This window comes from Lethenteron reissneri, chromosome 71 (assembly GCF_015708825.2).
Source record: "Lethenteron reissneri isolate LAM-NWPU_2019-01 chromosome 71, ASM1570882v1, whole genome shotgun sequence".
Classification (NCBI taxonomy): Eukaryota; Metazoa; Chordata; class Hyperoartia; order Petromyzontiformes; family Petromyzontidae; genus Lethenteron; species Lethenteron reissneri.
The window spans coordinates 712688-784776 of NC_083849.1; the positions used below are offsets into that span (position 1 = coordinate 712688).

At 52.3% G+C, this 72089-nt stretch overlaps 4 protein-coding genes across 4 annotated transcripts in view; 2 read left to right on the forward strand and 2 right to left on the reverse strand.

Annotated features, from left to right (window-relative positions):
• The first annotated feature begins 7227 nt into the window (after nucleotides 1-7227).
• LOC133361216 (tubulin beta-4B chain-like) lies at nucleotides 7228-21915 on the forward strand. Its single transcript, XM_061580099.1, has 6 exons — nucleotides 7228-7424; nucleotides 13904-14012; nucleotides 16719-16829; nucleotides 17519-17763; nucleotides 18714-19316; nucleotides 20048-21915. The coding sequence occupies exons 1-6, from the start codon at nucleotides 7368-7370 to the stop codon at nucleotides 20258-20260; spliced, it is 1338 nt and encodes a 445-aa protein (XP_061436083.1). The 5' UTR covers nucleotides 7228-7367; the 3' UTR covers nucleotides 20261-21915.
• A 608-nt stretch (nucleotides 21916-22523) lies between these two features.
• DCPS (decapping enzyme, scavenger) lies at nucleotides 22524-29333 on the reverse strand. Its single transcript, XM_061580100.1, has 6 exons — nucleotides 29136-29333; nucleotides 27164-27377; nucleotides 26095-26240; nucleotides 24965-25078; nucleotides 23672-23782; nucleotides 22524-23325 (listed from the first exon to the last, which is right to left on the reverse strand). Exons 1-6 carry the CDS (start codon nucleotides 29331-29333, stop codon nucleotides 23053-23055), a joined length of 1056 nt encoding a protein of 351 aa, XP_061436084.1. The 3' UTR covers nucleotides 22524-23052.
• A 2637-nt stretch (nucleotides 29334-31970) lies between these two features.
• On the reverse strand, nucleotides 31971-50302 carry NPDC1 (neural proliferation, differentiation and control 1). Its single transcript, XM_061580054.1, has 9 exons — nucleotides 49483-50302; nucleotides 42835-42957; nucleotides 41823-42311; nucleotides 41229-41765; nucleotides 39509-39575; nucleotides 38467-38557; nucleotides 37714-37793; nucleotides 36003-36096; nucleotides 31971-35149 (listed from the first exon to the last, which is right to left on the reverse strand). Exons 1-9 carry the CDS (start codon nucleotides 49562-49564, stop codon nucleotides 35072-35074), a joined length of 1641 nt encoding a protein of 546 aa, XP_061436038.1. The 5' UTR covers nucleotides 49565-50302; the 3' UTR covers nucleotides 31971-35071.
• Nucleotides 50303-71978: 21676 nt separating this feature from the next.
• LOC133361172 (PE-PGRS family protein PE_PGRS3-like) overlaps nucleotides 71979-72089 on the forward strand; it is a 4730-nt gene continuing 4619 nt past the window's right edge. The window contains exon 1 of the mRNA XM_061580055.1: nucleotides 71979-72089. This exon is cut by the window's right edge and continues 21 nt beyond it. Within this exon, the coding sequence (XP_061436039.1) occupies nucleotides 71979-72089 (111 nt within the window).

The window sequence follows — 72089 nt, forward strand, 5'->3', positions numbered from 1 at the left end:
GAATTTTTTAATTTGTTTTATTTTACTTTTATTAATTTAAATTTTTAACCTACGTGACTTTACCGAAAAAACCCAAGAGTATGAATCCTTGCAGTCACGAAAGCTTCAAATCTAGAATTAGTCAACATCTCCTAGCCACCGTGATGATGATGATGAGAGAAACACGCAAATTCCAAATATACAGCAGCAGGGATCGTCAGGATTGGGATCGAACCCACGTCCTCCTGCATACGAGGCGAGGTAGTCAACATCTCACAGCCACCGTGATGATGATGAGAGAGAGAGACGCAGACTCCAAATACACAGCAGCAGCAGGCGTCGTCAGGGTCGGGACTTGATACACCAGGCGAGGTCGTTAACATCCCCTAGCCAACGTGATGCTTGTGTACCACGCGTGTCACACAAGCGTGTCACACGCGTGGTCCGCTCATGGATATTTTAAAGCTCATATTTAATTCACGGAAAGCCCATGGTGACGCATTCATAAGGACGCTTTCATATTTCACGTTTTAAATATGCATCGCCTCTCCCCCCTCCCCCCCTCTCTCCCCCCACTCCCCCCCACTCTCCCCCCTCCCTCTCTCCCCCTCCCTCTCCCCCCCCTCTCTCCCCCCACTCCCCTCCCCTCTCTCCCCCCACTCTCCCCCTCTCTCCCCCCCCCTCTCTCCCCCCTCTCTCCCCCCCCCTCTCTCCCCCCTACTCTCCCCCCCACTCTCCCCCCCACTCTCCCCCCACTCTCCCCCTCCCTCTCTCCCCCCTCCCTCTCTCCCACAGGCTCCTTCTTCTTGCAGCACAATCAAACGCGGTGACGTCATCACTTCTAAGAATTCTGATTTCGAACAAAATATCTTCCCAGAGAACGCGAAAAAGAGAGAGTCAAATAACACTGGTCAACAACAAAACAACATTTATTGCCTGGACTTTTGCAGCTGTTTTAGACTCATTTCAGGGTGCTGATTCCAAATCTGATCTCAGATTTGCTCTATCACATCTCATTTTTATGCTATCGGCATACCCCATTTTCATTGATTTTACCCGAAATTAACTCTGTCACTTATGATTGCAAGTTGTTGCGAGTCAGTGACTGCTTTAGTGTTAAAATAAGGTGCTGTATTTTTAGGATAGTGTTTATAATATAATTTAATGTAGATATCCACATTTATTTAATATTTTTCTTCTGCAGTTTTTATTGAAAATGCAATATCTCAAAAACCTGATGTGATAGACAAAAACTGATGCCAGATTTGGAATCAGCACCCCAAAATTACATTAACACCGTTGGAATACCTTATGCCAGAAAAAGTGTGTTGACCAGTGTAATACGGGTTAAAGTATTGACACTGCAACGCTGGCACGCCTCGCTCGTTCACTCACTCACTCACCCGTACCCCACCCTTTCCCACTGGCGAACCGAACCGTGCCAGGGCTGGCCCCCTGGCACGACACATCATACACGGGTGGTGGTTGCTTTGCTTTTTTCCCACTGCGGCCGTTTGCCGAACCGAGCTGGAACTCGTTCATCCGGCGCCGCCCACTCGCGTCTCCGCTTGTCCACCGCGCGTGGTGACGTCGGCACGGCACGGCTCGGCTTGCGCAGTGGAAAAACAACAACAACCCGAGCCATCGCGGGGCCGGATCATCTCGTGCACGGCTCTGAGTCTCAAGACACGTTCAGGAGGGTGCTGCCACTGCCGCGGCCATGAAACGTTGGGAAACCGGAGCATCCCAGATAACCCCAGAGACCCCCCAGAGAAACCCCAGAGACCCCCCCGTATCACTGTACGCCTACAACACCTGGCAAGCCTACCCCACCCCACCCCTACCCCCGCCCGGTGCTGATCGCCCTTCCAGGACTCGGGCCAAGCTCAAGAGCTGCTGACCGCGGGAGGGGCGAGAGGCGGGGGAGGGTTTGCGGCGTGGTGCATTCTGGGTGACGGGGTGCATTGTGGGTGATTTTGTTCGTTTGTAATAAATGTGAAATGTGTTTTATCCTAAAAACAACCGCACCGTACTGTACGTGTGTTCAATGTGACGTTACATCGTGGGCATCTCGTGAGGAGAGTGGATCCCCCGTCGTGCTAATGTGGAATTTCCAGCAGTGGCTCAGGACCGCCGACAATGGACGCCTCTGGTCAAACACAACGGGGCCCACGGAAGTGGACATCACAGAGTTACCTCTGAGATCGCGTCACTGAGCGTGAGTCGATGGGTCTCTGTGCGTGAGTTGATGGGTCTCTGTGCGTGAGTCGATGGGTCTCTGTGTGGTGAGTCGATGGGTCTCTGTGTGAGTCGATGGGTCTGTGTGTGTGAGTCGATGGGTCTCTGTGTGGTGAGTTGATAGGTCTCTGTGTGAGTCGATGGGTCTGTGTGTGTGAGTCGATGGGTCTGTGTGTGTGAGTCGATGGGTCTCTGTGTGTGAGTCGATGGGTCTCTGTGCGTGAGTCGATGGGTCTCTGTGTGGTGAGTCGATGGGTCTCTGTGTGGTGAGTCGATGGGTCTCTGTGTGAGTCGATGGGTCTCTGTGTGTGAGTCGATGGGTCTCTGTGTGGTGAGTCGATGGGTCTCTGTGTGGTGAGGCGATGGGTCTCTGTGTGAGTCGATGGGTCTCTGTGTGAGTCTATGGGTCTCTGTGTGTGAGTCGATGGGTCTCTGTGTGTGAGTCGATGGGTCTCTGTGCGTGAGTTGATGGGTCTCTGTGTGTGAGTCGATGGGTCTCTGTGTGAGTCGATGGGTCTCTGTGTGAGTCGATGGGTCTCTGTGTGAGTCTATGGGTCTCTGTGTGTGAGTCGATGGGTCTCTGTGTGAGTCGATGGGTCTCTGTGTGAGTCGATGGGTCTCTGTGTGAGTCGATGGGTCTCTGTGTGAGTCGATGGGTCTCTGTGTGAGTCGATGGGTCTCTGTGTGAGTCGATGGGTCTCTGTGTGAGTCTATGGGTCTCTGTGTGTGAGTCGATGGGTCTCTGTGTGAGTCGATGGGTCTCTGTGTGAGTCTATGGGTCTCTGTGTGTGAGTCGATGGGTCTCTGTGTGAGTCGATGGGTCTCTGTGTGTGAGTCGATGGGTCTCTGTGTGTGAGTCGATGGGTCTCTGTGTGAGTCGATGGGTCTCTGTGTGTGAGTCGATGGGTCTCTGTGCGTGAGTCTATGAGTCAGTCGTCAACTGGCTGCACCTTGCTGTGTGCACGTGGTCCCGTGCACGTCTGTGGCACAGACTGTGCATTGTGCATTGCAACTGTGCATCGCAGTCGTCCATTCCAATCGTGCATTGCAACTGTGCATTGCAACTGTGCATTGCAATCGTGCATTGCAACTGTGCATTGCAACTGTGCATTGCAACTGTGCATTGCAATCGTCCATTGCAACTGTGCATTGCAACTGTGCATTGCAGCTGTGCATTGAAATCGTGCATTGCAATCGTGCATTGCAACTGTGCATTGAAATCGTCCATTGCAACTGTGCATTGCAACTGTGCATTGCAATCGTGCATTGCAACTGTGCATTGCAGCTGTGCATTGAAATCGTGCATTGCAGCTGTGCATCGCGACTGTGCATTGCAACTGTGCATTGCAGCTGTGCATTGAAATCGTGCATTGAAATCGTGCATTGCAACTGTGCATTGCAACTGTGCATTGAAATCGTGCATTGCAATCGTGCATTGCAATCGTGCATCGCAAACGTGCATTTCAACTGTGCATTGAAATCGTGCATTGCAACTGTGCATTGCAACTGTGCATTGAAATCGTGCATTGCAATCGTGCATTGCAATCGTGCATCGCAAACGTGCATTTCAACTGTGCATTGAAATCGTGCATTGCAACTGTGCATTGCAACTGTGCATTGAAATCGTGCATTGCAGCTGTGCATTGCAACTGTGCATTGAAATCGTGCATTGCAACTGTGCATTGCAGCTGTGCATTGAAATCGTGCATTGCAACTGTATTCGAGGCCGTGCCACGTGCTCGCCGGTGACGCGTCCTGCGCGTCACGCGATGGAGGCCGCGGCTGCGCGTGACCACGTGGTGGTGGGCGGGGCTCTTGTCGAGTCCCCTGGGGCAACGTCACTGCTGACAGCTGCTGCTGCAGCTGCGGCCGTCACAACACACGGACACAAAGACAAAGATCCCCCTGGCAGACTGTTGGGGCAAGTGCTGTGAGCGAGTAGCACCTAGAAAGGCCGGCACTGTGGCACACGAGGGGGTGGGTGGCCAACACCACGCCCGGCCGCCTTTGTCTCCCCAGTGGCGATATTTACTACACACCGTACCGGGTAATCATTTGAGGCTGAGTCGACCTAGGGGAGGCCCAAGACCGGTTCAGATAATCGTCACCGGTGTTGGCCGTGAGCGCAGCGCGCTAACCGCTACACTACCGCTCCCCCTACTGCTATCACCACAAACACACACGGACACACACACACACGGATACACACACACGGACACACACACACACGGACACACACACACGGACACACACACACACGGATACACACACGGACACACACACACGGATACACACACACGGATACACACACACGGATACACACACACACGGACACACACACACACACACGGATACACACACACACGAACACACAACAAAGACAAAGATCCCCCGTGTAGCCTAAACAGACTGTAGGGGCAAGTGCTGTTAGCGAGCACCTATAAAGGCCAGCACGGCACACGAGGGGGTGGGTGGCCAGCACCACGCCCGACCGCCTTTGTCTCCCTAGCGGCGATGTTTACACATCGCACCAGGTACTCATTTGAGGCTGAGTCGACCTAGGGGAGGCCCGGGACCGGTTCAGATAATCGTCACTGGTGTTTGCCGTGAACAGGAATCGAACCCGGGTCGCCAGGTTCATAGCGCAGCGCGCTAACCGCTACACTACCGCGGTTAGCGCGCTACTACTGTCCGTGTGTGGACACACACACACGGACACACACACGGACACACACACACGGACACACACACACACGGATACACACACACGGACACACACACACCGATACATGCACACACACGGACACACACACACGGACACACACACACGGACACACACACACACGGACACACACACACGGACACACACACGCGGGGATTCTCATTCTCTGGCCTCGTCGTGTTTCCATCGCCGTTCTGTCTCGCCATGGACACAGCGTGCTTGCGCCTGTCAGAGATCACGTGTCAGAATACACGTGTCAGAGTACGCAGGAGGTCGTGGGTTCGATCCCGTCCCTGTCAATGCCTACTGCTGCTGCTGCTGTATATTTGCAGTCTGCATCTCGCTCTCCTTGGTTGCGTGGCATTTTCTCCTGCAGGTCCTCCCTCCACATCGAGCAACACGCGCTCAGAATATTTGGCTGCTGCTCGCAATTTCCACTCGACGAGACACTTTCGTTGAGCTCTCATTCCGTGACGGCCAGGTCGCTTCTGCCAAAGAGCGACATTGGCAGCTCAGTGGGTCTTACCTGGTCAACTAAAACACATTCCTCCTGCGGAGGGAGCTGGTAGGAACGTCGGGTTGCTCGGTCAATGGCCTGCAGGGTCAACGGCGGCGTGGTGTATTCCGCAAATATGCCCGACTGTGAGGGCGGGCACAAGCCGGCGTGAGTAGGTGAAACGTTGAGTTTTATAAGGGCACCACGGGGTGACCAGCCCCTCCCCACCCAGCCCCCACCCCTCCCACCCCCCACCCAGCCCCACCCTCCCCTCCCAGCCCCTCCCCACTCTCCCCTCCCCACCCAACCCCACCCCCCACCCAGCCCCACCCTCCACTCCCAGCCCCTCCCCACCCTCCCCACCCAGCCCCTCCCCAATAAAGGACGTCAGACACTAGAAATTGTGATTTTCAATGGGTTATTACATGGTTCAATAAAGGACGTCACTCACTACAGACGCTGATTCTCAATAGGCATTAACAAGGTTAAATTAAAGACGCCGGTCATAACAGACAATCTAAATAGGTACTTACATGGTTCAATAAAGGACGTACCTCCCAACAGAAGATGAATCTCAATGACCCCTCACGTGGTTAAATAAAGGACCTCAATAACAATAAATAATCGCAACAGGGCCTCACAAGGTTAAATAAGGACCGCCAGTTGCACGAGACATGGTTAAATAAAGGACGCAGACTCACATGAGAACAACCAACCTCAATGGCTCTCACAAGGTTGAATAAAGACCCGTCAGTCACACGAGACAATTCATCGCAATAGGCCCTTACAAGGTTAAATAAAGGACTCGGCTCTCCCATGGTTAAATAAAGGACTCGGCTGTCACGTGGTTAAATAAAGGACTATCCCAACGCATGGTTAAATAAAGGACTATCCTCTCCCATGGTTAAATAAAGGACTCGGCTCTCCCATGGTTAAATAAAGGACTCGGCTGTCACGTGGTTAAATAAAGGACTATCCCAACGCATGGTTAAATAAAGGACTATCCTCTCCCATGGTTAAATAAAGGACTCGGCTCTCCCATGGTTAAATAAAGGACTCACATCTCGCATGGTTAAATAAAGGACTATCCCACTCCATGGTTAAATAAAGGACACGACTGTCACGTGGTTAAATAAAGGACGTCTACTCACACGAAGACAATGAACCTCAATGGTCCCTCCCTCTACGACCACTGAAACCCATGGGAACCGGTTCCGCCCCACCCAAGCGTGAGTTTGCATTGGAGCCGGTTCCATGATTATTTATTTATTTACGTTACAATGGAACCGGTTCCGCTCTCCACCCCGACCCCCGCCCACTCAGCGCAAAGCGAACACCGGCTGGAATCGATTCCTTCTGCTTCTGCTAATCATTGAATCGATTCTATCATCGTACATTCCGCACGAATCCCAAACGGAATCGATTTTTTTAATCGTAGAGATCAGTACGATTCGATTCTGCCGCTGCGTCACCGTATCGCCATTCTGGGCGCGTGAGCGAAGATCACGTGACGCGGCGGTAGTGCCCCGGATGTAAAGCGGGCTATACCATTATGTCATTACTGCAATTGAGAAGGGGGGGGGACTTGAATTTTTTGGCATATTTTTTGTAAACTTACTGACTTGTAAATGTTGTAAGAAATAACCTATATAATTTTTTGATATGTAAAAACATAGTAACGTTGTGGTATAGTGATTGTGTTGTTTGGTCAAGAATTGTGTATTTTAAAAAAAAAAAATTGCCATCGAATTGAGATGGTATGGCCCGGGCGTGCCCTATTTAAGGGGAAGGCATCTTCACTTTCATTGTCCTCGCTGCGGTTGGGAGAGGTGATCTGGGTCGCCTGGTCTGCTGTGCAACAACAACATCAGTGAATTTGACAAGAGCTAATTCTTTTTTACGTATAAATTAAGTTAAACAAATTAAGAGAAAATGCGTGAAATCGTTCACTTGCAGGCGGGCCAGTGCGGCAACCAGATCGGCTCCAAGGTAAATGCACGTTCGTTCGGGCGAAACGAATGGGGCTTAAATTGCGTTAAATGTTACAATTGTAATGCTTTTTATTGCTAAATGTAGGGGATAGTGCATTGTTGAGGTATTTACCACATTGCAATCGGCGTTGCAGAGCGAGCGCGCTACTTTTTATGCGCGGATTAACACAGCGCGGCGGATGACTTCTCTGTCGCATGTAAATTAACGTTGCTGTATTTGCTCCAAAAATCAACGGTAAAACGCGATCGTTTCATTTGCACGATAGAAAATATTATAACCGTGAATTGACGACGTTAATCCAAATGCGTTTAGATTTTTTAAAAACATTATTTTATTCAATTTCTTCTCTGAACCCCGTTGAAAAACCGCGCCAAAATTCCGCCATGTTAATTTGCGACGGCGGAGGGGCGCGTTAAATAAAATGTTTTACCTCGTGCGATTGGATTCTTTTTTTCACCCCCGTATAGAACAAATGCCTCGGTAACGATCGCGCTATCGTCGTCAACAACACGCGCGGTATATTAGATGTTTTAAATTAAATCGAACGGGGCGAAGTGGTCCCCTCATCAAATGGCGCTGGCGGGAAAATGGCTGCAGCCCCCCCCCCCCCCCCCCATTGTCTAGCGCCGGTTGCGACACCATCGCCTCGAATCTTCCTTTAATATGTTTAATGAAGCGAATCTTGCTGATATTTTACATCGCTAACGTTTGCTAGCAAGCGGCACTTCGTGAGGGATGTGTCCCTTGGTGTGTGAGGGGCGTGGTGGTGTTGCTTCGTGCGCTGCTGACTGACGGCGCACGGCCATTACAAAAGACCGCTAATTGTTTAACACTTTTTTTTAAAAGCTTTAATGAAGCGTTATAGGTTTGGTTTTTGGTGACGATTCGACAAACTCGCGTCCGTTTAATTCGATGTTTTTTTTATTTTTACCCCTGATTGGAATTCACAATTTTAAGGTTAATACACGTGGGGGTTTTTGTGTCGGTATTGAAACAACAATGGAAGGAGTGGTGCCTTCCCCCATTGTGTCAAAAAGCCACGTGTCTGACCCGCCGTGCCGTGGTTTCTATTGAGCATTAAAAGCCTGTGCTCGATCCACTGCTGGATGATCACTGCCACGCCAAAGCCCCTTGCGACGTACCAATTCTAGCGCTCTCTCCGCGGATGCCCTTTGGGACATGCCGCCACTCCACGGCTTAATTTTCTGTGGCTGATACTTTTGTTAGCTTTAGTTTATATACAAGATGCTAAACGGCAGCGCATCAGCCTCCCCTAGCAATACAATCGTCTAAAAAATTATATATTTGGGACGTTACATCTGTTGGTGGTTGGTGGTGGATCTGTGTCGCAGTGTGGTTAGCGCACTGCGACATGAACCCGGCGACCCGAGCTCGCGACTACGGTAACATTAGCGGCGACTACGGTAACATTAGCGGCGACTACGGTAACATTAGCGGCGACTACGGTAACATTAGCGATGAGTAACATTAGCGGCGAGTGATATTCTGGGGTGTAACCCCCACGGACATCCGTGGTGAAGTATAATCGTCGTCGGCCGGATCTCGTGAGCTGTACCAGTCGGGCGAGGCCGTCATCAATACCCGGCAGTCTATTGACACTTTGCCGTAAATTATTATAAATTGCATTAATTTTATGTTTTCTCAACGGGCCTAATTGTAAACGTGTTACAATATTTATTCAATTTTAGATCGCCGTATTTAATCGTAAGCTTCTACGTGCTTGCACAGTTAGCTGCTTAGGCGCTGAGCATCGTAGCACGCTGCATTTATAACGGGGACAAAGTCTCGCTTGCGTCCACACGGACGCCGTTTTATTACCGCAAAGTGGTACTTAGTTTATGACGCAGTCTGTAATGGGCCGTAGGGCAGGGAAGGTTGTTTTGTGGTTGGGAGGGGCGGCAGGGGCCCGAACAGCTGCTCGAGCATGACCGCATCCACGGTGACATCATCGTCGCTTTCATTTGACAATGCACGGGGTCCTTGTCACCGTCACGCCCCACCACCACCAGCAGCAGCAGCAGCCATCGCTTCTGTATGCAGACGTGCGACACGGTTAGAGCGCAGCCCCGCAAGCGTAAGGGTCACCCCGCTGCTAGCGGAAGGTGCCTCCCATAGGGTGGTGGACTACTACCTCACCTCTCGCTGGGCTATAGGCGTCTTCTGGAGGGAGGGGGGTAGAGGTCCACCCTGTAGCCCACCACACACAGTGCTGAGCCGTGAATTGTGGTAGAGGTTGACCACCCTGTAGCCCACCACGCGCAGTGCTGAGCTGTGAATTGTGGTAGAGGTTGTCCACCCTGTAGCCCACCACGCGTAGTGCTGAGCTGTGAATTGTGGTAGAGGTTGACCACCCTGTAGCCCACCACACACAGTGCTGAGCCGTGAATTGTGGTAGAGGTTGTCCACCCTGTAGCCCACCACGCGTAGTGCTGAGCCGTGAATTGTGGTAGAGGTTGACCACCCTGTAGCCCACCACACAGTGCTGAGCCGTGAATTGTGGTAGAGGTTGTCCACCCTGTAGCCCACCACGCGTAGTGCTGAGCCGTGAATTGTGGTATAGGTTGTCCACGCTGTAGCCCACCACGCATAGTGCTGAGCCGTGAATTGTGCGCTTGCTTCCAGCGATCAGCGTGGTCGAGACGGTGTGGAGGCCCTCGTTCAGCAGGGCCTGTGCATGATGCTCCGATGCCTTGACAGCTTCCAGTCGATGGACCATGGGTGATATTATTTTCATGATGGTGTTGCAGAGCCGACCAATCTGCCAGCAACAAAACCTCTTGGGTGGGGGGGGAGCTATAATAGATTGAGTTATTAATACGGAACGTGTCTTGAATTGTGCAAGGATATTATAAGAACTTGGGGGGGTGGGGTGGTGTAAGCGGCGAAACGACGGTGCATTCCAAAGTGAAGCCGAGTGAGAAATTGAATGGGAATGGGTGGTGTGGTGACCTGCAGCAGTTGCATTTGTGAATGTACAACGCGCCTGATGGAACACTGGCAGTCTAGTAAAGTGGTACTACTCTTAACCCCCCTGGGGTGCGAGATGCCCTCCCTGGCGGTGCGAGAAATGGCCAGAATTTTTTTTAGACGGTAAATCATCCAAATAAATTAAGCAGGGGCATGTTAAGTACAACTTTGTTTCATCAGACCCCATCTCTTAAAAAAATTGTAACAATCGAACCAAAAGGGTACAAGGCTGCAGCATGGCTTGTAGTAGGCGGTGTGGCCGATTGTCACCCCCCCTCCCCCATCCATCGGCGTTAATGATGGCGTCTGGCTCCAGTCCCCGGCTGCTGCTGCTGTTAGCGGCGTTGTCTCTGCGTGCCGACTCGTGGTAGAGTGGCAGCCCGTGCGTGACCGGACACGGCGCTCAGCGTTTACCCAACGCGGAGAACACGACCACACAATCGCTCTCTCTCTCGGCTCGCTCGTGTCGTGCTGTCTCCACGCCCGCGGCGTTGCACCGCTTGAATTATTCACGCCCTAATTCAAGCCCGTCTCTCTTTTCCCGTTTGGTGTCCAGGGGCATCTCTGTTTTGGGCGGAGTGGTGCAGTGGGTTTTTGGTTGGTGGTTACTGAAGCCCCCCTCCTCCCTGGTTTGTTGGTGCAGTGAGGGGGGATGGATTTTTTTAGAAAGAGGTGTGGCGATGCATTCACGAAATCGATTGCTTTGTTCCAGAAGGGCCATTCCACTGACATGGGAATTGTGAACCCCGTGACCTCTGCAAGTCCCACGGTGACATTCGTAATGAATAGATTTTTAATTCGAATAATATTGGACAATATTTTAATCCTCTGTTAGTAGCCCTTAGTCGGTGGTGGAAATTCTCCATTTTCATAGATTGGAACATTACACGGGTTAATTACATCCACATTAGGAAGAAAGGCGAGTTGGCTTGAGGCAGGGACATGATACTGCTGGAAATGGATGAGGGACAGTTCTGGATTGCAGCCAATAAATGGGACTGCGTCTGAGGTGGGACCTTTTAGATCCGTTCTCTTGCAGATGGCTCGGATTGTTGGCTTGTGGGAGGTTGCAGCACCACCTGGTCTGAAAGCCTTCATCCAGCAGTGGAATGACTGGCTCATTTGTCTGTGTAATGGTGGCACAACAACTCTGAATTTTACATGGAGGGTGGTGACCCAGCCAGAATTTTCGGCAGGAGTGGTGGAGTTTAAACACTGCCTGCCTGCACCAATGCTTATGCGAATTGGGCATGGGGTCATGTTCTTGATGACCACAGTTGCACACTGACGGGCGCTTTCTTAGTCGTCCCCATTTGTGTCCGCATCTGGCAAGGCTGAAGCTCATGGCACCATCTTCTTGGTTCTTTCGGTAAAGTCACGTAGAAGGGAAGTAATAAAATAATAAAAATAAAACACAATAAAATTATTCTCACGACGTTTCGGCCACAACGCAAGCAGCCGTCCTCAGGTGAAGAACAGGTCTGTCGGGGCGACAGCGTCTGAATTATTTTATTATGTTTTATTTTTATTATTGTATTACTTCCCTTCTACGTGACTTTACCGAAAGAACCAAGAAGATGAATCCCTGCAGTCACGAAAGAAGCTTTAAATCAACTCGTGGCACCAGTCGTGTGTACAGTAGAGAGAGTTGGCGAGAGCGTTGGATTCCTCCTCGTCTTTTTATAAATCCACGGGGGAGTCGTCTCGGCCCGTCTGACACTTGCGTGGCACACTGCTAAAGCGCGGTTTAATCTTTGCGGTCTTTCCACCCCCCCCCTCCTCCTTCCGTCCCCTCCCTACGGAGACCGGGCGCCAGCAGCCTTTGTGCAATGGGAGCAGCATTGGAGCCGCAGTCGTCTTTTGCATTCTACCCCCCCCTCCCAATCTTGAGTGGCACCACTGCTGTGGGTTGCTAATTCACCCCCCAACAACCGTGACCTGCCTACCAGTCCCCCATATGGTTGTTGGTGGGTACTGCACCCCCCAATTTCTTTGCATGGCTGGTAACCGATGGGGGGGAAAAGGTAAAACGCAACTGGTTGCCCAGTTTTGCCACGTAGAAATGTTCGGCCACGAATAATAATCCTTCGGTCTTTAACCGAGACGGGTTAGGTGGGGAGGGGGGGCTGACAGTGGCCTTGTGGTGGTTAGCACACCGGACTTTCTGTGGTCTTATCTGTCACCGGTTCCGCTTGCTTCTGCGTGTTTTGTCGGTTAAAGCAATGGGGTAAGTTTTTGTTTTATTTCCCCCACCCTTCAACTCCCCCACATCCACCCAGCAGCAAGATACTAACGTGTTGTGTTGGGATGGAGTGCGAGTTAGCTCACCGTCTGGCATGTCTCCAGTGAGGTGTGGAAGAGTACACCGAGTAACCTCCAGAGTGCTCCTTGCAGTGGTGTGTGGAGGCGATTGCAGGGCTGTACCTTTAACTGAAGAGGGACACATGCACCACATAGTGACTTAGGCTTGTCTGTTTGCCTGTGCCCCACGTGCATTTATTCCTGAAATTACACGAATCGATAATCGATTGCTGACTTGTGGAATCTCTAATCGATTCGTGCCCTTGAGTTGAATGGACTCAAGACGTGGTATGAAGGTTGCAACTGCTTAAATACAACTCTACCTAACCCTGTAGGTTGACAAAATAATTTAGGTCATTGCGGAAAGTGCTAGCAGCTTCGTGAAAGTGTGTTCTCTCTGTGCTTAAGCAAATAATTGGTGGTGATTTTGTTACTCATCCTGTTTTGGCCACATCCTCTGCGGAAATGCTACCTGCCTTGATCAGCAGAGTCGGGTTTGCTTGAATCTCTGCTGGTCTGCTGCCAGATGCTGGAGGCGTGTGTGGTTTTCGGTGTTGTGTAAGTCGGCCCCATGAAGGGGGTGCTGTTGGCAGCCTCTACTGTAAGGTGGTGTGATTTTGGGTGGTTTTTAGTGGGGGGGGGGAAAATGGCGTTGTCTTGAGGCTCGGTCATGTGCTGGCTTGCGCCCGTCGCCAGCACATGCTGTTGCTCTCGCAGATAATCAACCCAGCTCGTCTTATTCATTGAGCTGCCCGCTCACCTGGCTTGCTGACACGGCAAAGGCACAAACAACCGTTCTCCTCGGTGCGTGGCGGTGGAGTTGGGGGGCCTTAACTCTGGACTGAGGAGTTGTGCAAGCGTTGGTTAATGAGAATATTTTAAAGTTGTGGTTGTGTGAATTTCTGGCATGCCAATGTCAGAGCGTTCCACCCCCTATGCCCCTCCCCCAAATATTTGTTGGCTGCGGCATGAATGCGGATTTCCCTGCCCCCGCTGCTGCTGCTGTTCCACCCACCGTGTTACGCACGGTTAGCTTTGCTGGCAACACTCGGTGGCCAAACTCTACAAGTTTAACCGAGGGTGGCTGTGACTTGCTATGACGTGTTGGGTCAGGTTTTTAAATTTGCTTGTCATCTTGTCTCCCTCACTCCATACCCCTCTCTCCGCCACCCCCCTTCTGACTGCAGTTCTGGGAGGTGATCAGCGATGAGCACGGAATCGACCCCACGGGCACCTACAGGGGCGACAGCGACCTGCAACTGGAGAGAATCAACGTCTACTACAATGAGGCGCAGGGTGAGGGGGGGCTCGGTGGCCGTGTCTCGCACGTACACACTGGGGGGGGGGGGGGGGTGCATGGCTATGAGCCATACTTCTGGGGCCTTGTCAAAGACAGCCATACCTCCACCTGGTCCCGATTTCAAGCCCCAGGTCTGAGTGTCGGGCAGGGGGCGTTCAAATTGCCAGTCTCAGTTTCTGAGCTACTACCACAGGATCCTAGCTGCAATCTCAGAATCTTCATCTCCTCTTGAGGGCTCTTGATGGCCGTGATGGAGACAAGGCAACACTGCTGAGATCCTGGGTCTGCTTGTCTATTGGAGGGGTGTGGGGAGTCGTAATGGCTGTTGCAGGTGCTGAGCCAGCGATATTGCAGAGGTTGCAACCGGCTACCCGATACCCGGGTACCCGTACCCAGCCGGGTACGGGTAGCCGTTTGCGACCCTGATGCGGCCGGGTACGGGTAAGCCGTGAGTCGCTGGTAAGTAACCGTTTGTCACTCATTTCGGGTAGGGAACGGGTACCCATTTGCGACCCTGGTGCGGCCGGGTACGGGTAAGGAATCAAAACCTGTTTGCGACCTCTGCGATATTGACGTCCTGAGTTGACGTATTCTCTGGATGTCTCACGTGATCATCGTGGGCCTGTCAGGCATGGACTTATTTTAGCCGGGGGTCCTGGGTTTGTGAGCCTTTGACGCTGCAGTCTCTAGGTTCATAATAGCCGCGTCAAACACCGGTGCCACATTCCACAAAGACCTCCCCTTGGTATCAATCGCAAGTCTTGTAATAGCCACGTCGGTACCAACCACACTGCCTCTGTTTCGATGATACACTTGCCCTACCACAAACTGCAAATGTAGGTGTTGAAACGAACACTGAACCCAATGAAAATTTGCAGTGGCTTCCCTGCCTCTTATAAACCCTCCCTTGCTTGACCCACGTCGCCTGCTGAGCAGTGTGACTGGCACGCTAATAAAGCAAGCCCTTCAAATCTTGGGTGTCGGTGAACAGCAGCGTCTTTGTGGTGTGGGGATCTTGCGTGTGGGTTTGCGTGCGAGGTATGTAAATGTGATGTCGCCTTGGCCTTAAATGAGTGCCTTGTGCAAGTGTGTGTGTGTAACATCAGCGCTGGGGAGACAAAGGCGGCCGAGGGTGCTGCTAGACACCCATCTCGTGTGCCGTGTCTGCCTTCATATATATAGGTGCTTGCTCTAACAGCACTAGGCCCCAAGAGTGGCTATATGTGGGGGGATCTTTGCGCTTGCGAGCGTGTAGAATGTGTGGCTGCTGTTTGCACGAGCCGAGCTGATGCTGGACAATGTGGTTGGGGAGTAGCTTGACTGAGGCCAGGTTTTGTGAGTGTAGAAACCGAAACAAACGGCCCATCGACCCCCCAAACATTTTGTAAAGAACCTCGAATGAGTGAGCACGTGATTGGTGACTCACTGCGGGAGAGAGAAGGGCCCCTTTCTCTCGCGGGTTAAATACGATGAGTGTGCTTAGAGGCGGTGCTGATGAGCTCATGCGTAATGAGCCGTGGGGGGGGGGGGGGGGTGCAGGTTTCGTTGTGGCGGGGAAAGGGTTTGTAATGGCCGTGTCCTGGATACCGTGCTGGAAACGCTGCAGTTGTGAGCTACGTTCTGGTAGTTGCTTTATAATCACTGGATAATTAAAGATGCTTTTGAGATGGAAGACTCTTGGGGCAATTAAAATAAAGTCTTTCTAATCTGGGAAATATTTTACCGGCGGGGAGGAATCTTCCAGATGAACGCTCTGCAATAAATGGGTAGATGTCGACTGGAAGATTATTCTGAACGACGAACTTTAGGAAGACTTTTCCCTCAGATTATGAGATTTCCCTCCCAACGATAGTTTTAAAAATACAGGGTGGTGGGGGGAGGGTGGCGGTGTTTATTCTAATCGGGAATATTGAATATACCCCTTGCGGCATTCACAGTTGACACCGACACAGCCATTATGAACCTATCGACCTGCACATTCTCGACCACTGTTAGCCAAGCATCCCACTGTTGGGCAAACAGCTGCTATACTATAAGGCTGTGGTTCTTAACCGTTACTGCAGCCTTCCACCCCCTTGGGTTCTCAGTCATAAAACTATTTATAATGGTAACAAATGCATAGGTTTGAAACAAAGTAGTTGCACGTGCTTAATTTTTGTTTTTGATTATTTACCTTCTAAAACAGTCTGGCTTGTTTTGCACCTCCAGAAAGGGCATCTTGTTTACCTGGAGGTGCGTGATGCATCCCAGGTAAAGAACCACTGCTATAGGGCCACAGAGCTTGGGCAACTGTTCTTCACCTGAGGACAGCTGCTTGTGTTGTGGCCAAAACGTCGTGAGAATTATTGTATTATGTTTTATTATTTTATTATTTCCCTTCTACGTGACTTTACCGAAAGAACCAAGAAGATATTTTACTGGTAGGAACGAAGTGAACCAGCCTACAATAGATTATATCGTCCGTCCGTTCAATGTCCGATTAGGTGTAGCAACATCGCCCCCTACTGCAAACACTTGGCAGGACCCTACAAAAACCATTACACTCGGTGAGGCTTTCCTGGCTAAACAAGTGTAATAATACATTATGTTTATATTCTTTGGTTATTCGTTCCTACCAGCCCACCCCGCAGGGACCTGTTATTTTTGTTGCTGTTGCTGACCACGCTTGCATTTCTCTCTCTCTCCGCGCTCCCCGCCTTAAGGTGGGAAGTACGTTCCCAGGGCCATCCTCGTGGATCTGGAGCCCGGCACGATGGACTCGGTGAGGTCCGGACCATTCGGGCAAATGTTCCGCCCAGACAACTTTGTCTTCGGTGAGTGGCCGTCTCTCCTCGCTCGCGTGATCGCTCTCCTTGCCACCCATTGTCTGGCTGCTTTGCACCATTTGATTTCCGCATCTCCAATGTTAACAACTGTCTCGTGTCTTGTACGGGTCTCCTATCACCCATTGTCCATCGCCCTCCTCCCACCCTTTGTTTGACCCGTGTGTGGTCTACCTGTTGTCCACCTCGCCTGTATCATTCTCACATTGTCTTGCACATTTTATTTTTCACCTACCTTGATTTGATGTCATTCTGTCCATTTTCCCCCCAACCACCCACCTGCTTTGTCAAAGTGTTAAAGTAAAACTTTATATTTTATCAGGCAAGGCCCACTAAGCTACGTAGTGCTCTTTTTAGAAGAGACCTGGCAACCACAACTGATTTACTCGGCGAAGTAGCCTGTCACGTGCAAATTAATAGCGGGTAAATACTCTGTAATTGCCTGACATCGATTCTAAATGCGGGGTGTGATGGAGCAGAACTCCACGCGACCACAGTGAGAGACACGCAAACTCCAAATTTACAGCAAGCGTCGTCAGGGTCGTGATTGAACCCACGACCTCCTGCGCACCAGGCGAGTTGGTCAACATCTGGCTAATGCGGCACCGCCCACCCTCTCTGCGCGTCCTCTTACCGTCCGCTCGTTGCGCTCCTGTCCGCCCACCCCAACCGCACTGCAGGCCAGAGCGGTGCGGGTAACAACTGGGCCAAGGGCCACTACACGGAGGGAGCCGAGCTGGTGGACTCAGTGCTGGACGTGGTGCGCAAGGAGGCGGAGAGCTGCGACTGCCTGCAGGGCTTCCAGCTAACGCACTCGCTGGGCGGCGGCACCGGCTCGGGCATGGGCACCCTGCTCATCAGCAAGATCCGCGAGGAGTACCCCGACCGCATCATGAACACCTTCAGCGTGGTGCCCTCCCCCAAGGTGAGAGAGCACTAGTGCTTTAGTTACTATAACCCTGACTGCATCATGAACACCTTCAGTGTTGTACCCTCCCCCAAGGTGAGATACCACTAGTGCTTTAGTTACTGGCACTATAACCCTGACCACATCATGGACACCTTTGGTGTTGTACCCTCCCCCAAGGTGAGAGGCACTAGATAGAAGGTCTGTGGTTGTGAAAGGTGATGGTACGGAGGTCCCACATTGTGAGGTGGGTGGTGGTGGTGCTGCTGCATGTGGCCTGTAATCCAGCGCTGGAAGCGAGGGGTGTCACACCAACGTTGCGATGAAACTCCCTTGCCGTGGATATCAAGGTGCGACTCCGTACCCTGCTTTGCCAGAAGGCAGAGCAAGTAAACTTTGACGTCTGTTTCCAGCTGTATGGGGATGTTGCCCACCTCCGTAGATTTTTTTTTTTTCGGTTGCTCTGGTTTTTCTCCCACGTCCACAACAAACACAAAATGGCTCGACACCCTCTACAATAAAAACCCAGTAGCAGAACCCTCTGGAAAGACTTGCTGTGGCTTCCTGGATAAGATTTATATTAATTACCATGAACATTTTCAGTGGCATTGTGTGCCCACTAAGCAAGTGGTACTGGGGGGTGGGTGCTTAGACATTCTTGGAGGACGAGGAGACTAAAGTACTTGGTCTGATGCTCGACTTCACGCTCGCCTAACCCTAGTTTATAATCAACGTCACGCGTTTAAGAGTATGTGACTGCCATTAAGTTCCACGTGTTAAGCCACAACTTTGTCGTGCTATCATTTGTGGCCAGATCGCTTCTGAAAAAGCGCTACATAGCACGGTGGTGGGCCCTTGCCTGGCAAAATAAAAATGTTTCTCAATAGTTTAATCTTCCAGACCCATGACCTGCTATCCCACCGCGCTTGTCCACTCACTCACCCACTCGCTCGTTCTTGTCCGCACAGGTATCTGACACGGTGGTGGAGCCGTACAACGCGACGCTGTCGGTCCACCAGCTGGTGGAGAACACGGACGAGACGTACTGCATCGACAACGAGGCGCTCTACGACATCTGCTTCCGCACCCTCAAGCTCACGACGCCCACCTACGGCGACCTCAACCACCTGGTGTCGGCCACCATGAGCGGCGTCACCACCTGCCTGCGCTTCCCGGGCCAGCTCAACGCCGACCTGCGCAAGCTCGCCGTCAACATGGTGCCCTTCCCGCGCCTGCACTTCTTCATGCCGGGCTTCGCGCCGCTCACCAGCCGCGGCTCGCAGCAGTACCGCGCGCTCACCGTGCCCGAGCTCACCCAGCAGATGTTCGACGCCAAGAACATGATGGCGGCGTGCGACCCGCGGCACGGCCGCTACCTGACGGTGGCCGCCATCTTCCGCGGCCGCATGTCCATGAAGGAGGTTGACGAGCAGATGCTGAACATTCAGAACAAGAACAGCAGCTACTTCGTCGAGTGGATCCCCAACAACGTGAAGACGGCCGTGTGCGACATCCCGCCCCGCGGCCTCAAGATGTCGGCCACCTTCATCGGCAACAGCACGGCCATCCAGGTGCGTGCAGGCGGTGGAGTTTGGCGGGGAGCGCTACGAGTTCGATTCTCGCCCATGGCCAACATCGGTGACTTATCTGAATTATTCCTGGGCCTCCCCTAGGTCGAGCCGGCCTCGTATGAGTACCTGGTGCGGTGCGTAAACATCGCCACTAGGGAGACAAAGGCGGCCGGGCGTGGGTTGCCACCTACCCCCTCGTGTGCCGTGTCGGCTTTCGTAGCTGCTCGCTAACAGCACTTGCTCCGACAGTCTGTTATGGCCAGGCGGTGGGAAGCTTGGATTTTGGAGTTTGGAAGGTGGTTTTGTGGCATGGAGGGTCTAAGGAGCGGAGTGGGTTTACGGGGATTGAGTCTTAGTTTGAGACTTGGCCTGCAGGAGACTATGCTTTGTATGTATGTTGACCTTTCGCACAACGTACGTAGCCAACCGTGCTAATCGGAGGTTGCGAGGTAAGGAACCCTTTGAGGATCTGTTGCCTTTAGAGTGGGTCTCAGGACCCGTGGAGAACCTGGGTCTTTGCCAGCGGTCTGAGAAGCGCTGCCTTTCAGGAGGATTTTGGCTTGCTCCTACCTTTGATTAGCAACTTGGGTTTTGGTATAATTAGATTTTGTCGGACCTACAAAGACTGCTGCTACGGGAGAGACCCCCGGGTGTGATGCCTTCCACCACCCCCTTAACGACAAGCGTCTCACCGCCCCCCCCCCCCCCCGTGTCTCTCCCCTCGTGTGCAGGAGCTGTTCAAGCGAATCTCCGAGCAGTTCACAGCCATGTTCCGCCGCAAGGCTTTCCTCCACTGGTACACGGGCGAGGGCATGGACGAGATGGAGTTCACCGAGGCGGAGAGCAACATGAACGACCTGGTCTCCGAGTACCAGCAGTACCAGGACGCCACGGCTGAGGAGGAGGGAGAGTTTGAGGAGGAGGGTGAGGAGGAAGCCGCCTAGATGGTGGTGGTGGTGGTGGTGCCCGGGGGGGGAGGGGGCAGCGATGATAACGATGGGGGGGGGGCGGGTAAGAAACGACAAGTAAAACCAACGTCACGGTAACACGAGAGGGGGAGAGGTGAGGAGAGATGATGGGGAAATAAACTTACTGTGAACCGCGGTGGGGAGGAGCAGGGGGGGGGAGATGAGGGAGAATAGGAACCGGTGACCATGGGGGAGACATCCCGGCTCTAGTAGCTACATCGCGCGCACAGATTTGTTGTTGATCATTGATACATTATGGGGGGAGCAGCCTCTTCCGTGGACATATCCTAATGAAGTGGACTTCTTGACCTATAACCTCTTAAGTTTTTCACGAGCAACGCTGGTTCGGCCCCGCGCACGCGCGCCGTCAGTTTTGTAGCTATGGCAAAGACCACCGTTTCCCTGGCGGGAGTCATCCCGTTATGAATTTGAGAAATCTGCGGTCCCAGAGGGAGAGGTGTGGGTTGGGGGTGGTGGTAGTGGCGGCGAGTTGCAGTTAAACGGTTGAGCGTGAGTAGATGGGGTGGGGGGGTGGTGGACTTGCACAGGTGTGAAGTCTGGCTGGCTACCCCCCCCTCCCCGCCCCACGGGTTATTCGTTTGTTTTGGAAGGTAAACGTTAATGTCACCTGCCCGATGGCGCTTAGAGATGCCCTCCACACAGCGACCTGCATGCGTCGTCTTGCACCTGTGCATCGTTTGGCTGCCTGTGCCTGCACAAGTCGATTTAAGTATTAAAACCACATCCCCCACCCACGACCCCCCAACTGTTGTCAATGGGAATGGCAGTCAGGAGTTTTGAGCGAGTACCCACAAGTCTTTGGGCAGTCTCCAGCAGGATGCGTACACAGAGTAGGGTGTGTTTAAGGCAGGATTGCGCATGCCTGCTGCTCAAATCACGTTCACAGATTTGTGCTCTTTGCGAAAGTTGTACATTTTATTTTAGCGCTCCCCCCCACATTGTGTGCCCCCCTCCTCCCACGTTGACTTGTTGGGGTGGAGGGTGGCTCTTGCTAAAGTCGTGTGCTGGGGGCTGATGAGCATGCTCCTTCACCCCCCCCCCCCCTCTAGCCACTTTACCCCGTCAACTTCATGTTATTGCTCTCCTGTGACGACGCCGATGTCTTAAAATGTTTGTTTTCTTGTCCTCGCAAAACTTGGTCCGGACAAACATCCACTTTGTACAAAGTCCTTAATTATTTCATGCTCCTGAAGGAATCCGGCTTTTCGGGGATTCTCATCCCGAGACCGGGTTTCGGAATCTTGTTTACCGGTTTTAAGTTGATGGCATTGCCCCTCGCAATAGCCTCTTCATAGCAACTTGCAAATGAATATCGTGCTGTTAAAAGATGTTGGCTGCTGTAAGAAAAGTCGTTTTGTGTCTTGGAACTTTGCCCCTCCCCACTCTTGTCTGCTGGAGCCATTTCCCTGGAACGGTGCCCAATTCTCACCCACATCCCCCACCACCAACACCACCCCTCTCCACACGTGTGTGGTTGTTGCTAACACAGTTGCTGTAAGGGAAGTTGGACACTCGCACAAAGTGAAACAAGTGAAACGCCGCTTTTTGACCCAAGTACAATTATGCGTCTTGGGGAAAGTGGCATCAATAAAAAAGGCATTGAAAGATGACTTTGCTTGGTCCGAGTGCTTCCTTGTCTCTGATTTGATTGCAACTTGTAACCACGTCCTGCAGTGTTTGCTCGGGTGAGAGGGGGTAGCTCTTGAGCAGCTGGTGTTGAACCAGAGGTGTGGGAAGGTTGGGGTCTAGCAGCTATTGTTAGACATGCTTTCAGCACTAGCCCTGGCCACTTCTCTGACCCTTGGGTTACACCCATTTCATACCCTTTATGAACCAAAGTATGAATTGTTAAGTTTGTTTTATACTGGTAGGAACCTCCTGGTTACACCAGCCCATGGGGTTATTGTCTGTCGTGCAGAGGGGCTGGGTGGGGCAGGGCTGGGTGGTGGGGAGGGGCTGGTCACCCTGTGGTACCCTTATAAAACTCAACGTTTAAACTACTCAGGCTTGCTTGTGCCCACCCTCAGTCGGCCATATTTGCGGAATACACGCTGCCGTTGATCCTGGCCATTGACCGAGCAACCCAACGTTCCTACCAAGCTCCGCAGGAATGTGCTCAGCATCTAGTACCAGTGCCGAGTGAAATCGCCAATACTTTGGTGGAAGTAGTTGGTGGCGACTGTTTTAGAGCCCATAAAACAACTGCACAAGGAGTTAAGAAAACCCACAATTTTATTCAGCAAAACATGCCCCTCCACCATTATACCAGTCTTACCTCCATGTCTGTTTAAAACACAGGAGGCTCTCCTAGTCCCCTCGACAGCTTTCTCCTGGCTCTAAGGCCTGCCAAAGCCAGTACCGCCACCCCCCCCCCCCCCCTTGTCCCCATTCTCACGACAGTATTCTCACTGCAAGGCCTGCAGCAGAGGTTGCAACCGGGTACCCGGTACCCTGGTGCGGCCGGGTACGGGTAGACCGTGAATCATTGGTGAGTAACTGTCACTCCTTTCCCAAAGTCTTATCTTCTCACAATTCAAGTTCCTAGAATCAACCCACCCACGCCTGCAACATGGCTTCATCCCAGAAGTCGCAATCGGGTACCGGAAACCTGTACCAGGCAACAAAACTGACACCTTTTGTTGCCAGATAGAAGGGTAAAAAACCAATTGTGGAATCAAAACCTGTTTGCGACCTCTGGCCTGCAGTAGCCAGTGTCACCCTCTCAATCTCTACACCCAGTGTCCCCCTCACTGTGGTATTCTCCCAGCTTGCTGGAACGCCTGCAGGAGGCCATCGCCCTGGCGCAGGGCGTAGGTGAGTGTGCGCCGCGCGTAGTGCTGGGGGTCAGCGGCCAGCGCCCGCAGCACGTCGCCCAGCAGGTGGGCCCGCTCCACCGCCCCGCCCGGGGCCTCCGCCCCCACGTGCGTCACGTGCACGTGCAGGTGGTAGTAGGAGGGCTGGTAGTGCAGGTAGCAGCGCAGGCGGCACGCGGCCAGGCCGTAGCGATCCAGCACAGCAGCCTGTGGTGGGAGGAGAGGGGGGTGAGTTGGGTGGTGGAGGTAGGTGGGTGGATAGGTTGGTAACTTTGTGCGTGTCGGGGTTGGTGAGTGAGGTAGATGGGTGGATAGGTTGGTAACGTGTGTCAGGGTTGGTGAGTGAGGTGGATCGGTTGGTTGGTAACTTTTGTGTGTGTCGGGGTTGGTGAGTGAGGTGATGGGTGGATAGGTTGGTAACGTGTGTCAGGGTTGGTGAGTGAGGTGGATGGGTGGATCGGTTGGTAACGTGTCAGGGTTGGTGAGTGAGGTGGATCGGTTGGTAACGTGCGTGTCAGGGTTGGCGAGTGAGGTGGGTGGGTGGGTGGGTGACCTGCGTCTTGGTGAGGATGTTCTGCAGCAGGGGCAGGTGCTCCCCAGTGAGGTCGCGCAGAGACTTGAGCCCTCGCTTGTGGCAGATGGCGATGAGGTAGAGCTCATTCGTCTGCAGGCATGGATGTTGTCAACATGCATCAACACCACCACCAATGCCTTCAACACTGTACACTGTCTACACTCACCGCACTGTCTACACTCACCAACAGGGCCCAGGCTCTAGGCCCCGCCTCTAGGCCCCGCCTCTAGGCCCCGGCTCTAGGCCCCAGGCTCTAGGCCCCAGGCTCTAGGCCCCCGGCTCTAGGCCCCCGGCTCTAGGCCCCAGGCCCCAGGCTCTAGGCCCCCGGCTCTAGGCCCCAGGCTCTAGGCCCCAGGCTCTAGGCCCCGGCTCTAGGCCCCAGGCTCTAGGCCCCAGGCTCTAGGCCCCGCCTCTAGGCCCCGGCTCTAGGTCCCGCCTCTAGGCCCCGGCTCTAGGCCCCAGGCTCTAGGCCCCGCCTCTAGGCCCCGGCTCTAGGTCCCGCCTCTAGGCCCCGGCTCTAGGCCCCAGGCTCTAGGCCCCGGCTCTAGGCCCCGGCTCTAGGTCCCGCCTCTAGGCCCCGGCTCTAGGCCCCAGGCTCTAGGCCCCGGCTCTAGGCCCCGGCTCTAGGCCCTAGGCTCTAGGCCCCAGGCTCTAGGCCCCAGGCTCTAGGCCCCAGGCTCTAGGCCCCAGGCCCCAGGCTCTAGGCCCCAGGCTCTAGGCCCCAGGCTCTAGGCCCCAGGCTCTAGGCCCCGGCTCTAGGCCCCAGGCTCTAGGCCCCAGGCTCTAGGCCCCGCCTCTAGGCCCCGGCTCTAGGTCCCGCCTCTAGGCCCCGGCTCTAGGCCCCAGGCTCTAGGCCCCGCCTCTAGGCCCCGGCTCTAGGTCCCGCCTCTAGGCCCCGGCTCTAGGCCCCAGGCTCTAGGCCCCGGCTCTAGGCCCCGGCTCTAGGTCCCGCCTCTAGGCCCCGGCTCTAGGCCCCAGGCTCTAGGCCCCGGCTCTAGGCCCCGGCTCTAGGCCCTAGGCTCTAGGCCCCAGGCTCTAGGCCCCAGGCTCTAGGCCCCAGGCTCTAGGCCCCAGGCCCCAGGCTCTAGGCCCCAGGCTCTAGGCCCCGGACTCTAGGCCCAGGCTCTAGGCCCCAGGCTCTAGGCCCAGGCTCTAGGCCCCAGGCTCTAGGCCCCAGGCTCTGCCAGCCCCCAGGCTCTAGGCCCCAGGCTCTGAGCCCCGGCTCTAGGCCCAGGCTCTAGGCCCCAGGCTCTGCCAGCCCTCCGCCGTCACCTGCTTCTGGTCCCACTTGAGGTCGGGCAGCAGCACGAAGCCCGTCTCGGGGTCGGGGTCTTCAAACACGACCCGCTCCACCTCTGCCTTCTTATCCAGGATGTTATACACCCACTGGTCACACACACATTACACACATGTTATACACCCACTGGTCACACACACACACACATGTTATACACCCACTGATCACACACACATGTTATACACCCACTGGCCACACACACGTGTACACATACACCCAATGGTCACACAAACATGTTATACACCCAATGATCACACAGTAATAGTGCTGGCTGCTGACGAAAAGTGGTATGGCAGTACACACGTTAGCAGCACACACGCCACCGCTGGACGCCGCGAGACAGCCTGCCAACTGCACTAGCTGGATAGTGCCGCCAGCAACAGACGGTTGTGTGCGATAGAGATAAATGGTGGCCCCCTTTGCGTGCGGGAATAAAGGTGGATCAAATGATTGAAGTCTCCAAACAGCTGCGTCACCACACACGTTATACACCCACTCGTCACCACCACCCGGTGGTGGTGACGTCACCATGCCGCGTGTGCCAGCCGACGTGCGCTTTGAGGCCACGCGAAGTGTCAAAGGCTTGCTGCTGGCAGGTCACGGGGCAGACCCAGCGGGTGACATGGGTTGACTGGCAGATGCACTACTGTGCCAGGCTAGGTGCAGGAGGTCACGGGGCAGAACCAGTGGGTGACATGAGTTGACTGAGATGACTGGCAGATGCACTGCTGTGCCAGGCTAGGTGCAGGAGGTCACGGGACATACCCAGCAGGTGCCATGAGATGACTGAGATGACTGGCAGATGCATCACTGTGCCAGGCTAGGTGCAGGAGGTCACGGGACAGACCCAGCAGGTGACATGAGATGACTGTCAGATGCATCACTGTGCCAGGCTAGGTGCAGGAGGTCACGGGACAGACCCAGGTGGTGACATGAGATGACTGGCAGATGCACCACTGTGCTAGTGAGAGGTGATGGCGTGCTAGCGACAGGTGTGTGCGTGCTAGCGACAGGTGTGCGTGTGCTAGAGACAGGTGTGTGTGCTAGCGACAGGTGTGTGTGCTAGCGACAGGTGTGCGCGTGCTAGCGGGAGGTGTGCGCATGCCTGCAGGCTGAAGTTGCTGGTCTGCAGGAAGGGCAGCGTGGTGGAGCGGTAGTCCGAGTCGGTCTCCTCGATGAGGAACGCCTCCCGGCGCTCGTACTTGAGGAGGTGCAAAGGGGTGGCCGGGCAGATCACGGTGGCCTTCATCTCTACACGCGGGAGACAGGACGTAGAAACGCGGGGATATACAGGTTTAGAGAAGTTCCGACGGACGTACTCGGAGACGGAGGTAAGTTAAGGGGCTTCCGCCAGGGTTAATTAAAGCTGTTACAATACCACACAGCAGGGTACACAACTCCCAGGGGCTAGGGGTCCTACTCTGAGTGCGGGTCCCTGCCGGCTCGCTCCGGTCTCTCTCTCGTGTCGGATCGTGGTCTCTGCCGACTCCACCGACCGGTGAGAGAAGCACCTCTACGGCTACCACCGGCTTCTCCCCAGACTCACCACTCGATCCCTCTCTCTACCACTGGTACCTCTTCACCCTGCTTACTCTACCCGTTCCCAGTGACCCCGCTTACGTCACGGGGTATCCCTTAAGTACTCTAGGAGACGTGACGTCATCGCACTGAACGGCACACCTGACGTCACGTCCCCATTTTACTCCTTTACAGAGGTAGCAACAGCAGCTCCCCACTGCCCACCAGGGATTAGTTGTCTGTTGTGCATAGCCACGCCCTCGATTTGTATTCCATAAAGCGCTTCTGGCGGGCTCAGCACCACGTGACGCGATTAATCAGATTGCTGCGATGTCTACGATTGAGCAAATTGATATGATTGATCCGAATGATGTGATTAATACAATTGATCCGATTGTTATGATTAATCAGATTGCTACAATGTCTACAACTGAGCAAATTGATATGATTGATCTGAATTATCAAATTGTTACGATTGATCAGACTGCTGCAATTGATCCGATTGATTCGATTGCTATGATTAATCGTATCGCTACAATTGCTACCATTAAACCCGATTGCTATGATTGATCAAATTGATCAACTTGCTACGATTGATCAAATTGATCAACTTGCTACGATTGATCCGACTGCTGTTGCAGTGGCTGTGCACGCACCGCTGCTCGCTGGCGGTGGCCGTGCCGTGTAGGTGCCGTAGATGTCGTTGTGGAGGTCTCCCTGCAGCTCCGTGTCACCACTCAGCAGGGCGGGCAGCTGGGACTCGCGGAACGGAGTCTTCTCCAGGATCACGACGGCATCACGAGCCTCCTCCTCCTCCTCACCCCTCTCACCATCATCACCATCGCCACCACCATCGTCACCATCGTCACCCTGCGGGAGCAGCAATAGGCATTTTTGGACCATCTTATCTGACAGGCACTATTTTACTTTACCGAGTGTTAACATCCCCAGTGTTTAACAGTACTCTCTTTATTCTAGATTTGAAGCTTCGTGACTGCAAGGATTCATATTCTTAGGTTTTTTCGGTAAAGTCACGTAGGTAAAACATTAAAATTAATAAAAGTTAAATAAAATAAAAATCACGACGTTTCAGAGGCAACACAAGCTTCCGTCTTCAGGTGGAACCGTCACAGCCCGACAGCTGTATCAAGTAAATGAGAGATTACAGGAGATACCACTCCGTATATATATAATGGTTGAGAGGGGGGAAGGGGCAGGAATGGCCCACTTTTTATTATTATTACTCTTTATTGTCAGCCAACACTGGTATAAACAACATGGGAATTTTCGTTCTCTGCTATCATGTGCACCAACAGGTGCTTGTGCACAGGCATGTCCACGTACACGTGCACCTCGTGATCTCTTTTAGCCCCGCCCCCACTCTCGATACGTTCCATTCATTGGCTACCACATTCTGATAAGCCCCTCCCCCCCCTCTCCTCCCCCTTAACTTGTATTTAAGAACTTGCATCTTGAAATCCCTGCCTCACTTGATGCAGCAAATCTGGCTGTGACGGTCCCAACCTGATGACGGAGACTTGTGTTGCCTCCGAAACGTCGTGATTTTTATTTTTATTAATTTTAATTTCATTTTTTACCTACGTGGTGACTTTACCGAAAGAACTAAGAGTACGGGGTTCAGGGGTTGTTCATTCCAGTTGAAGTTATTCATCAACTCGTGTCATTGTCCCGGGTTGGCGGATCAACAACAACAACTAGTGGCGGTGACGTCACCACGGCGCTTGTGCCAGGCTAGGTGCACGTTGAGGCTTCCACGTGAAGTGTCGAGCGCCCGCTGGCAGGAGGAGGTCACGGGGCAGACCCGGCAGGAGCCACGGGTCGACTGAGTGCGATGAGGGGCCGATGCGTGAGGGCCTTCATCCAGCAGTGGATAGGGCACGGCTGACGGTGGCGATTTAAGTTAATGGTAACGACAACAACAATAACGACAACAATAACGACAACAACATTAATAACAACCATAATAACAACAATAACGACAACAACATTAATAACAACCATAATAACAATAATAACAATAACAACAATAATAACAACAACAACGACAATAACAACAACAATAACGACAATAACGACATTAATAACAACAATAACGATAACAATAATAATAACAATAACAACAATAACGACATTAATAACAACAACGACAATAACAACAATAACGACAACAATAATAACAATAACGACAATAACAACATTAATAACAATAATAACAACAATAACGACAACAATAACGACGGAGTGAAAGGGAAATAATAAAATAATATAAAACTATATTTATTTTTATTATTATTTTATTATTTCCCTTCTACGTGACTTTACCGACAGAACCAGGAATATGAATCCCTGCAGTCACGAAAGCTTTACATCGAAATAACGACAACAACGATAACGACAACAACGATAACGACAACAACGATAACGACAACATCGTCAACAACAATAACGTTGACAACAATAACGACAACAACAATGTCAACAACAATGACAACAATAACGTCAACAACAATAACGACAACAACAATAACGACAACAACAACATTAACAACAATAGCGAGAACAATAACGACAACAATAACAACATTAACACCAACAACATAAAACTACCTTCGCCTCCCCGCTCCACTTTGCGTGCAGGAAGACGACCTTCTGCCTCGGGTTGTCGTTTAGGACCCGGACGAGTTTGAAGCCGCGGAGCGACGTCAACGTCTCGCCCGAGGCGACCACTTTGCGCTTCTTCTTCTGCTGTGAGGCGACTGAGTTCCCCTCCTCAGGAGGAGACGAAGACGACGACGCGGCCGCCATTTCACTCGTCAAGCCGCCGCCACCGCCGTTCGCTCATTTCCCGCCAAAATCGCGAGCGCGTCCATTGCCCCTCCCCCACTCAACTCCCCAACAGGATTGTGGAGAGTTGATGTTAAAAATTTGACTGTTAAAAAATAAATATCGACACAATTACGCGTCAAATATGGATTACGTGAGGGAAACATACTGCCGGTTTATTTTGTTATTTGTATATTTGAAATGTTTGTTTTAGCCCGATTATTCAGTGACGTCAGGCACTCGGCGGCCATCTTGCGTAGGGGGAAGGTGGAGTGACGCGTCGATGTACAGCGCCATGGCATTGGATGACGTCATAAACCTACCATCCGGCGGCCATCTTGCGTAGGGGCGATGTAGTGACGCGCTGCGGTGTGTACCCTGTATGGGGTGACGTCACGTGCCCTGTATGACTCATTACCCCGTAGTAACATGGCCGACTGGATGTCGGTCCCTTACTTACGAACACTTTACATACGAGCACTCGACTTACGAACACCCGACTTACAAACACCCGACTTACGGACACCCGGCTTACAAACACCCGACTTACGGACACCCGACTTACGGACGGCCGCACTTACGAACACCAGCTTCCGCGAACTCTTTTATTGTAACATCGACTTAAAACACCAACTCTCGCTTGCACATTGAACCTGTTTTGCTCAGCTCAGCGATCCTTCGCGCGATGTTAACGAGTCGGCTTCGTGCTGGGAGTGCGAGCATTACAATTTTTGAGTAAACAGATTACTGTGCTCCGACTTACGAACGGGTCACAGGAACGGGCATATTTGCGGAATACACCACGCCGCCGTTGACCCTGCAGGCCATTGACCGAGCAACCCGACGTTCCTACCAGCTCCCTCCGCAGGAGGAATGTGTTTATACTTTCATTCTGGCAAAAGGTATCCTATGACACAGCTGCTGCTCGCCCCGAGCTTTCAACGCTGATGCGTGTGGCATTGCCCTAGTGCTGCCCGCCTTGAGGCGTCGTTCTCTCGTCTGACACCGGCGGTGAGAGAGGGACTAAGGGTTTCTTTGGGGCGGAATCTGCAGATCTTAACTACCTTGAAGGGAGGGGAGGGGGTGGATTAATCGACTCATGAATATGAAGGCGGTGGTTGCCAGCCCGTGCAAGGCTCTAAAACCACCGAGTCAGACGTCTCCTGAACTCATCTTCTTGGTTCTTTCGGTAAAGTCACGTAGAATGGAAATAATAAAACAATACAAAATTAACCCGTAAAAACAAAGTTCTTCACTATAAATCCTTTATATGCGTGGCGGCTAGAGTCCTCTCGTCCTCTGGCTTGAGATGGCTGCCACCTATGGGTCAGATGATTGTCTGCCACCATTAAGCAATTGGTAATTAAATATTTTTTTTTCCTAAACAGTGTAAAATTTTGTGGAAAAAATTTCACGAAAATTAATTGTCTCGCACAACGAGTCTGTGTGCAAAATGTCAGCTCGAATGGATCACGGGAAGTGGGTTAAAAAACGACCGAAAGATTTGCACGGTCGTAAGCGCGCAAGCAAGTGAACTTAATATAAAGGATTTAAAAATAAAACATAATAAAATTATTCTCACGACGTTTCTTATGTTTTATTATTACCATTCTACGTGACTTTACCGAAAGAACCAAGAAGATGAATCCCTGCAGTCACGAAAGAAGCTTTACATCGAAATTTCTCCTGAACTCCTTGAAGCCCGTGGGCTGACGGAAGCCAACCGGTGAGGTGTGGTCACGTGGTGGGGGTTGGGGTGAGCACCCTCAACAATTCGTAGTCCAAACATCTGGGCAGCTCACTCTGATACTGCTGCTGCTGATGATGATGATGAGAGACTGAATGTGGAAGCCGGTCCGTGCCTATAAACAACTCCCCCACCACTAACCTGCTGATGATGATTTTGATAATAGAATGTGAAGCTGATATTGATGCTGCTGATGATATTGATAATGCTGCTGATGCTGATATTGATAATGCTGCTGATATTGATCATACTGCTGATATTGATAATGCTGCAGATGATATTGATAATGCTGCTGGTGATATTGATAATGCTGCTGCTGATGATATTGATAATGCTGCTGACGATATTGATAATGCTGCTGATATTGATAATGCTGCTGATGATATTGATGATGCTGATAAAGACAATGCTGCTGATGATATAGATAATGCTGCTGCCGATGCTGATATTGATAATGCTGCTGTTGACAATGCTGCCGATGCTGATATTGACAATACTGATGACGATATTGATGATGTTGATGACGATATTGATGATGCTGCAGATTATATTGATAATGCTACTGCGATGACATTGATAATGCTGCTGATATTGATAATGCTGCCGATGATGGTGTTGATAATGCTGCTGATGACGATATTGACGATGCTGCTGATATTGATGCTGCTGCTGATGATATTGATGATGCTATAAAGACAATGCTGATGACGATATTGATAATGCTGCCGCTGCTGCTGATGACATTGATGATGCTGATAAAGACACCAGCAGGAGACCCAGGCTTCGAGTCCCAGGGTGTCGTCCCGTGTGTCTCTCTCGGTGGGTGGTCCACAAAGTTGTTGTGTGAACGAGACAGGGACGAGACCGCAGTAATCGATACACTACAATTTATAATTTCAAGCATTGTGCACTCGGCAATGAAACCACAAACCACGACGTTAATACGGCAATCATAATAATCATAACAGCAACAATAATCAAATCGTCGTAATCATAACGTCACCACACGTTTAAGAATAGGACATGAAACAACTCTTTACATGATGGGTTTCGTGAGATGACAATTATACAGTGTGTGTGCGATTGGTATATAACGGTGTGTGTGTGGTAGTGTGTGTTTAGTAGTGTGTGGTAGGGTGTGTGTGTATGCAGTAGTGTGTGTGTATGCAATAGTGTGTGTGTGGTAGTGTGTGTGTTTAGTAGTGGATGTGTGTGGTAGTGTGTGTGGAAGTGTGTGTGGTAGTGTGTGTGTTTAGTAGTGTGTGTGATAGTGTGTGTGTGTATGCAGTAGTGTGTGTGTATGGTAGTGTGTTTAGTAGTGGATTTGTGTGGTAGTGCGTGTGTTTAGTAGTGTGTGGTAGTGTGTGTTTAGTAGTGGGTGTGTGTGGTAGTGTGTGTGTCTTGCAGTGTGTGTGTGAATGCAGTAGTGTGTGTGTGTGGTAGTGTGTGTGTTTAGTAGTTGTGGGGAGCGATAGTGTAGCGGTTAGCGCGCTGCGCTATGAACTTAGCGACCCGGGTTCGATTCCAGCTCACGGCCAACACCAGTGACGATTATCTGAACCGGTCCTGGGCCTCTCCTAGGTCGACTCAGCCTTAAATGAGTACCTGGTGCGGTGTGTAAACATCGCCACTGGGGAGACAAAGGCGGTCGGGCGTGGTGCTGGCCACCCACCCCCTCGTGTACCGTTCCGGCCTTCATAGGTGCTCGCTAACAGCACTTGCCCCTACAGTCTGTTAAGGCTATACGGGGGATCTTTGTGTTTAGTAGTGGATGTGTGTGGTAGTGTGTTTAGTAGTGGATGTGCGCGGTAGCGTGTGTGGTAGTGTGTGTGGTAGTAGTGTGTATGTGCGGTAGTGTGTGTGGTAGTGTGTGTGTGCACTTGGCCTGGCACAAGCATCGTGGTGACGTCACCGCCACTTAGTGGCGAATGGCGGTTGTTGTTGTTGTTGTGTAGTAGTGTGTGTGTGGTAGTGTGTGTATGCAGTAGTTGTGTGTTTGTAGTGTGTGTGTTTAGTAGTGGGTGTGTGGTAGTGTGTGTGTATGCAGTAGTTGTGTGTGTGTAGTAGTGGGTGTGTGGTAGTGTGTGTGTATGCAGTAGTTGTGTGTGTGTGGTAGTGTGTGTGTTTAGTAGTGGGTGTGTGTGTGTGGGCGGTCCTGCACAGATGTGTAGGGAATTCCAACAAGACCTACATCTCTGCTTTATTGACCTGGTCAAGGCCTATGATACCATCAGTAGGACTGGGCTCTGGGTTGTTCTTCGTTTTTTCGGAGTCCCTGACCCTCTGCTCACGATCATTAAGGACCTTCATGATGGTGAGCGGGCCCGGGTAAAACTATGTGGCCGGAAGTCAGAGCCATTCCTTGTACACCTTCGGGTGCGACAGGGATGTCCTCTGGCTCCCACATTATTTAACATCTATTTTGACCGCGTGGTTCATGAAGCCCTCAATAGCTGTACCGGGGGAATTTCCATTTGGTACAGATATAATGGGAGGCTGATCGATGCCCGGGTGCGGTCAAGGGATGGCTCCCTATTGGTCAACCACTATAAGTATGCCGATGATTTGGTAATAGCTGCTCATTCAGAAGAGGAGTTGGAGACGCTGCTGCTGAAACTGGAGCGTGCCACTAAGAGGTAGGGCCTTACCATCAGCCCCACCAAAACTAAGCACCTGCCTGGGTATTTTGTACCATCGGACACTCCACCCCCACAACTCCCAATCGGTGATGGGGCAGTAGTGGAGAGTGGAGAGTTTCCCATACCTGAGCAGTGTGCTTATGACCGGCTCCAGTTTAACAGCAGAGGTCTCACTCCGAATCAGTCGAGCGGCAATATCTTTTCATCGGTTGCGTAACGCTGTGTGGAAGCTACCTGGTCTGTCGCTCCGCACGAAGCTTCAGGTCTTTTCGGCCACGGTCATTCCCTCCCTTTTCTATGCTTGCGAAACGTGGACCCCCCTAATGGAGCATCTTCGCCGGTTGGAAACATTTAGGCTAGCCTGCCTACGATCCATCCTGGGTTTAACCAGGCTGGATTGTGTGAGGAGCTCACAAATCCTTGAAAGATCTGGTCAAAGTCCCATCGGTGAGCTCCTCCGGCGGGCAAGGCTGCGTTGGCTGGGTCATGTAGCCCGCATGCCCAGCCACCGCATGCCTAAACAGCTTTTGTTCTGCTGGATAGAGGGGGCTAAATGGGCGCGGCACGGGCTAGAGAAGAGATGGAGTGATATGGTACAGGAGGACGTGGAGCTGAGTGGACTTGCCGATGACTGATACCAGCGGTGTCAAGATCGGCCTCAGTGGAGGAGGCTCGTGAAGGACGCTACTGGGCAGTTGGAGGCAGTCGCCCTCCAACAACAACGGAGGGCGGAGGAGCGAAGCTCACAACAACGAGCGGAGCGCCGGGTGGCTAAAGCACAGAAAGTTGGTACAGTAGGGGGCACAGGTGGTGCATCAGCCAGTCATCTCGGTCATCTCAGTCAGTCGACCCGTGGCACCTGCTGGGTCTGCCCCGTGACCTCCTGTCGGCGGGCGTTCGACACTTCACGTGGCCTCAAGGTGCACTTGGCCTGGCACAAGCGTCGTGGTGATGTCACCGCCACTTAGTGGCGAATGGCGGTTGTTGTTGTTGTAGGTGTGTGTACATGTGTGTGTGTAGGTGTGTGTACATGTGTACATGTGTGTGTGTGTAGGTGTGTGTACATGTGTGTGTACATGTGTGTGTGTAGGTGTGTGTACATGTGTGTGTGTAGGTGTGTGTACATGTGTGTGTGTGTACATGTGTACATGTGTGTGTGTACATGTGTACATGTGTGTGTAGGTGTGTGTACATGTGTGTGTGTAGATGTGTGTACATGTGTGTGTGTGTGTAGGTGTGTGTACATGTGTGTGTGTGTGTAGGTGTGTGTACATGTGTGTGTGTGTACATGCGTGTGTACATGTGTGTGTGTAGGTGTGTGTAAGTGCTGGGTGTTAGCGGCCGGGTGTGTGCGAGGGTGAGTTTGCTCTCATCTCGTCAAACAGTGGATTGTTCACTTCCATCTCCCCGGTCTGTGACACGCGCACACACGCACACACACACGCACGCACACACATGCACACACACACACACGCACACACATGCACGCACACACACACGCACACACACGCACGCACACACGCACGCACACACACGCGCACACGCACACACGCGCACACGCACGAACCACCATCGCCACCATCACCACCACAGCAACAACATCATGACCACCATCACAACAACATCATCACCATCGCCACAGCAATACATCACCATCACAACCATCACCGCAGAAAAAAAACCATCACCACCATCACCACAGCTATAACATCACCACCACCACACCGCCACCATCACTACGACCATCACCACGGCAACATCATCATCACCACCACCAACCTGTCACCATCACCACGACCATCACCACGACCATCACCACGGCAACATCATCATCACCACCACCCCGCCACCATCACCACGACCATCACCAAGGCAACAACATCATCACCATCACCACAGCAACAACATTATCACCATCACCACAGCAACAACATCACCATCACAACACCATCACCACCACCATCACCACCACCATCACCACCACCATCACCACCACCATCACCGCCACCATCACCATCACCACCATCACCATCACCACCATCACCACCACCATCACCACCACCATCACCACCACCATCACCACCACCATCACCACCATCACCACCATCACCACCACCACCATCACCACCACCATCACCACCACCATCGCCACCATCACCACCACCATCACCACCACCACCATCACCACCGCCCATCACCACCATCACCGCCACCATCACCGCCACCATCACCGCCACCATCACCGCGGCCCCCCCACCCCCTCACCGGCGCGAGGCCGGGGCACTCGTACACGGTGATGTCTCCCTCCTCGTTCTCCGAGTCGGTGAGCGAGTTCGGGGTCTGCGACTCCTCCGTCTCCCTGCGGGGCGGGCGGCGGTGAGTGCACTCGGTCTTGTCTCTCTGTGTGTGTCTGTGTGTGTATGTGTCTCTGTGTGTGTCTCTCTGTGTGTGTCTCTGTGTGTCTGTGTGTGTCTCTGTGTGTGTGTCTCTGTGTGTGTGTGTGGCTGTGTGTGTGTCTGTGTCTGTGTGTGTGTGTATGTCTCTGTGTGTCTCTGTGTGTGTGTGTGTCTCTGTGTGTGTGTGTGTGTGTCTGTGTGTGTCTCTGGCTGTGTGTGTGTGTTTGTCTGTGTGTGTGTCTCTGGCTGTGTGTGTGTGTCTCTGTGTGTGTGTGTCTCTGTGTGTGTGTGTCTCTGCCTGTGTGTGTCTCTGTGTGTGTGTCTCTGTGTGTGTGTCTGTGTGTGTGTGTCGGTGTGTCTCTGAGTGTGTCTCTGTGTGTGTGTGTCGGTGTGTGTGTGTCTGTGTGTGTGTGTCTGTGTCTGTAGGTCTCTGTCTGTGTGTGTATCTCTGTGTGTCTCTGTGTGTGCGTCTCTGTGTGTCTGTGTGTGTCTCTGTCTGTGTGTGTATCTCTGTGTGTCTTTGTGTATCTGTGTGTGTGTCTGTGTGTGTGTGTGTCTCTGGCGGTCGGGCGTGGTGCTGGCCACCCACCCCCTCGCATGCCATGCAGGCCTTTATAGGTGCTCGCTAACAGCACTTGCCCCTACAGTCTGTTAAGGCTACACGGGGGATCTTTATCTCTGTCTCACTCCGAATCAGTCGAGCGGCATCATCTTTTCATCGCCTGCGTAACGCTGTGTGGAAGCTGCCTGGTCTGTCGCTCCACAAGAAGCTTCAGGTCTTCTCGGCCACAGTCATTCCCTCCCTTCTCTACGCTTGCGAAACGTGGACACCCATAATGGAGCATCTTCGCCGGTTGGAAACATTTAGGCTGGCCTGCCTACGATCCATCCTGGGTTTAACCTGCAGGCTGGATTGTGTGAGGAGCTCACAAATCCTTGAAAGATGTGGACAAAGTCCCATTGGTGACCTCCTCCGGCTGGCAAGGCTGCGTTGGCTGGGCCATGTAGCCCGCATGCCCAATCACCGCATGCCCAGCCACTGCATGGCTAAACAGCTTTTGTTCGGCCAGATCGAGGGGGCTAATCGGGCACAGCACAGGCTAGAGAAGAGATGGAGTGATGTGGTACAGGAGGATGTGGAGCTGAGTGAACTTGCCGATGACTGGTACCAGCGGTGTCAAGATCGGCCTCTGTGGAGGAGGCTCGTGAAGGACGCTACTGGGCAGAGGAGCGACGCTCACAACAACGAGCGGAGCGCCGGGAGGCTAAAGCACAGCAAGTTGGCCCAGTAGGGGGCACAGGTGGTGCATCGGCCAGTCATCTCAGTCAACCCAGCGCACCTGGGTCTGCCCCGTGACCTCCTACCAGCAGGTGTTCGACACTTGACGTGGCCTTAACCTGCACATAGCCTGGCACAAGCGCCGTGGTGATGTCACCCCCACTTAGTGGCGAATGGCGGTTGTTGTTGTTGTGTCTGTGTGTGTCTTGTTGTATGTACACACACACACACACGTGGACACACACACACACACACGTGGACACACACACACGTGGACACACACACACACACGTACACCTACCTGTCCATAGCCATAAGCTGCTGTCTCTTCTGCTGGTAGTGATACAGCTGTGCCCTGTGAGCCAGTCTGCTGTCTGCACGCTGTACACACACACAGCAGACAAAGACGGAGAGACACAGTGCACCGTCGAGATCTATAGAGATTTGTGACAGGCAAGCCGCAGGAGAGAGTCTGTGGCCGTGCAACCCAAGTGGTGGAGCACACTGCCAACGCCACGGCAGTCTGCGCCCCTTCAACGGAGGAGGAGGAGGAACGGAAAAACCACACAAACTCTCACAAGCACGCCTAGGGGCACCCCAAGCTGCCGCTGGGGGTGCCCCTCGGCGCGACCACGCAGCAACATTGCTGTGTCTGTGAAACACGTCGACTCAATGATGATTTACTCGGGAAAAACACACGACACACACAGGACACAATCCACACACACGACACATAACACACACACACTACACACAACACACACACACTACACACAACACACACACACAGCACATAACACACTACACACACGACACACACAACACAACCCACACACACGACACACACACGACACACACACAATACACACAACACAACCCGCACACACAACACACACACAGCAAACACACACAACACACACACAAGACACACACACACACGACACACACCACACACGACACAGCACACACGACACACAGCACACACATACACCACACACCACACACCACACACGACACACACACGACACACACAGAGCGGTGGTGACCTGCGTACCGGCAGCGTTGGGGGTCTCTGCGAGCCGGGCGAGTGGGCGCTGCACACCCTGTAGTCTGCCTTCTGCACCATGCCGCCTGCACGGTGCAGCCTGCAAACACAAAGACAAAGGTCCCCCACGTAGCCTTCGCAAGACTGTCGGGGCAAGTGCTGTTCGTGGCGAGCGGCAGCGCCAATGGAGGCCGGCACGGTGGCGCACGAGGGGGTGGGTGGCCAGCACCACGCCCGGCCGCCTTTGTCTCCCCAGTGGCGATGTTTACTACGCACCGCACCAGGTACCCATCTGAGGCTGGGTCGACCTATGGGGAGGCCCCGATTCAGATAATCGTCACTGGTGTTGGTCGTGAGCGGGAATCGAACTTGGGTCGCTGGGTTCGTAGCGCAGTGCACTCACCACTGCACTACCGCTCCGCATGTATACATACGGTGGTGGTGGTGGAAGTGGAAGTGGTGATAGAGGTGGTGGTGGTGGCGGTGGCGGCGGTAGCAGTTTTGGTGGCGGTTGTGGTGGCGGTGGTGGTAGTAAAAGTGGTGATGGAGGTGGTGGTGGTGATGGCGGCGGTGGTGACAGTGGTGGTGGCGGCGGTGGTGCTTACGGCGGTAGCAGTTTTGGTGGTGGTTGTGGTGGCAGTGGTGGTAGTGGAAGTGGGGATGGAGGTGGTGGTGGTGGTGCTGATAGTGGTGGTGGTACTGGTGGGGGTGGCAGTGGTGGTGGCGATGGTGGTGATGGAAGTGGGGATGGTGGCGATGGTGGTGGTGGCGATGATAGTGGTGGTGGTGGAAGTGGGGATGGTGGCGATGGTGGTGGTGGTGATGGAAGTGGGGATGGTGGCGATGGTGGTGGTGGCGATGATAGTGGTGGTGGTGGAAGTGGGGATGGTGGCGATGGTGGTGGTGGTGATGGAAGTGGGGATGGTGGCGATGGTGGTGGTGGCGATGGTGGTGGTGGCGATGGTGGTGGTGGTGATGGTGGTGGTGGCGATGGTGGTGGTGGCGATGGTGGTGGTGGCGATGGTGGCGATGGTGGTGGTGGTGGTCTCACCTGTACCAGCACGCTGCCATGGTTATGAGGGCAGACACCGCCGCCACTGTGCTCACCATCGCCGCCACTGTGCCAGGCACACAAGAGACAAAGGTCACCCAGGTAGCCTTTGACAGACTGTCGGGCCGAGTGCTGTTGGCGAGCATCACCAGCGGTAGCAGCGCTGACCGAGGCCGGTACGGCGCACGAGGAGTGGAGAAGTTTACCGCGCTCCACAGCCGGTACACATTTCAGGCCGAGTCGGACTAGGGGAGGCCCAGGACCGGTTCAAATAATTGTCACTCAACAACAACCACCGCCATTTGCCTCTAAGTGGCGGTGACGTCACCACGGCCCCTGTGCCAGGCTAGGTGCACTGCGAGGCCACGTGAAGTGTCGAAGGTTCGCTGACAGGAGGAGGTCACGGGACAGACCATGACATGGGTTGACCAAGATGACTGGCAGATGTACACCGACTGTACCCCCTACAGTGCCAACTCGCTGTGTTTTAGCCGCCCGGCGCTCCGCTCGTTGTTGTGAGCGTCGCTCCTCCGCCCTCCGTTGTTGTTGGAGGGCGACTGCCTCCAACTGCCCAGTAGCGTCCTTCACGAGCCTCCTCCACAGAGGCCGATCTCGACACCGCTGGTACCAGTTATCGGCAAGTCCACTCAGCTCCACGTCCTCCTGTACCACGTCACTCCATCTCTTCTCTAGCCCGTGTCGCGCCCGTTCAGCTCCCTCTATGCGGCCAAACAGAAGTTACTTGGGCATGCGGTGACTGGGCATGCGGGCTACATGACCCAGCCAACGCAGCCTTGCCTGCCGGAGGAGCTCACCGATGTGACTGTGTCCAGATCTTTCAAGGATTTGTGACCTCCTCACAAAATCCAGGCTGGTTAAACCCAGGATGGATCGTAGGCAGGCCAGCCTAAATATTTCTAACCGGCGAAGATGTTCCATTAGGGGGGTCCACATACAGAAGGAAGGGCATGACCGTGACTGAGAAGACCTGAAGCTTCAACACAGCGTTAGTCAGCTGATGAGAAGATAATGGCGCTCGACTGACTGTGAGACTTCTGCTGTCAAACTGGAGCTGGTCATGTGCACCCTGCCCAGGTAGGGAAACCTCTCCACTCCTTCCACAACTGCCCCATCACGAACGCTCTCTCTCTCTGTGTAGAATAGGGGGAGATCATACAAACTCTACTCACTCTGTAGAACAGGGGGAGATCACACAAACTCCACTCACTCACTCACTCTGTAGAACAGGGGGAGATCACACAAACTCCACTCACTCTGTAGAACAGGGGGAGATCATACAAACTCCACTCACTCTGTAGAACAGGGGGAGATAATACAAACTCTACTCACTCTATAGAACAAGAGGAGATCATACAAACTCCACTCACTCACTCTGTAGAACAGGGGGAGATCATACAAACTCTACTCACTCTGTAGAACAGGGGGAGATCATACAAACTCCACTCACTCACTCTGTAGAACAGGGGGAGATCACACAAACTCCACTCACTCACTCTGTAGAACAGGGGGAGATCATACAAACTCCACTCACTCACTCTGTAGAACAGGGGGAGATCATACAAACTCCACTCACTCACTCTGTAGAACAGGGGGAGATCATACAAACTCCACTCACTCACTCTGTAGAACAGGGGGAGATCATACAAACTCCACTCACTCACTCTGTAGAACAGGGGGAGATCATACAAACTCCACTCACCCAACAGCAGGGGGCTCGGGGCACTCGCCGACTTGGATGCCGCCAGTCTCCCCGCCACCGTGCCGAGAGGCTTCGAGATTTCCGGTTCCAGGTCGTCCGATCTGTCTCCTCCGACCGTCGCCACCGCCGCCGCCACCACCACCACCTCCTCGTCCTCGTGGTCTTTTGTCGTCGTGCTGGCGATGTCCACCCCTACGTCCGATCCTCCTCCTCCACCCGGCTCGCTGTTCTGTCCGGATGTACCGTCACCACCACCAGCACCGCCAGCACCACCATCGCCACCACCACCACCACTGATGGTGGTCATGGTGACAGGTTTCTTCGCATGACCACCGCCATTGCCACCACCGCCACCACCACCGCCGGTGCCTCTGCCCCGCGTCTGCTGCTGCTGCTGCAGCGTCTTCACGTCCACCACCTCCTCCTCCTCCTCGATCTCTCCGCCGATCTCGTGCCGCGTCGAGATCTGCTGAGCGTCGATCCTCCACACGGTGTGGGCCCGCGGAGTGGAGTCGTGGCCCCCCCCACCCCCTCCACCTCCTCCTCCACCTCCTCCACCTCCTCCACCTCCTCCACCTCCTCCACCTCCTCCACCTCCACCGCTCATCGCCGCCTCGCCGTGGGCCCCCTTCCCCCTCCGCCCGGCGCGATGGCGACGGCTCTCCCTCGTGTCCCCGGCTCTCCCGGGATCCTCCTTCGTGTCGTCGCCCTCCCTGCCGCGAGACTTCCCACGCCGCGTCTCCTCCTCCTCCTCCTGCTGCTCCTCCTGCCCCCGCCACACCGTGGCCGAGACCGCCGCGCCAGGCGGTGACGCGCCAGGCGGTGACGCGCCAGGCGATGACGCGCCCCGCAGGTGCTGCCACTGCTGCCCGTGGGCCTTCCCGCCGCGTCTCTGCTCGCCCGCACGGGGCTCTGAGGCTCCGCCACCACCGTCACCGTCGCCACCACCGTGACCGCCACCGTCACCGTCACCGCCGCTGGTGGCGGTGGTGGTGGTGTGCGCGCCGCTCAACACGGAGGCGATGAACTCCTCCTCCTCGTCGGCGTCGTCGCCCGGGAGACCCAGCCGGTGCCTCCGGTCGTCTACGAGGGGACAGACGGCAGCAGCAGCAGCTCAACACTACCGGCACCACCACTACAGGGAGGGGGTGTGGGTCTCTGTGTGGGTCTGTGGCTCTCTGTGTGGGTCTGTGGCTCTTTGTGTGGGTCTCTATGTGGGTCTGTGGGTCTCTGTGTGGGTCTGTGGCTCTCTGTGTGGGTATGTGGGTCTCTGTGTGAGTCTATGGGTCTCTGTGTGGGTCTGTCGGTCTCTGTGTGGGTGTGTCGGTCTCTGTGTGGGTCTGTGGCTTTCTGTGTGGGTATGTGGGTCTCTGTGTGAGTCTATGGGTCTCTGTGTGGGTCTGTCGGTCTCTGTGTGGGTCTGTCGGTCTCTGTGTGGGTCTGTGGCTTTCTGTGTGAGTCTGTGGCTTTCTGTGTGAGTCTGTGGCTCTCTGCGTGAGTCTGTGTCTCTCTCTGTGTGAGTCTGTGTCTCTCTGCGTGGGTCTCTCTGTCTCTACGGGGGAGGAGGGAGGAGGCTCACGACCACGGCTCCCTCTCAGGCCCCTACCCGAGACGCAGTGCCCTTGCGCTCCGAGCGTGTGCAGGGCACGGCAGGGCCCACAGGCGCGGCTCCCAGCGGGGCACGGCTCCCGGCGCAGGAGGGCGCACGTCAGCCTGCCCGGGCACGCGTCTGCAGACAAAGGCACAGGCAAAGGTCCCCCGGGTAGACTCGCCATACTTGGTGGGGGCGAGGGCAAGTGCCGAGTCGCAGCGGCGCCTACGAAGGGCGGCACGGCGCACGAGGTGGGGGGGGGGGGGGGCACCAGCCACGCGTGCCAGGCCGCCTTTGTCTCCCCGCTGGCGATGTTTGCACATCATCAGAAGATGCATTTTTCTCTTCTTGGTTCTTTCGGTAAAGTCACGTAGAAGGGAAATAATAAAATAATAAAAATAAAACATTATAATTCTCACGACGCTGTCTCCCCGACAGACCTGAGGACGGCTGCTCGCGTTGTGGCTGAAACGTCGTGAGAATTATTTTATTATGTTTTATTTTATTATTTTATTGTTTCCCTTCTACGTGCCTTTACCGAAAGAACCAAGAAGATGAATCCCTGCAGTCACGAAAGCTTTAAATTGAAATAAAAAAAATGCATTTTGTTCGGAATCAGAATCATTATGTCTACCGCAGGAGAAATCCGATGAGCTCTCAAGCTCTTTCACTCACAGATGTCCCAGTGAGGGGGCACAGGGCTAAGAACGTTACAGCAACAACACAGTTACACAAACGCGATAGGAGTGTAAAGTACAAGAAAAGTAAAAACAAACCACCCAGACACACACACAAATACAACACTCGGCCATCCGACCAGCGGGTACTCATTTGAGGCCGAGTCGACCTAGGGGAGGCCCAGGACCAGTTCAGGTCATCGGTCACCAGGGTAGGTGGTGGCCCTGAGCAGGAGTCGAACTCGGGTGGCCGGGTTCGACGCACACACGCACACGCAGTACATGTGTGTGCTGCGTGTGTGTGTGTGTACACGTGTGTGCGTGCGTGTACACGTGCGTGCGTGTACACGTGCGTGCGTGTACACGTGCGTGCGTGTACACGTGCGTGTGTGTACACGTGTGTGCGTGCGTGTACACGTGCGTGCGTGTACACGTGTGTGCGTGCGTGTACACGTGCGTGCGTGTACACGTGCGTGTGTGTACACGTGTGTGCGTGCGTGTACACGTGCGTGTGTGTACACGTGTGTGCGTGCGTGTACACGTGCGTGCGTGTACACGTGTGTGCGTGCGTGTACACGTGCGTGCGTGTACACGTGCGTGTGTGTACACGTGTGTGCGTGCGTGTACACGTGCGTGCGTGTACACGTGTGTGCGTGCGTGTACACGTGTGTGCGTGCGTGTACACGTGCGTGTGTGTACACGTGCGTGTACACGTGCGTGCGTGTACACGTGCGTGCGTGTACACGTGCGTGCGTGCGTGTACACGTGTGTGCGTGAGTGCGTGTACACGTGTGTGTACACATGCGTGTGTGTACACGTGTGCATGCGTGTACACGATGTGTGCGTGCGTGTACACGTGTGTGCGTGCGTGTACACGTGTGTGCGTGCGTGTACACGTGTGTGCGTGCGTGTACACGTGTGCGTGCGTGTACACGTGCGTGCGTGTACACGTGTGTGCGTGCGTGTACACCTGTGTGCGTGCGTGTACACGTGTGTGTACACATGCGTGTGTGTACACGTGTGCATGCGTGTACACGATGTGTGCGTGTACACGTGTGTGCGTGCGTGTACACGTGTGTGCGTGCGGTGTCCCACTCTTATCAACCGTGCGTGGCCCATGTCAACTGATAACCTTCCCGTCATTCTGCACCCCAAATATAACCCCGATTATCGCCCCGGCCGTCAGAACGAGGGGGTGGTGGTGGTGGTGCTGGAGGTGGTGGCGGTGGTGGTGGTGGAGGTGGTGCCACCGTTTCACAATGATAGTTATTTGTATACCGTAGAGCTTCATTCATGCGAATTGCACGTAGCACACACGCCGTGCAATCATTCTACTGTATATGTGTAACCACAATCACACACACACACCACCACAATCACACACACACCACCACAATCACACATACACCACCACAATCACACACACACACCACCACAATCACACACACACCACCACAATCACACACACACCACAATCACACGCTCCACAATCACACACACCACAATCACACACACACACCACAATCACACAATCACACACACACCACAATCACACAATCACACACACACCACAATCACACAAACACACACACACCACAATCACACAATCACACACACACCACAATCACACACACACCACCACAATCACACACACACCACCACAATCACACACACACACCACAATCACACACACACCACAATCACACACACACACCACAATCACACACACACACCACAATCACACACACACACACCACAATCACACACACACCACAATCACACACACACACCACAATCACACACACACCACAATCACACACACACACACACCACAATCACACACACACACCACAATCACACACACACACCACAATCACACACACACACCACAATCACACAATCACACACACACACCACAATCACACACACACACCACCACAATCACACACACACACCACAATCACACACACACACCACCACAATCAGACACACACACACCACAATCACACACACCACCACAATCACACACACACACCACAATCACACACACACACCACAATCACACACAACACCACAATCACACACACACACCACCACAATCACACCACCACAATCACACACACACACCACCACAATCACACACACACACCACCACAATCACACACACACCACAATCACACAATCACACACACACCACAATCACACACACACACCACCACAATCACACACAACACCACAATCACACACACACACCACCACAATCACACACAACACCACAATCACACACACACACCACCACAATCACACACACACACACCACCACAATCAAACACACACCACAATCACACACACACACCACAATCACACAATCACACACTACACCACACAATCACACACACACACCACAATCACACACACACACCACCACAATCACACACAACACCACAATCACACACACACACCACCACAATCACACACAACACCACAATCACACACACACACCACCACAATCACACACACACCACAATCACACACACACCACAATCACACAATCACACACACACCACAATCACACACACCACAATCACACACACACCACAATCACACACACACCACCATCACACACAACACCACAATCACACACACACCACAATCACATCCCCAGGTGCATCACGCATCCCCTGGGGGTGTGAGAGATGCCCTCTCTGGGGGGAGGGTGCGAGACATGGTCGTGATGCACCCCCAGGGGGTGTGAGAGATGGGCAAATTGTTTTCCATGAGAAGGTAACTAATCGAAAAACGTTTCACGTGTCCCAGTGTGCAGTCAAAGCACCACTGGGCGAGACGATGTCACCGTGCCCTGTCTCTCTCCTCTCTCTCCTTTGGCTGTCATTCCATCACCAGCCTCGACCGATGACCCACATCGAACCCAGGGACCCCCCCCCCCGGCCCCCACTCACATCACAAAGACAAAGTACCCCCGAGAGCCTCTCACACTGCTGGGGCCAAGTGCTGTTAGCGAGCGCCGGCACTGTGGCACACGAGGGGGTGGGTGGACAGCACCACGCCCGGCCGCCTTTGTCTCCCCCCGGTGGCGATGTTTCGTACACACCGCATCAGGCTGAGTCGACCTAGAGGCGACCCAGCACCGGTTTGGATAAATCGTCACCGCCGTGAGCGGGAATCGAACTCGGCACGCTGCCCGGTTCGCTTATAACGCTGACCACTGCGCCACCGCTCCCTGCACACGTGACCACCGCACACGTGACCTCCGCACACTCACTCAGCCATTCCCTCCGACACGGCCACAATAATTCAACTGGAGCACTCACTCACTCACGCATTCACTCACTCACTCACACACTCACTCACACACTCACTCACGCTTTCACTCACTAACTCACACCGTCAACAACCTATCCCATCGCCGATATCCCCACTCACGCATTCACTCACTCACGCACTCACTCACTCACGCACTCACCCACTCACTCACCCACCCACTCACTCACCCACCCACTCACTCATTCACCCACTCACTCATTCACTCACGCATTCACTCACGCATTCACTCACTCACGCACTCACGCATTCACTCACTCACGCATTCACTCATTCACTCACTCACGCATTCACTCACGCACTCACTCACGCATTCACTCACTCACGCTTTCACTCACTCACACCGTCAACAACCTGTCCCATCGCCGATAGCCCCACTCACGCATTCACTCACTCACGCACTCACTCACTCACGCATTCACTCACTCACGCATTCACTCACTCACGCACTCACGCATTCACTCACGCACGCATTCACTCACTCACTCATTCACCCACTCACTCATTCACCCACTCACTCATTCACCCACTCACGCATTCACTCACGCATTCACCCACTCACTCACGCATTCACATTTACTCATTCACCCACCCACTCATTCAAGAACACACTCACCTACCCACTCGCCCACCCATCCACCCATTCACCCATTCACTCACCCACCCACTCGCCCACCCACCCACTCATCCGTTCACCCACCCACTCGTTCACCAACACACTCAATCACCTCCTCACGATACCCACCCACCCACGCATTCACCTACCAACTCGTTCACCCACCCACTCGTTCAACAACACTCATTCACATAATCGCTCACACACCCACTCACCCATCAATTCACCCACCCACTCACCCACCCACTCACCCATTCAATCACCCACCCACTCATTCACCCACCGACTCGTTCAACAACACACCCACCTATTCACTCATACATTTACCTACTAATTCACCCACCCACTCATTCATCAACCGACTCGTTCAACAACACACTCAGTCACCCACTCACGTACAGATACACTCATCCATGAATTCACTCAACCACCCACCCAACGAGTCACTCACTGCTCAAACTCAATCACTCACCCACCCACTCAGCCACATACCCAAGTCAGAAGACAAAGATCCCCCGTGTAGCCTCTAACAGACTGTAAGGGCAAGTGCTGTTAGCGAGCAGCACCTATGAAGGCTCCCGGCACTGTGAACCGGTCCTGGTGCCTCCCCTAGGTCGACTCAGCCTCAAATGAGTCACCTGTTACGGTGGTGTAGTAAACATCGCCACTGGGGGAGACAAAGGCGGCCGGGCGTGGTGCTGGCCAGACTTTAACATTGAAGTTTATGAGAGACTTTAACATTGGAGTCTATGGGGACACTTTAACATTGGAGTCTATGGGGACACTTTAACATTGGAGTCTATGGGAGACTTTAACATTGAAGTCTATGGGTAGAGACTTTAACATTGGGGTCCATGGGATACTTTAACATTGAAGTCTATGGGAGTCTATGGGAGACTTTAACATGGGAGTCTATGGGAGACACTTTAACATTGGAGTCTATGGGTAGAGACTTTAACATTGGAGTCTATGGGAGACTTTAACATTGTAGTCTATGGGAGACTTTAACATTGGAGTCTATGGGGGACTTTAACATTGGAGTCTATGGGAGACTTTAACATTGGAGTCTATGGGAGACTTTAATATTGGAGTCTATGGGAGACTTTAACATTGGAGTCTCGGGGCAGACTTTAACATTGGAGTCTATGGGAGACTTTAACATTGAAGTATATGAGACACTTTAACATTGGAGTCTATGGGTAGACACTTTAACATTGAAGTCTATGAGACACTTTAACATTGGAGTCTATGGGTAGACACTTTAACATTGAAGTCTATGGGAGACTTTAACATTGGAGTCTATGGGGACACTTTAACATAGCAGTCTATGGGAGACTTTAACATTGGAGTATATGGGAGACACTTTAACATTGAAGTCTATGGGAGACTTTAACATTGGAGTCTATGAGGACACTTTAACATTGGAGTCTATGGGAGACACTTTAACATTGAAGTCTATGGGAGACTTTAACATTGGAGTCTGTGGGTAGAGACTTTAACATTGGAGGCTATGGGTAGAGACTTTAACATTGGAGTCTATGGGAGGAACTTTAACACTGGAGTCTATGGAAGACACTTTAACATTGAAGTCTATGGGAGACTTTAAGTCGATGGGAAGATACTTTAACATTGAAGTCTATGGGAGGCTTTAACATTGGAGTCTATGGGAGACACTTTAACATTGAAATCTATGAGACACTTTAACATTGAAGTCTATGGGTAGAGACTTTAACATTGGAGTCTATGGGTAGAGACTTTAACATTGGAGTCTATGGGAGACACTTTAACATTGGAGTCTCTGGGTAGAGACTTTAACATTGGAGTCTATGGTAGACACTTTAACATTGAAGTCTATGGGTAGATACTTTAACATTGGAGTCTATGGGTAGACACTTTAACATTGAAGTCTAATGGAGGCACTTTAACACTGGAGTCTATGGGTAGAGACTTTAACAAGAACACGGGGTTTAACCCTGTTGGGTTAATCCGTGTGGGCTGACGCGATGTCCCGGAACATTCGCCGCTCACCTGTGAGGGTGTACAGCAAGTAGGACAGGTGAACGAAGCACCAAAGATGAACTCGGAGTTTCCTTGACATCATCATCATCATCACCACCACAAACTCAGGTTAACGTTCAGATGTTGCCATCGCTTCCTTCCTCGTGCCAGAGGCAATGTGTTGTCTCTTTTGATGAATTCGTCACCCGATTTACGAGGCGAATATCACGAAAAGTCACAATTGTGGCACAACCAGCTGACGATTTAATTTGAAACGCCGTTAAATAGAAAATGCGTTCGATGCCTGTTCAGGCAAATTTTTTACCGGACAATGTTAAGACTCGCGTTAATCACGTCAATATCATTCGTGAATACCGCAATGTTGTATCGCGTCACGCCAATATTTTAATCGCGAATTAAATCGCGTCACGTTGCATTGGCGTTAAGAGCTCGACAGAGATTAACACGATTTATAGTTAACGTTTGAAAGAAAAAAATTGGTTGTAAATGTACAGCCGGGGAATGGACGAACGCTACGAAATTATTATCGTTAAACAGTTTTAATCCTCAATTTAAAAAAATGTAAATTGCAATCCGAATTTAAAATGTTACAACCGCCGAACAGGCAGGGCGAATTGCATAAAACAGACCCGGCCAATATCATCAGGTTATTATCGTAACTAGCCCACCCCTCTGTTCTAACGATTCTAACAGTTAGAATTCTAACTATTATCACAGTTAATATATTTTATTTTTTTACAAATCATTAAAATAAAACGCTGAGAATTAAACAAAAATTGGGTCTCGACAGAGCGTCGCGGGCTCGTAGCTCTGCCCTGGCTGTCCTTAGTATCTCTACCGCCACCGGAAGATGTCTACCGGCCGTTTTATTCATCTCTACCGCCACCGGAATACGTCTAAATCCCAGTTCTGTAGCTCTTCTGCCACCGGAAGATATCTTCCGCCTGTTTTATAGCTCTGCCGCCACCGGAAGATATCTACCGTGTGTTTCATAGAGCTCTACCGCCACCGGAAGATGGCTAAATCCAGTTCTATATCTCTTCTGCCACCGGAAGATGTCTACTGCCCGTTTTATATCTCTACTTCCACCGGAAGACATCTACCGCCCGTAGTATAACTCTACCGTTATTGGAAGATGATTTTTAAATCCAGTCCTATAGCTCTGCCTCTACCGGATGATGTCTACCGTCTGTTTTATATCTCTACCGCCACCGGAAGACGTCTACCGTCCGTTTTATATCCCTACCGCCACCAGAAAGCGTATAAATGCAAATTTCGATTTAAAGCTTTCGTGACTGCAGGGATTCATCTTCTTGGTTCTTTCGGTAAATTCACGTAGAATGGAAATAATAAAATAATAAAAATAAAACATAATAAAATAAAACGTCGTGAGAATGGAAATAATAAAATAATAAAAATAAAACATAAAATAAAACGTCGTGAGAATTATTTTATTATGTTTTATTTTTATTATTTTATTATTTCCATTCTACGTGACTTTACCGAAAGAACCAAGAAGACGCAACAGGTCCCTGCGGGGTGGGCTGGTAGGAACGAATAACCAAAGAATATAAACATAATGTATTATTACACTTGTTTAGCCAGGAAAGCCCCACTGAGTCTGAAGGTTTTTGTAGGGTCATGCCAAGTGTTTGCAGTAGTGGGCGATGTTGCTACACGTAATCGGACATCGGACGGACGGACGAAATAATCTATTGTAGGCTGGTCCACTTCGTTCCTACCAGTATAAATGCAGTTTGATATCTCTACCGAAAGATGTCTACCGGTCTGATGTCTAAATCCAGTTCTACATCTCTTCTGCCACCGGAAGACGTCTACCGCCCGTTTTATATCTCCACAGCGCCACAGGAGAAAAGTGTAAATCCAGTCTACACTACTATTCACTACACTATACACTACACTACTACACACTACACTATACACTACACTATACACTACACTACTACACACTACACTATACACTACACTATACACTACACTATACACTACACTATACACTACACTACACACTACACTATACACTTTACACTACACTATACACTACTACACTATACACTACTACACTATACACTACTACACTATACACTACACTATACACTACTCTATACACTACACTACTATACACTACACTACTAAATACTTCACTATACACTACACTATACACTACACTATACACTACACTATACACGACAATATACACTACACTACTATACACTACACACTACTATACACTACTATACAATACATTATACGCTACTATACACTACACTATACGCTACACTACTATACACTACACTATACACTACACTACTATACACTACACACTACTATACAACACATTACACACTACTATACACTACACTACTATACAATACACTATACACTATTATACAGGTGGGAGGGAGAGGGGGGAGGGAGGGAGGAGAGGGGAGGGAGAGAGGGGAGGGGTGGAGGTGGGAGGGGTGGGGGTGATGGAGCGCCGTGCAGGCTGCTCGCCATCAGCATGACAATGGGTGCATCACAATGCTGATGATGATGATCTGTGTCCATGATGATGATGATCTGTGTCCATGATGATGATCTGTGTCCATGATGATGATGATCTGTGTCCATGATGATGATGATCTGTGTCCATGATGATGATGATCTGTGTTCATGATGATGATGATCTGTGTCCATGATGATGATGATCTGTGTCCATGATGATGATGATGATCTATACACTATACACTACACTATACACTACACTACTATACACTACACTACTATACACTATACACTACACTATACATTACACTACTATACACTACACTATACACTACACTACACACTACACTATACACTACACTACTACAATATACACTACTTTACACTACACTACTATACACTATACACTACACTATACACTACACTACACTATACACTATACACTACACTATACACTACTATACACTACACTATACACTACACTACACACTACACTACACACTACACTATACACTACACTACTATACACTACACTACTATACACTATACAATACACTACACTACTACACTACACACTACACTATACACTACACTATACACTACACTACTACACTATACACTACACAGCACTGCTGGTGGTGGTGGGGGGGGGGGTACAGCAGCCCAACACGAGCTTGGGCAATCACCACCGGCGCCGTCTCGCGCACAGCGCAAGACGCGCCACCCCGGACACATCGGAGCATCGCGTCCGATGCGTTCGCGGAATTGTCCCGCGAGCACAAAGAGAACAAAGCGAGAGGGGGGTGGCGAGTGGCGAGTGGTAATCTCATTAACTCTCATCTCAATTAAGTCACTCAGTCGCAAATTATCCCTTCCCCCCCTCCTCCCTCCCTCCCTCCCTTCTCCTCCTACCGCTCTCCTTCTCGCGTGTTTTTAAATAAGAATAGAGGGGAGTAGTTACCCTTTCTGGCAACGATGTGTTTAAAAACAACGACATGAAACAGTTTGGTTGTTGCAGGGAATCGCGGCCGTATTAAACACACGCGGTGCTTTGGCGAACCTCCGTTGTGGACGTATTTTTTATATTTTGATGATAGTGGCAAGCAGTGTCTTATTAACCCAGTAGCACAAGTAGCTACGTATGTAGTAGCTACACGTGTAGTAGCTACACTACACTATACACTACACTTTGTGTAGTAGCTACACTACACTATATACTACATTTTGTGTAGTAGCTACATGTGTAGTAGCTACACTACACTATACACTACACTTTGTGTAGTAGCTACACCACACTATACATTACACTTTGTGTAGTAGCTACATGTGTAGTAGCTACACTACACTATACACTACACTTTGTGTAGTAGCTACACGTGTAGTAACTACACTATACACTACACTTTGTGTAGTAGCTACACGTGTAGTAGCTACACTACACTATACACTACACTTTGTGCAGTAGCTACACGTGTAGTAGCTACACTACACTATACACTACACTTTGTGTAGTAGCTACACCACACTATACACTACACTTTGTGTAGTAGCTACATGTGTAGTAGCTACATGTGTAGTAGCTACATGTGTAGTAGCTGCATGTGTAGTAGCTACACTGTACACTACACTTTGTGCAGTAGCTACACGTGTAGTAGCTACACTACACTATACACTACACTCTGTGTAGTAGCTACACGTGTAGTAGCTACACTACACTATACACTACACTTTGTGTAGTAGCTACATGTGTAGTAACTACACTATACACTACACTTTGTGCAGTAACTATTTATGTAGTAGCTACTACCTCCCGCAACTACTACACATGTAGTAGCTAGTAGTAGCTAGTTATAGCTACTACTAGTACACATGTAGTACCCATGTAGTACACATGTAGTAGCTAGTTATAGCTAGTTATAGCTACTACTAGCTACTACACGTGTAGTAGCTACACATGTAGTACACATGTAGTACCCATGTAGTACACATGTGGTAGCTACGGACCCCGCACTTTCAAGGGCCCCGCGCTAAACGCTTTCAAGCGATCAATTCCAGTTCAGTGATCCTGCACTTGCTCTATTACTATAGTACTATACCGCCTTCGACTTTTACAAACGACCGGGTGTTTAAGGTTAGCGATTTGTCGTACTATCTGGCTGTATAGCAAATGTAAAAAACACACACAATTACTTTACTGGGCAAGTAAAAAAACATCGTGTGTTTTAATATTAACGTGTTTTATTTATGTATTTAGGGCCCCTTTATAGCAACACAAACGCTGCTGCTGCAGCCCGCGACGTCCTCTCGGATGAGTCTGGACCCTGGGCGAGAGGTCCCAAGCAGGTGATGGGGGAGGGGGGGATTGGCTCGGGCCTCTTCGTGTCATCAAACACAGCCACGGAGTGAGCCTCGGGGGCCACGGTGGTGGTGGTGGTAGTTTAACTTTTCGCGGTGAGGTCACCCTCGAGCGCTCTCGAACAACAACAAAAACCTCCCACAACTTCGAATCTCCGAAGAGAGAGTGAGCGAGAGAGAGGTGGGGGTTTACATAAAGCTAAGTTTAAAAATGTTTTAAAATAAAATTACGAAATGATGAACGAAGCAAAGTGCCGACTACACCGAGCATCTTCTTGTTTCCACTGATCGTAAAAACATTCAAATTAACCCGTAAAAACAAAGTTTTTCACTATAAATCCTTTATATGCGTGGCAGTCCTCTCGTCCTCTGGCTTGAGATGGCTGCCACCTATGGGTCAGATGATTGCCTGCCACCATTAAGCAATTGGTAATTAAATATTTAAAAAAATCCTAAAAAGTGTTACATTTTGGAAAAAAATGTTCACGAAAATAAATTGTCACGCACAACGAGTCTGTGTGCAAAATGTCAGCTCGATTGGATCACGGGAAGTGGGTTAAAAAACGATCGAAAGATTTGCACGGTCGTAAGCAAGCGCGCAAGTGAACTTAATATAAAGGATTTAAAAAGAAAGAGAGCGAGAGAGATCAAGAGAGATGGAGAGAGATGGGGAGAGATTTTTGACTTTTAAGCAACTTTTATTGCCGCCAGCAGCAGCAGCACTGGAGGCGATTTCCATATGAAACACACAAAGTCACCAGCAAACAAATGAAAACAAACGCTACAAATCCACGCGCTGTGGCGCTAAAAGCACCGCGCACAACACGAAAGAAAAGTCACGTGGTGGTCATCGCGCACGCCACGGTGACGAGCGAGCGCTTCAGAAGGTGAACACCACCAGGGTGCCGTCCACGCTGGTACAGAGAGGGGCTTGTCCGGCTCCCCAGCGAGAGAGATGGGGAGAGAGATGGGGAGGGCCTTTGACTTTTAAACAACTTTTATTGCCGAGAGAGATAGGGAGAGAGGTGGGGAGAGAGATGGGGAGAGAGATGGGGGAGAGAGATGGGGGAGAAAGATGGGGAGAGAGGTAGGGAGAGAGATGGGGGAGAGAATGGGAGAGAGAGATGGGAGAGAGGGGGGAGAGAGATGGGGGGAGAGAGATGGGGAGAGAGGTGGGGAGAGAGATGGGGAGAGAGATGGGGAGAGAGATGGGGAGAGAGGTGGGGAGAGAGGTGGGGAGAGAGGTGGGGAGAGAGATGGGGAGAGAGGTGGGGAGAGAGATGGCGTTAAATTATGGTCATTTTGTTCTGTAAAATTTTTGGGGTGGCTGGATTTTAAAAATTCATTCAGTGCAATTGTCCTGCAAAATCGCGTGCAACATTTTTATTTGATCATTTCTGCGTTTGCTTTTGGGCTGCAGCACTGGATAATAACGTTGCATTTGCAGACGCTGAATAAATTTAAAAAAGAGATTGGGAGAGAGATAAGCGAGAGAGATGGGGGAGAGAGATGGGGAGAGAGATGGGGGAGGGGGAGATGGGGGAGAGAGATGGGGGAGAGAGATGGGGGAGAGATATATGGGAGAGAGATGGTGAGAGAGATGGGGAGAGAGATGGGGGAGAGAGATGGGGAGAGAGATGGGGAGAGAGATGGGGAGAGAGATGGGGAGAGAGATGGGGAGAGAGATGGGGAGAGAGATGGGGAGAGAGATGGGCGACAGAGATGGGGGGAGAGAGATGGGGAGAGAGATGTGGAGAGAGATGGGGGGAGAGAGATGGGCGAGAGATGTGGAGAGAGATGGGGGGAGAGAGATGGGGGAGAGAGATGGGCGAGAGAGATGGGCGAGAGAGATGGGCGAGAGAGATGGGCGAGAGAGATGGGCGAGAGAGATGGGCGAGAGAGATGGGGGAGAGAGATGGGCGAGAGAGATGGGGAAGAGGCAGGTGGAGAGAGTGGGGATTGAAGCAGGTGGAGAGAGTGGGGAGTGAGTGAGTGAGTCCAAACCGCATGGCACCATCCCTGAGTGCCACTCATGGTCAATTCCGAGGCGCCTCCACAGAGCGGAGCGCGCATTTGAAAAGGGAAGGAGGAGGGGGAGGGGATGGGAGGTTACCACCCGTGGCGCTGCGCATTCCACCCCGTGGAGCTCCGCGGGTTTTTGTTGAGTTCTTTTGTCGCGACGGCCGCTCGGGTCGTCACCCTCGGCCGCCGTCGCCGCTATCGATCTCCGTTCCACTTCCAAAGGAGCGCGCCGAGATCGCGGGGCGATAGACGGAGGCGCGGGGCCTTATCCAGCGGGACCCCCCGCCCCCCCCGCTGCTCCTCCTTCTCGTACTCGGCACCCCGCTGTGTGTGATTAGGAAGACATTTGGGTTTGAATCGCTTCACCCCCCAACCCCACCCATCAATTAGGGCACACGGTTGTGCGTGCGAGTTGCGCGTGTGTGTGGAGTGTGAGTGTGTGGAGTGTGTGTGCTGTGTGTGTGTCGTGAGTGTGTGCTGTGTGTGTGTGTGCTGTGTGTGTGTGTCTGTGTGTGTGTGCTGTGTGTGTGTGTGATGTGTTTGTGTCTGTGTGTGTCTGTGTGTGTGTGTCGTGTGTGTGTGTCTTGCACAGCAAGAAAATTAGGGAAAAAATAAAATTTTCAAATTGCTGTGGTTTGAAAAAAAAATCACATTTTTCAAATTTTCAAATTGCTGTGGTTTTCACACCTGATGATGATTGCTTGCGTTGCAATGGGGACGTCGTGAGAATTTAATTGTTTTATTTGTTATTATTGTATTACTTCCCTTCTACGTGACTTTATCGAAAGAACCAAGAATACGAATCCCTGCAGTCACGAAAGCTTAAAATCGAAAGCCCAAATACTCTTCAGTCATCTCAATTCTTGTTGCAAAATGTGGAGGTAAACAGCGGAGGATCCGGGGAAAATATCCACACGACCACGAGGAGAGAGAAAGAGAGACACGCAAACTCCAAATAGGCAGCAGCAGCAGGCATCGTCAGGGTCGGGATGGAACCCACGACCTCCTGCACACCAGGCGAGGTAGTCAACATCTCCTAGCCACCGTGATGATGATGAGAGATAGAAACGCAAACTCCAAATAGGCAGCACCAGCAGGCATAAGGGTCGGGATCGGACCCACGACCTCCTGCACACCAGGCGAGGTGGTTAACATCTCTTAGCCACCGTGATGATGATGAGAGAGAGAGACGCAAATTCCAAATAGGCAGCAGCAGCAGGCATCAGGGTCGGGATCGGACCCACGACCTCCTGCATACCAGGCGAGGTAATTAACATATCAGACATCCACTGAATAAATACAAAAGACTTAAACGTGTAAGAGGTTCAAACGGCACGAGCAAAACAACTGCAAAGAAACAGTATCGGACCACACCGAGACAACACGCAGCTCCCCTCAACAGCAATTGAACATTAGCGGTGGACTATCGTTGCTACTGCACAAGTCAGAATTAAAGTAACAAATCACATTTGCCAACGCGGCTGCTGTGCCCAGCACCCATCACCTGCTTCATCACATTGAGTGCGGCGTGTGGCAAACATCGCCGCTGGGGAGACAAAGGCGGCCGGGCGTGGTTACTGGCCACCCACCCCCTCGTGTGCTACACAGTGCGGGCAGCCTTCACAGGTGCTGCTACTCGCTACTCACAGCACTTGACCTCTTAGTCTCTTAGAGGCTACACGGGGGGTCTTTGTCTGGGGTTCTTAATAGGAACACATATATAATAGACGACGGTTCGGGCAACGGGCCTGTCTCATGGCACACGTATTGCATTGCTTTTCGTGGTGGGGGGGTGGTGGGGGTGGTGGGCGGGGTGGTGGGGGTGGTGGTGGGGGGGGTGGTGGGGGGGGTGGTGGTGGGGGGGGGTGGTGGGGGGGTGGTGGGGGTTGGTGGTGGGGGGTGGTGGTGGGGGTGGTGGTGGTGGGGGGGGGTGGTGGGGGGTGGTGGGGGTTGGTGGTGGGGGGTGGTGGTGGGGGGGGGTGGTGGTGGGGGGGGGTGGTGGGGGGTGGTGGGGGTTGGTGGTGGGGGGGGGTGGTGGGGGGTGGTGGGGGTGGTGGTGGGGGGTGGTGGGGGGGGGGGTGGTGGGGTTGGTGGTGGGGGGTGGTGGTGGGGTGGTGGTGGGGTGGTGGTGGGGGGGGTGGTGGAGGGGTGGTGGTGAGGGGGTGGTGGTGGCGGTGTAGCGCTTCGTGCGCTGCGCTACAAACCCGGCGACCCGGGTTCGATTCCCGTTCACGGCCATCACCACCAGTGACGATTATTTGAAACCGGTCCTGGGCCTCTCCCCTAGATCGACTCAGCCTCAAATTAGTACCTGGTGCGATGTGTAAACATCGCCACTGGGGAGACAAAGGCGGCCGGGCGTGGTGCTGGCCACCCACCCCCTCGTGTGCCACAGCGCCGGCAGCCTTCATAGGGTGCTGCTACTCGCTAACAGCACTTGCCCCAGCAGTGTGTTACAGGCTACACGGGGGACCTTTGTCTTTGTGTAGCGCTGCGATTCCCGCTCACGGCCACCAACAACACCACCGGGGACGATTATCTGAACCGGTCCTGGTGCCTCCCCTAGGTCGACTCAGCCACAAATGAGTAACCTGGCGTAGCCGTGTGTAGTTAAACGTCGCCACATGGGGAGACAAAGGCGGCCGGGCGTGGTGGTTGCCAGCCCCCCCCCCCCCCACCCACGTGTGTTGCTTCACTGCCGGCAGCCTTATAAGGTTGCTGCTCCCTAACAGCACTTGCCCCGACAGCCTCTTACAGGCTACGCGGGGGATCTTTGTCTTTGTCTTGGTGGCGATGGAACGCGCTGGGCTCTCTACAGATGTAGAGTGTAGTGTGTAGTGTAGTGTAAAGTGTAGTGTTTAGTAGTGTAGTGTATAGTGTAGTGTTTAGTAGTGTAGTGTATAGTGTAGTGTTTAGTAGTGTAAAGTGTAGTGTTTAGTAGTGTAGTGTTTAGTAGTGTATAGTGTAGTGTTTAGTGTAGTGTTTAGTAGTGTAGTGTATAGTAGTGTATAGTGTAGTGTATAGTGTAGTGTATAGTGTAGTGTATAGTAGTGTATAGTGTAGTGTATAGTGTAGTGTATAGTAGTGTATAGTAGTGTATAGTGTAGTGTATAGTGTAGTGTATAGTGTAGTGTTTAGTAGTGTAGTGTATAGTGTAGTGTATATTAGTGTATAGTGTAGTGTATAGTGTAGTGTATAGTGTAGTGTTTAGTAGTGTATAGTAGTGTATAGTGTAGTGTATAGTGTAGTGTTTAGTAGTGTAGTGTATAGTGTAGTGTATAGTAGTGTATAGTGTAGTGTATAGTGTAGTGTTTAGTAGTGTAAAGTGTGTATAGTGTAGTGTATAGTGTAGTGTTTAGTAGTGTATAGTGTGTATAGTGTAGTGTTTAGTGTAGTGTTTAGTAGTGTAGTGTATAGTGTAGTGTATAGTAGTGTAAAGTGTAGTGTTTAGTAGTGTAGTGTTTAGTAGTGTATAGTGTGTATAGTGTAGTGTTTAGTGTAGTGTTTAGTAGTGTAGTGTATAGTAGTGTATAGTGTAGTGTATAGTGTAGTGTATAGTAGTGTATAGTGTAGTGTATAGTGTAGTGTATAGTAGTGTATAGTAGTGTATAGTGTAGTGTATAGTGTAGTGTATAGTGTAGTGTTTAGTAGTGTAGTGTATAGTGTAGTGTATATTAGTGTATAGTGTAGTGTATAGTGTAGTGTTTAGTAGTGTATAGTAGTGTATAGTGTAGTGTATAGTGTAGTGTTTAGTAGTGTAGTGTACAGTGTAGTGTATAGTGTAGTGTATAGTAGTGTATAGTGTAGTGTATAGTGTAGTGTACTAGCTCAGCACTCAGCGGTCGTGTGCTCACTGCAACGTTCACAACCCTCGTTACTGTCACGTTTGATCTGGTGATTACAACAACAACAACAACGACAACAACAACAACGACAACAACGACAACAACAACAACGGCAGCAGCAGCAGCCAGCTTCGTCAGGCGAGAGCCGGAATTGCGAAGCATCATTTCCGTGTCGGTCTCACATTCACATTCACTCAGTCTCACCCCCCCCTGACCCCCCTTTCCCCCCCCCCTGCCCCCTTTATCATGGAAAATATTCTTCGCTGAAGACCCACCACTGAGGTTTGATCTTACACCGAAACAAAGGTAAAGCCCCCCCGGGGAGCCTCTAACAGACCTGCAGGGGCAAGTGCTGTTAGTGGCGAGTAGCAGCAGCTACACACAGACAAAGGTCCCCCAGGGAGCCTCTAACAGACCTGCAGGGGCAAGTGCTGTTAGTGGCGAGTAGCAGCAGCTACGCACAGACAAAGGTCCCCCGTGTAGCCTCGAACAGACCTGCAGGGGCAAGTGCTGTTAGTGGCGAGTAGCAGCAGCACCTTGTGAAAGCTGCCGGCACTGTGGCACACACAGATGGGGGTGGGTGGGTGGGCAGCAACCACGCCCGGCCGCCTTTGTCTCCCCCGGTGACGACTCTTTGGCTGCCCACCTTTGCAGGCAGCCGTTAAAAAAAAAACACCTGAGCTCTTAAACATAATTTAACGACAATGTCATTTATTCAGATATGGCGGTGGTGAATGGGGGGGGGGTCACGACTTGATGCACGTGCGCGTGTGTGCGCGCGTGTGCGCGTGTGCGTGCGTGTGCGTGCGTGTGTGCGCGCGTGTGCGCGTGTGCGTGCGTGTGTGTGTACGTGTGCGCGCGTGTGCGTGCGTGTGTGCGCGTGCGTGTGTGTGTGCGCATGTGCGTCATGTCGTGGGGAGCGATAGTGTAGCGGGTAGCGCGCTGCGCTATAATCCCGGCGAACCGGGTTCGATTCCCGCTCACGGCCAACATCGGTGACGATTATCTGAACCGGTCCCGGGCCTCCCCTAGGTCGACTCAGCCTCAAATGAGTACCTGGTGTGGTGTGTAAACATCGTCACCGGGGAGACAAAGGCGGTCGGGCGTGGTGTTGGCCACCCACCCCCTCGTGTACCGTTCCGGCCTTCATAGGTGCTCGCTAACAGCACTTGCCCCTACAGTCTGTTAAGGCTACACGGGGGATCTTTTTATCTTTGTGTGTGCGTGTCATCTCGTGTCTCTCGCAAACGATTATCGAGAGAGCCCCACAGCCGCAGGCGGTCTCCGCTACCTCGTTACCATCTTCAGCTTCGTCTGTCACGGGTCGCCTGCTCACCGCTGCCTCGGCCGGGTGGGAGGGAGGGCAGGAGAGGGGGCTGGCAAGGCTGGGGAGGAGACGGAGCTGATGATGGGCTACAAGGAGGTGCATCTCAAACTTGATTTGACGCTTTCGTGACTCTTTGGTTCTGTCGGTAAAGTCACGTAGAAAGAAAATAAATTAAATGATATAATACGACGTTTCGATTGCAACACGAGCAGCCGTCATCAGGCAGAACTACATTTGAGAGAGAGAGACAAAACACAGACACGGAGACAGAGAGACAGACACACACACAAGCAGAGAGAGACACAACACAGAGACACACAGAGAGAGACATACAACACAGACACACAGAGATAGACACACAAGCAGAGAGAGACAACACAGACACAGAGAGAGACAACACAGACACACAGAGACACACACACACACAAGCAGAGAGAGACAACACAGAGACACAGAGAGAGAGACAACACAGACACACAGAGATAGACACACAAGCAGAGAGAGACAACACAGACACAGAGAGAGAGAGAGAGACACACAGAGACACACAGAGAGAGAGACACACAAAACAGACGCACAGAGAGACACACAACATAGACACACAGAGAGAGACACAGAGACACAGAGAGAGAGAGACACAACATAGACACACACACAGAGACACAGAGACACACAGAGAGAGAGACACACAACACAGAGACACACACAGAGAGACACACACCATAGACACAGAGAGAGAGACACAGAGAGAGAGACACACAACATAGACACACAGAGAGAGACACAGAGACACACAGAGAGACACACAACATAGACACACACAGAGAGACCCAATGTCTCTGTGTCGAGGCCTTAGCCAGAGAGAGAGAGGTGGGTCTGCTGGGGCAGCTTTTGCAGCGGAGATATTTGCATGTCAATGAAAGACCAAACACGACCGGTACAATGTAGATTTGACGCTTTCGTGACTGCAGGAATCAATACTCTTTGGTTCTTTGGGTAAAGTCACGTAGTTAGAAATACAATAATTTTATTTTATTTTATACCTACGTGTAAATAATTTTATTTTATAAAATAAGATAATTTTATTTTATACCTACGTGTAAAAGAAAAGCATTTTATACTTATGTATAAAATAAATTATTTTTATTTTATGAAATAAAAGTATTTTGTTTTATAGCTACGTATAAAAGTAAAGTATTTTATACCTACGTGAAAATAATGTTATTTAATAAAATAAAATTATTTTCTTTTATAAAAAAAAACTTTTCGAAATTATTTCACTTTATTAAATAAAATACTTGTATTTTACACCTACGTGACTTTACTTTTATACCCACGTGACTTTACAGAAAGAACCAAAGAGTTGTTGAAGCCTGGTACATCCTAGAGAGAGAGCTGCGTGGAAATCCACCCCGAAGTGACCGAGGCAGAGAGAGAGAGAGCGCACGGCCCTACGAGGCCCTGGCACGTGTAGGTGCACCTCCCCTGGCACGGCACGTGTGGGTGCACCTCCCCTGGCACGTGTGGGTGCACCTCCCCTGGCACGTGTGGGTGCACCTCCCCTGGCACGGCACGTGTGGGTGCACCTCCCCTGGCACGGCACGTGTGGGTGCACCTCCCCTGGCACGTGTGGGTGCACCTCCCCTGGCACGTGTAGGTGCACCTCCCCTGGCACGTGTGGGTGCACCTCCCCTGGCACGTGTAGGTGCACCTCCCCTGGCACGTGTAGGTGCACCTACCCTGGCACGGCACGTGTTGGTGCACCTCCCCTGGCACGTGTGGGTGCACCTCCCCTGGCACGTGTGGGTGCACCTCCCCTGGCACGTGTTGGTGCACCTCCCCTGGCACGTGTGGGTGCACCTCCCCTGGCACGTGCTGGTGTACCTCCCCTGGCACGTGTAGGTGCACCTCCCCTGGCACGTGTTGGTGCACCTCCCCTGGCACGACACGTGCTGGCCCTGGCACGTGTGGGTGCACCTCCTCTGGCACGGCACGTGTAGGTGCACCTCCCCTGGCACCGGCGAATCGCGCAGCGCGACAAACGACTGCGCAGACGCCCCCCACAGCAGCCCCGCCCCTCCCCCCACAGATACCCCGCCCCCCTCCACCCCCCCCCCTCCCCTGGTGACGTATGGCCATAGACCCCTCCACCCCCTCCCCCACAGGTAGCCCCCGCCCCCCTCCACCCCCCCCTCTCCCAGCCCCTCCCCCACAGATACCCCCCCCGCCCCCTTCCCCCGCCCCCTTTAACCCCTCCCCTTCACCCCCCCCTCAACCTCTCCCTCCCTGCACACCGACACCCCCTACCAATCACCAACAACCAATCAAAACGCAGCACCCACGACTCCCCCCCCACCCCCACCACCACCCCCCCCTCCCTCTCACACCTGCGCCGGGCAGATAAAACCACGACAGCCAATCAGATCACAGCATCGGCGCACTCCACCCCCCCGGCCCCCACCCACCTTCAATTTCAATCAACCAATCAGATCACAGCATGGGCGCACTCCACCCCCCGCCGCCCCCACCCACCTGAAATTTCAATCAACCAATCAGATCACAGCATCGACGTACTCCACCCCGCCCCCACCCACCTGAAATTTCAATCAACCAATCAGATCACAGCATCGGCGCCCTCCCCCCCGCCGCCCCCACCCACCTTCAATTTCAATCAACCAATCAGATCTCGCCGACGGGGGCTATAAAAGGCAGGTAGTTAGGGGGGGGAGGGGTGAATGTCAGTTAGCCTTGCGGCCTCCCCCCTTATCTCTCGCGCCCCCCACCTCGTCCCCCCCCCTACCTCTTACCCCCCCCCCCACCTCGTGCCCCCCACTACCTCGTGCCCCCCACTACCTCTTACCCCCCCCCACCTCGTGCCCCCCACTACCTCTTACCCCCCCCCACCTCGTGCCCCCCACTACCTCTTACCCCCCCCACCTCGTGCCCCCCACTACCTCGCGGCCCACCCTACCTCTTACCCCCCCACCTCGTGCCCCCCACTACCTCGTACCCCCCCCCCCCCCGATCTCGTGTCGAGGGCAAGTCCTGCAGCGTTGGACGTGAAGCGTCGACTTAGACGGGGCGACCTCCGCTAACGGTAAGTCGCTTTCAACTTCAGCTTGAGGGTTGCAGCGCTGAGATTGAACGTAGAGCTTGGTGGTGGTGGTGGTGGGGTGGTGGTGGTGGTGGTGGTTGTTGTTGTGTTTAGTTTCGTCGTCCTTACAACCCGCGGTGAGCGATTTGCACGGTCTGGATACTTAGGGTACGAAAGAAAGTCAACATGCACACTACACTATACACTACATACACTACACTATACACTACGCACACTACACGATACACTATACACTACACTATACACTACGCACACTGCACTCCACACTACACTATATACTACGCACACTAAACTATACACTACACTATATACTACGCACACTACACTACACGATACACTACACTATACACTACGCACACTACACTACAGATACACTACACACTACATTACGCAAACTATACTACACTAATCACCACCACCACCATCACCACCACCACGACGATCATCACGACCACCATCACCACCACCATCACCACTACCACCATCACCACCACCACGACGATCATCACGACCACCATCACCACCACCATCACCACTACCACCATCACCACCACCACGACGATCATCACGACCACCATCACCACCACCATCACCACTACCACCATCACCACCACCACGACGATCATCACGACCACCATCACCACCACCATCACCACTACCACCATCACCACCACCACGACGATCATCACGACCACCATCACCACCACCATCACCACTACCACCATCACCACCACCACGACGATCATCACGACCACCATCACCACCACCATCACCACTACCACCATCACCACCACCACGACGATCACCACCACCATCACCACTACCACCATCACCACCACGACGATCATCACGACCACCATCACCACCACCATCACCACTACCACCATCACCACCACCACGACGATCATCACGACCACCATCACCACCACCATCACCACTACCACCATCACCACCACCACGACGATCATCACGACCACCACCATCACCACCACTACCACCATCACCACGACCACGACCACCATCACCACCACCACGACCACCACCACCACCATCATCACCACCACCACCATCACCACCACCACGACGATCACCACCACCACGACCACCATCACCACCACCACCATCACCACTACTACCACCATCACCACCACCATCACCACCATCACCACCATCACCACCACGACCACCACGACCACCATCACCACGACCACCATCACCACCACCATCACCACCACCACTACCACCATCACCACCACCACGACGATCATCACGACCACCATCACCACCACCATCACCACTACCACCATCACCACCACCACGACGATCATCACGACCACCACCATCACCACCACTACCACCATCACCACGACCACGACCACCATCACCACCACCACGACCACCACCACCACCATCATCACCACCACCACCATCACCACCACCACGACCACCACCACCACCACGACCACCATCACCACCACCATCACCACCACCACGACCACCATCACCACCACCACGACCACCATCACCACCACCACGACCACCATCACCACCACCACGACCACCATCACCACCACCACGACCACCACCACCACCATCACCACTACTACCACCACCACCACGACCACCATCACCACCACCATCACCACCACCATCACCACCACCACGACCACCATCACCACCACCACGACCACCATCACCACCACCACGACCACCACCACCACCATCACCACTACTACCACCACCACCATCACCACCACCACGACCACCATCACCACCACCACGACCACCACCACGACCACCATCACCACCACCATCACCACCACCACGACCACCATCACCACGACCACCATCACCACCACCACGACCACCATCACCACCACCACGACCACCATCACCACCACCACGACCACCATCACCACCACCACGACCACCACCATCACCACTACTACCACCACCACCACCACGACCACCATCACCACCACCATCACCACCACCACGACCACCATCACCACCACCACGACCACCACCATCACCACTACTACCACCACCACCACGACCACCATCACCACCACCACGACCACCACCACCACCACCGCGTGCACGTTTCTCTGCGCCACTCGAAGCGCTCCAACTCCTGTCGACTTTGTCGCGTGACGCTCGCGGCGCCGCCCGCCCGCCCGCCCGCCCGCCCGCCTCTGTCTCCGGCTCCGACGTGGAGACCGAGAGAGGCGCTCGTTGGAGTTGACAACCCTCGGTGCTGCGTGCCTCGTCAACGCCGCCACTGGGTGGGGGGAGGGAGACAAAGGCGGCCGGGCGTGGTGGTGCTGGTAGCCACCCACCCCCTCGTGTGCCACAGCGCCGGCAGCCGTCACAGGTGCTGATGCTGCTGCTACTCGCTAACGGCACTTGCCCCGATAGTGTTAGAGGCTACACGGGGGACCTTTGCCTTTGAACTGAACATTTCCCGTAGGTACAGCCGCGTCCTTAGGGCGTGCAGATGAACTCCTGAACAAGGCCTAATGCCCGAACCGTCGCCCACGAAATAGACTGGGGAGGGGGGGGGGGTCCTTCTAAGGCTGCACGCTGCTGCTGTTGTGCGTGTACCACCACCACTGCTGTTGTTGTGCGTGTACCACCACTTCTATTGTTGTTGTTGTGCGTGTACCACCACTTCTATTGTTGTTGTTGTTGTGCGTGTACCACCACTTCTATTGTTGTTGTTGTGCGTGTACCACCACTTCTGTGTTGTTGTTGTGCGTGCACCACCACTTCTTTTGTTGTTGTTGTTGTGCGTGCACCACCACTTCTATTGTTGTTGTTGTTGTGCGTGCACCACCACTTCTATTGTTGTTGTTGTTGTGCGTGCACCACCACTTCTATTGTTGTTGTTGTTGTGCGTGCACCACCACTTCTATTGTTGTTGTTGTTGTGCGTGCACCACCACTTCTATTGTTGTTGTTGTGTGCGTGCACCACCACTTCTATTGTTGTTGTTGTGCGTGTACCACCACTTCTGTTGTTGTTGTTGTGCGTGCACCACCACTTCTTTTGTTGTTGTTGTTGTGCGTGCACCACCACTTCTATTGTTGTTGTTGTTGTGCGTGCACCACCACTTCTATTGTTGTTGTTGTTGTGCGTGCACCACCACTTCTATTGTTGTTGTTGTGCGTGCACCACCACTTCTATTGTTGTTGTTGTGCGTGCACCACTGCCAACGCAGTCCGACTATTCATGACCCGGAGGAAATCCGATGAGCTATGAAGCTCTTTTTCGCATTTCGACTTAAAACTTTCGTGACTGTAGGAAATTATATTCGATGTGGGTTGTTTTTTCTTCCGGTGGTAAAGTCTCTCCCGCCTGGTGACGGCCGCTCGTGTTGCGATCGAAACGTCGTGAGTTTTTATTTTTATTTTTTAAATATTTTATTATTTTTATTTTATTTTCTACCGACGTGACTTTACCGAAAGAACCCATCACTACTCGACTTGAAGAGTACTCCATTTCGCAGTTAGCCCGTTAAGAGCTGCAGCAGCAGCAGCTACAGCAGCAGCTGCAGCTACAGCTACAGCAGCAGCAGCAGCTGCAGCAGCAGCAGCTGCAGCAGCAGCAGCTGCAGCAGCAGCTGCAGCAGCAGCAGCAGCTGCAGCTGCTGCTGCTGCAGCAGCAGCTACAGCAGCAGCAGCTACAGCAGCAGCAGCTACAGCTACAGCAGCAGCTACAGCTACAGCAGCAGCTACAGCAGCAGCAGCTACAGCAGCAGCAGCTACAGCAGCAGCAGCTGCAGCAGCTACAGCAGCAGCAGCGGGCATCACCGCTCAAGCGTTGACGTTGAACGTCTGAGCATGGACCCTGGCGGTAGGGATGAGAAGTAGCGGCAGCAGCAGCAGTAGTAGTAGCAGCAGTAGCAGCAGTTAGTAGTAGCAGCAGCAGTAGTAGCGGCAGCAACAGCAGTAGTAGCAGCAGTAGTAGCAGCAGCGTCGTGATCAAAGTGAAATCTGCAAGCGAGTGTGTGCAGTCGGGCTGGACGAGTCTTCTGACAGATATCGCGATTTGATTTGCGATTACATTTCTTTAAAGTCAAGCTTCAGTTCAATACTATTTGGCTTTTTCGGTAAAGTCACGTAGGTATAAAAAATAAAAAAAAATAAACTCACGACGTTTCGGGCGCAACACAAGCGCTCGTTATGGTTGATTTATTATTTATATTTCATTGTAAGTTTTCTACCCACGTGACTTTACCGAAAGAACTAAAGAGTGTGGATTCTTGCAGTCACGAAAACTTCAAATCTTCAGTTCAGTATTCAGTGTAATCGATTTAGAACATGTGGTGGAGCATTACCACGTGATACCATCACAATATGAACTGCTCTATATATTCTAATTCAAGGATGATAACTTAAAATACATTAATTGCTTCCAACATGTATTTATTAAAATGCTTTAATTGAAGTAAAAAAATCAAACATAGAACAATTGTTAAGCTAAATAAAGTTATAATAATAAATAAAACAATTCCAATAAAGTCACAGGACTTTTCAAATCGCTAAAAATCGCAGCCTTTGCCATTTGCTAATCGCATTGTTTAAAATTTCGATTCGAGATCGATTAATCGTTAAGCCTGAGTCGGAAATCACGTACGCGCCTGTGTGTGTCTGTGTGTGTGTGTCTGTGTGTGTGTGTCTGTATGTGGGGAGTGGTGGTGTAGCGGTTAGCGCTACGCTGCGCTACGAACCTGGCGACCCGAGTTCGATTCCCGCTCACGGCCAAAATCAGTGACGATTTTCTGAACGGGTCCTGGTGCCTCCCCTAGGTCGACTCAGCCTCAAATGAGTACCTGGTGCGGTGTGTAAACATTGCCGCTAGGGAGACAAAGGCGGTCGGGCGTGGTGCTGGCCACCCACCCCCTCGTGTACCGTTCCAGCCTTCATAGGTGCTCGCTAACAACACTTGCCCCTACAGTCTGTTAAGGCTATACGGGGGATCTTTATCTTTTGTTTGTGGTGTAGTGGCGGTGTTTCATTGCTTGCTGCTGTTGTAACGTTCTGCGCCACGTGCCCCCTACTGGACATTTGTGGTGGGGGGGGGGGGAGCTTTATAGCTCTACGGATTTCTTACTGCAGTCTAAATATTCACATTCGGATCGTTTGGCCCAGGCACCAGCCATGGCACTCTCCTGATGTGAGCCGCGGTCACATCTGAATATTGTACTGGTAGGAACCTCCTGGTTCCACCAGCCTACAGGGGATTATTGTGTCCGTCCGTCGTGAAGGGAGGGGCTGGGTGGGGAGGGAGGGGCTGGGTGGGGAGGGAGGGGCTGGGTGGGGAGGGAGGGGCTGGGTGGGGAGGGAGGGGCTGGGTGGGGAGGGAGGGGCTGGGTGGGGAGGGAGGGGCTGGGTGGGGAGGGAGGGGCTGGGTGGGGAGGGAGGGGCTGGGTGGGGAGGGAGGGGCTGGGTGGGGAGGGCAGGTGGGGAGGGGCTGGTCACCCCGTGGTGCCCTTATGAAACTCAACGTTTAACCTACTCACGCCGGCTTGTGCCCGCCCTCAGTCGGGCATATTTGCGGAATACACCACGCCGCCGTTGACCCTGCAGGCCATTGACCGAGCAACCCAACAACGTTCCTACCAGCTCCTTCCGCAGGAATGTATTCTCTTGTTAAGCATCCGTATTTTTCTACAACTTTGCAGCAGTTTAAATATATTTATTTGTAATTTTAAAAAATGAAAATGAATAACTTATTTTATTGGTGTATAGCTTTTTTTTTTCTTCTCAGGTTGAACAAAAACTCTATGCGTGTCGTGTCAATAGCGACAACGCCTTGTGTGTGTGCGGCTTCCACAATTGTATTCAAAAAGTGGCGTTTGTCGGGCAGTGACGCTGCTTCAGGGTGTCCTGAGTTTTGGGCCACCCTCTATTATGGCTTTTGGTTTACCCTGTATTTGTTTAAATGCCGATTTAAAATTGCCACCTATAAACCAAAGAGGACCTCCATCTTAACATTTAATTTCTTCTTCTTGGTTCTTTCGGTAAAGTCACGTAGAAGGGAAATAACAAAATAATAAAACATAATAAAATAATTCTCACGACGTTTCGGCCACATAACGCAAGCAGCCGTCCTCAGGTGAAGAACAGGTCTGTCATTCAGACGCTGTCTTCCCGACAGACCTGTTCTTCACCTGAGGATGGCTGCTTGCGTTGTGGCCGAAACGTCGTGAGAATTTATTATGTTTTATTTTTATTATTTTATTATTTCCCTTCTACGTGACTTTACCGAAAGAACCAAGAAGATGAATCCCTGCAGTCACGAAAGCTTTAAATCGAAATTTCATTTCTTGTTTTTTTAAATCTAACTCTCTAGATCCTTTCTTGGCTTCTCTCTCGCCCCACCAAACGACCACCATGGAGACCCAATCCCTCCAAACTTCCGCGCTGGACATTCCCCAGCCCGGGCCCTCTCTGGACAACCGCTTCCGCGCCTACGGCCCTCACCCGGGCGTCTCCGCGCAGAGCTCCCCGCCCGAGGAGCCGGCCGGCGCCGGCGGTCAGGTGATGGACGCTTTCAACAACTCGTCGCTGTCCTCCTCCTCCTCGTCTTCCTTGTCGTCGTCGTCGTCGCTACTGCAGGCACCGGACACGCCTCTGGGACATAGGATGGGGACAAACTGGTTCGCTACTATCAACATCCCAGACTATTACTCTCTGCAGCTGCAGCAGCAGCAGTATCACCAGCAGCAGTATCACCAGCAGCAGCAGCAGTATCACCAGCAGCAGCAGCAGTATCACCAGCAGCAGCAGCAGGAGGGCCCTCCTCGCCATCCGTCCACCTACGGGCCCACCGTGGCCACGACAGCCGGCTCGCTGGTGGCCGTTCACAATAATGGCGTGGCCACGGATGAAACGCTGGCTTACCAGCAGCAGCATCATCAGCAGCAGCAGCATCATCATCAGCAGCAGCGTCGGCAAAGGCAGCTCACGCCGAGGTCCATCGGCTTCGCCGCTCCGTTCCTCGCTGGCCTGGGCGCCGAGTCCCCCGACGACGACCTGGCGGTGGCCAGCACCTCGGCCAGATTCTTGGCTTCCACCGTGCCGTGCCAGGCGCCGCCACCACCACCACCGCCGCCGCACCACCACCACCAGCACCACCACCAGCACCACCAGCACCAGGGCTGGCCGGGCTTGCCGCCGGCCCCCGCGGCCTCCCGCTTCGAGGAGAGCGTCGTCATCGACATCGTCGACGACGACGACGATGGCAGCAGCAGCAGCAGCGGCGGCGGCGGCGGTGGCGGCGGCGGCGACACCGTGGTGAGCGTGTCCGACGACGAGTGCCACGGGACGATGATGCATCAGCAGCAGCAGCAGCAGCTACTGCTGATGCATCACCTGCTACGCCAGCAGCAGCAGCAGCAGCCTCGCCAACTGCACCACGGGCAGAGGCCCGCTTACGAG

What these genes read in the sequence shown, in the direction of transcription:
- LOC133361216 (XM_061580099.1), top strand. Translation starts at nt 7,368, where the DNA reads ATGCGTGAAATCGTTCACTTGCAGGCGGGCCAGTGCGGCAACCAGATC. An exon ending in GCAACCAGATCGGCTCCAAG is followed by an intron (nt 7,425 to 13,903) that starts GTAAATGCACGT and finishes TTCTGACTGCAG; the next exon opens with TTCTGGGAGGTGATCAGCGA. An exon ending in CTACTACAATGAGGCGCAGG is followed by an intron (nt 14,013 to 16,718) that starts GTGAGGGGGGGC and finishes CCCCGCCTTAAG; the next exon opens with GTGGGAAGTACGTTCCCAGG.
- DCPS (XM_061580100.1), bottom strand. Translation starts at nt 29,333, where the DNA reads ATGGCGGCCGCGTCGTCGTCTTCGTCTCCTCCTGAGGAGGGGAACTCA. An exon ending in GCCACCGCCAGCGAGCAGCG is followed by an intron (nt 26,241 to 27,163) that starts GTGCGTGCACAG and finishes TCCCGCGTGTAG; the next exon opens with AGATGAAGGCCACCGTGATC. An exon ending in CCAGCAACTTCAGCCTGCAG is followed by an intron (nt 25,079 to 26,094) that starts GCATGCGCACAC and finishes GTGTGTGACCAG; the next exon opens with TGGGTGTATAACATCCTGGA.
- NPDC1 (XM_061580054.1), bottom strand. Translation starts at nt 49,564, where the DNA reads ATGATGATGATGATGTCAAGGAAACTCCGAGTTCATCTTTGGTGCTTC. An exon ending in ATGGCAGCGTGCTGGTACAG is followed by an intron (nt 38,558 to 39,508) that starts GTGAGACCACCA and finishes TTGTGTTTGCAG; the next exon opens with GCTGCACCGTGCAGGCGGCA. An exon ending in AGTGCCCCGGCCTCGCGCCG is followed by an intron (nt 35,150 to 36,002) that starts GTGAGGGGGTGG and finishes CGCGTGTCACAG; the next exon opens with ACCGGGGAGATGGAAGTGAA.